Source organism: Lampetra fluviatilis, chromosome 1, assembly GCF_964198595.1.
Source record: "Lampetra fluviatilis chromosome 1, kcLamFluv1.1, whole genome shotgun sequence".
In the NCBI taxonomy this organism is placed as follows: domain Eukaryota; kingdom Metazoa; phylum Chordata; class Hyperoartia; order Petromyzontiformes; family Petromyzontidae; genus Lampetra; species Lampetra fluviatilis.
In genome coordinates, this window is record NC_136275.1 from 15972005 (window position 1) to 16044093 (window position 72089).

Below are 72089 nucleotides of genomic sequence, written 5' to 3' on the forward strand. Positions count from 1 at the left end.
GGGTGAGTGGTGAGGGTGAGTGGTGATAGTGAGTGGTGAGGGTGAGTGGTGAGGGTGAGTGGTGAGGGTGAGTGGTGATTGGTGAGGATGTGATTGGTGAGGATGAGTGGTGAGTAGTGAGGGTGAGTGCTTGTTGTGAGGGTGAGTGGTGACGGTGAGTGGTAAGGGTGTGGTGAGGGTGAGTGGTGAGGGTGAGTGGTGAGCGTGAGTGGTTAGGGTGAGTGGTGAGCGTGAGTGGTGAGGGTGAGTGGTGAGGGTGAGTAGTGAGTGTGGTGAGTGGTGAGGGTGAGTGGTGAGCGGTGAATGGTGAGGGTCAGTGGTGAGCGTGAGTGGTGAGGGTGAGTGGTGAGGGTGAGTAGTGAGTGTGGTGAGTGGTGAGGGTGAGTGGTGACGGTGAGTGGTGAGGGTGAGTGGTGAGGGTGAGTGGTGAATGGTGAGGGTCAGTGGTGAGCGTGAGTGATGAGGGTGAGTGGTGAGGGTGAGTGTGGTGAGTGGTGAGGGTGAGTAGTGAGTGGTGAGCGTGAGTGGTGGGGGTGAGTGGTGAGTGGTGAGGGTGAGTGGTGATTGGTGAGGATGAGTGGTGAGTAGTGAGGGTGAGGGTGAGTGGTGAGGGTAAGTGGTGAGTGGTGAGGGTGAGTGGCGGTTGTGAGTGGTGATTAGTGAGGGGTGAGTGGTGACGGTGAGTATGAGTGGTGAGGGTGAGTGGTGAGGGTGAGTGGTGAGCAGTGAGGGTGAGCAGTGAGGGTGAGTGGTGATTGGTGAGGGTGTGATTGATGAGGATGAGTGATGAGTGGTGAGGGTGAGTGGTTGTTGTGAGGGTGAGCAGTGAGGGTGAGTGGTGATTGGTGAGGATGAGCAGTGAGGGTGAGCAGTGAGAGTGAGTGGTGATTGGTGAGGATGTGATTGGTGAGGATGAGTGGAGTAGTGAGGGTGAGTGGTGAGGGTGAGGGTGAGTGGCGGTTGTGAGTGGTGATTAGTGAGGGGTGAGTGGTGACGGTGAGCATGAGTGGTGAAGGTGAGTGGTGAGGGTGAGTGGTGAGCGGTGAGGGTGAGCAGTGAGGGTGAGTGGTGATTGGTGAGGGTGTGATTGATGAGGATGAGTGGTGAGGGTGAGTGGTTGTTGTGAGGGTGAGTGGTGAGGGTGAGTGGTGATTGGTGAGGGTGTGATTGGTGAGGATGAGTGGAGTAGTGAGGGTGAGTGGTGAGGGTGAGTGGCGGTTGTGAGTGGCGGTTGTGAGTGGTGATTAGTGAGGGGTGAGTGGTGACGGTGAGCATGAGTGGTGAGGGTGAGTGGTGAGGGTGAGTGGTGAGCGGTGAGGGTGAGCAGTGAGGGTGAGTGGTGATTGGTGAGGGTGTGATTGATGAGGATGAGTGGTGAGGGTGAGTGGTTGTTGTGAGGGTGAGTGGTGAGGGTGAGTGGTGATTGGTGAGGGTGTGATTGGTGAGGATGAGTGGAGTAGTGAGGGTGAGTGGTGAGGGTGAGTGGTGAGGGTGAGTGGCGGTTGTGAGTGGTGATTAGTGAGGGGTGAGTGGTGAGGGTGAGTGGTGAGGGTGAGTGGTGAGGGTGAGCAGTGAGGGTGAGTGGTGATTGGTGAGGATGAGTGATGAGTGGTGAGGGTGAGTGGTAAGGTTGAGTGGTGAGGGGTGAGGGTGAGTGGTTGTTGTGAGGGTGAGTGGTGAGGGTGAGTGGTGATAGTGAGTGGTGAGGGTGAGTGGTGAGGGTGAGTGGTGAGGGTGAGTGGTGATTGGTGAGGATGTGATTGGTGAGGATGAGTGGTGAGTAGTGAGGGTGAGTGGTTGTTGTGAGGGTGAGTGGTGACGGTGAGTGGTAAGGGTGTGGTGAGGGTGAGTGGTGAGGGTGAGTGGTGAGCGTGAGTGGTTAGGGTGAGTGGTGAGCGTGAGTGGTGAGGGTGAGTGGTGAGGGTGAGTAGTGAGTGTGGTGAGTGGTGAGGGTGAGTGGTGAGCGGTGAATGGTGAGGGTCAGTGGTGAGCGTGAGTGGTGAGGGTGAGTGGTGAGGGTGAGTAGTGAGTGTGGTGAGTGGTGAGGGTGAGTGGTGACGGTGAGTGGTGAGGGTGAGTGGTGAGGGTGAGTGGTGAATGGTGAGGGTCAGTGGTGAGCGTGAGTGATGAGGGTGAGTGGTGAGGGTGAGTGTGGTGAGTGGTGAGGGTGAGTAGTGAGTGGTGAGCGTGAGTGGTGGGGGTGAGTGGTGAGGGTGAGTGGTGATTGGTGAGGATGAGTGGTGAGTAGTGAGGGTGAGGGTGAGTGGTGAGGGTAAGTGGTGAGTGGTGAGGGTGAGTGGCGGTTGTGAGTGGTGATTAGTGAGGGGTGAGTGGTGACGGTGAGTATGAGTGGTGAGGGTGAGTGGTGAGGGTGAGTGGTGAGCAGTGAGGGTGAGCAGTGAGGGTGAGTGGTGATTGGTGAGGGTGTGATTGATGAGGATGAGTGATGAGTGGTGAGGGTGAGTGGTTGTTGTGAGGGTGAGCAGTGAGGGTGAGTGGTGATTGGTGAGGATGAGCAGTGAGGGTGAGCAGTGAGAGTGAGTGGTGATTGGTGAGGATGAGTGGTGAGTGGTGAGGATGAGTGGTAAGGGTGAGTGGTGAGCGGTGATGGGTGAGGGTGAGTGGTTGTTGTGAGGGTGAGTGGTGACGGTGAGTGGTGAGTGGTGAGAGTGAGTGGTGAGGGTGAGTGGTGAGGGTGAGTGGTGAGAGTGAGTGGTGAGGGTGAGTGGTTAGGGTGAGTGGTGAAGGTGAGTGGCGGTTGTGAGTGGTGATTAGTGAGTGGTGAGGGTGAGTGGTGAGGGTGAGTGTGGTGAGGGTGAGTAGTGAGTGGTGAGCGTGAGTGGTGCGGGTGAGTGGTGAGTGGTGATTGGTGAGGGTGTGATTGGTGAGGATGAGTGGTGAGTAGTGAGGGTGAGGGTGAGTGGTGAGGGTAAGTGGTGAGTGGTGAGGGTGAGTGGCGGTTGTGAGTGGTGATTAGTGAGGGGTGAGTGGTGACGGTGAGCATGAGTGGTGAGAGTGAGCAGTGAGGGTGAGCAGTGAGGGTGAGTGGTGATTGGTGAGGGTGTGATTGATGTAGATGAGTAATGAGTGGTGAGGGTGAGTGGTTGTTGTGAGGGTGAGTGGTGAGGGTGAGTGGTGAATGGTTAGGGTGTGATTGGTGAGGATGAGTGGTGAGGGTGAGTGGTGAGGGTGAGTGGTGAGGGTGAGTGGCGGTTGTGAGTGGTGATTAGTGAGGGGTGAGTGGTGAGGGTGAGCGTGAGTGGTGAGGGTGAGAGGTGAGAGTGAGTGGTGATGATGAGCAGTGAGGGTGAGCAGTGAGGGTGAGTGGTGATTGGTGAGGATTAGTGGTGAGTGGTGAGGATGAGTGGTAAGGGTGAGTGGTGAGCGGTGATGGGTGAGGGTGAGTGGTTGTTGTGAGGGTGAGTGGTGACGGTGAGGGTGAGTGGTGAGGGTGAGTGGTCAGGGTGAGTGGCGAGAGTGAGTGGTGAGGGTGAGTGGTGAGGGTGAGTGCTGAGCGGTTAGGGTGAGCAGTGAGGGTGAGCAGTCAGGGTGAGTGGTGATTGGTGAGGGTTTGATTGGTGAAGATGAGTGGTTAGGGTGAGTGATGAGGGAGAGTGGTGAGCGGTGAGGGTGAGTGGTTGTTGTGAGGGTGGGTGGTGAGGGTGAGTGGTGAGAGTGAGTGGTGAGGGTGAGTGGTTAGGGTGAGTGGTGAGGGTGAGTGGCGGTTGTGAGTGGTGATTAGTGAGTGGGGAGGGTGAGGGTGAGTGGTGAGCGTGAGTGGTGACGGTGAGTGGTGAGCGTGAGTGGTGAGTGGTGAAGGTGAGGGGTGAATGGTGAGTGAGTGGTGAGGGTGAGTGGTGATTGGTCAGTGGTGATTGGTGAGGATGAGTGGTGAGTAGTGAGGGTGAGTGGTGAGGGGTGAGAGAGTGGTTAGTGGTGAGTGGTGAGGGTGAATGGTGAGGGTGAGTGGTGAATGGTGAGGGTGAGTGGTGAGTACAGTCAACATGCACTGCTGTAATCATAGGTACCACCACCACAGTATGTACTGCTCTCATCAGAACAGGTACCACCACCACAGTATGTACTGATGTCATCATCGCAGGTACCACCGCACTCGGTATGTACTGCTGCCATCATAGCAGGTTCCACCACCACAATATGTACTCCTCTCATCATAGCAGATACCATCACAATATGCACTGCTGTAATCATAGTATGTACAACCACAGTCAGTATGCACTGCTGTAATCATAGAATCTAACACCACAGTCAGTATGCACTGCTGTAATCATAGCAGGTATCACCACAGCAGTATGCACTGCTGTAATCATAGCAGGTACCACCACAGTCAGTATGCATTGCTGTAATCATAGCAGGTACCACCACAATATGCACTGCCGTAATCATAGCAGGTTCCACCACAATATGCACTGCTGTAATCATAGCAGGTTCCACCACAATTTGCACTGCTGTAATCATAACATGTACCAACACAGCAGTATGCACTGCTGTAATCATAGCAGGTACCACCACAATATGCACTGCTGTAATCATAGCAGGTACCACCACAATATGCACTGCTGTAATCATAGCAGGTACCAACACAGTATGTACTGCTGTAATAATAGCAGGTACCACCAGTCAGTATGCACTGCTGTAGTGATAGCAGGTACCATCTCAGTTGGTATAAACTGCTGTATTGATAGTAGATACTGCTATCGAGTTGGTAGATACTGCTATATAGAGTTAGTAGATACTAAAACAGTCAGTATATACCACTACAGTCAGTCAATACTGCTACAGTCAGTATATACTACTATACAGTCAGTACATACTACCACGGTGAGTAGCTACTAGAGTCAGTAGATACTTCTAGATTTGAAGCTTTCGTGACTGCAAGGATTCATATTCTCAGTAGATACTATTATAGAGTGAGTAGATACTGCTATAGAGTTAGTAGTTACTACTATAGTCAGTGGATACTACTATAGAGTCAGCAGATACTATACAGTTAGTCGTTACGACTATATAGTCGGTAGATACTACTGTAGGCCCAGTAAATCCTACTATGGTCAGTAGTTACTACAGTCACTAAATACCAGAGGTGTGGACTCGAGTCATGTGACTTGGACTCGAGTCAGACTCGAGTCATGAATTTGATGACTTGCGACTCGACTTGGACTTGCATAACAATGACTTTGTCCCACCTATGAGATGTGGACTCGAGTCATGTGACTTGGACTCGAGTCAGACTCGAGTCATGAATTTGATGACTTGCGACTCGACTTGGACTTGCATAACAATGACTTTGTCCCACCTCTGCTAAATACTACTACACAGTCAGTAGCTACTACTGGCTCAGTAGATACTACGGTACAGTCAGTAGATACTACTACAGAGTCAATAGATACTACTTGCTCTGTTGTATGTAAGGTGTGTAGGTATATATACCTACAAGGGGTAAATATATTTTTTGAGGAGGGGGGGGGGTCCACAATTTTCTGAAACCTTTTACATCAACTATTTACCCCACACTTTCTACCACTTTTTGGACTTGTGCAAGCCTCTTATACATTTGTTGGTATAGAAATGTACAAATGGCCCACCAGGCTTTGACAATACCTTAGTATCTGTGTATATATGTAAGGTTTTTAAGAAATATATTTTTCACCCGGGCAACGCCGGGTACTTCCGCTAGTACCTAATAAATGAACTTGAACTTGACGACTTGGAACTTTCACGTGGCCGACAGTTGGGGGGGCGGCGTCCGAGGCAGGGGGTGGTTGGAGGGCGGTGTCCGGGGGGGGGGTGGTTGGAGGGGGGTGTCCGGGGGGGGGGTGGTTGGAGGGCGGTGTCCGGGGAGGTGGTTGGAGGGGGGGGTCTGGGGGGGTGTGGTTGGAGGGCGGTGTCCGGGGGGTGATTGGAGGGGGGGGTCCAGGGGAAGGGTGTCCGGAGGGGGGTGGTTCGAGAGGGGTGTCCGGGGGGAGGTGGTTGGAGAGGGGGGGGGGTCCGGGGGGGTGGTTGGAGGGGGGTGGTTGGAGGGGGGGGGGTTCGGGGGGTGGTTAGAGGGGGATGTCCGGGGGGGGGGGTAGTCCGGGGGGGGGGGGGATGTCCGGGGGGGGGGGGGTTGTCCGGGAGGGGTGGTTGGATGGGGGGGGTTGGATGGGGGGGGTGGTTGGAGGCGGGGGGTGGTTGGCGGGGGGGTCTCCGGGGGGGTGGTGGTTCGAGGGGGGGATGTCCGGGGGGTGGTTGGAGGGGGGGGGTGTCCGGGGCTGGGGGGGGTTGAAGGGGGGGGTTGGAGGAGGGGGGTGTCCGGGAGGGGGTGTCCGGATGTAGTCGCCATCTTACCAAGGGGCCCACCACGCGCACTCATCCGCACGTCATCACATTTCGCCGACGTAATCACCCGTCGATTTGAACGGGCGTCGCAGTTACTCTCTAGGCACATGGCCGCTGGCTTTGTCGTGTCGCGGAATCGTCGACGTGAAAGTTGGTGGGTGGGTGGGGGTGGTGCGGTGTTGCCGCTGTAGCAGTAACATTGTTTTCGGCTCCGGCGGCGAACCGGGACGCGGTGGGTAACCGGCAACTCAGGGCCCACTCGACAGCCAGCCGGGGGTATCATTGTAATAGTGTGTGTTGTGGTGTGCGGAGGGGAACGGCGGCGATGGCGTCTGGCGGAAAGGCGCAGGCTCGGCGAAGAGGCAGCAGCCGCTCTCAAGCGGCGACCGCGGCGACGTTGACGGCGGCGGCGTCCGAGGAGACGAAGGCTGGGGCCAAGTCGAGTGGTACGGGGTGGGGGTGGGTCACCCGTGCGGATCCCGCGGCGGGAATGGGGTAAACATTCAGGTCGGTGGGACCCCTAGGGGAATTTGTGGGTACGGTGTAAATCAGGGGCCTTGGGGATGGGAGTCCGGGAGAAATACTGCGCGGCAGTGGGGTATGGGGTAAACTGTGGGGGCCCGTGAGGACTGGGAGAATGGGATAAGTTAGGGGGGCTGTGGGTATGAGGTAAACTGGGGGGGGGGGGGCCCTTGAGGACTGGGAGAATGGGATGAAAAGTCAGGGGGGCTGTGGGTATGAGGTGAACTGTGGGGGGGCCCGTGAGGACTGGGAGAATGGGATAAAAGTCAGGGGGGCTGCAGGTATGGGGTAAACTGTGGGGGGCCCGTGAGGACTGGGAGAATGGGATAAGTTAGGGGGGCTGTGGATATGAGGTAAACTGTGTGGGGCCCCTTGAGGACTGGGAGAATGGGATAAAAGTCAGGGGGCTGCGGGTATGAGGTAAACTGGGGGGCCCGTGAGGACTGAGAATGTGATAAAAAGTCAGGGGGGCTGCAGGTATGAGGTAAACTGTGGGGGGCCCGTGAGGACTGTGAGAATGGGATACAAAGTCAGGGGGGCTGCAGATATGAGGTAAACTGTGGGGGGCCCTTGAGGACTGGGAGAATGGGATAAAAAGTCAAGCGGGCTGCGGGTTTGAGGTAAACTGTGGGGATGGGTGTAAACGGTAAAGGGGGGTTGTGGGGACTGGGAGTATGAAATAAACAGTGGGGGGCCGTGGGAGAGTGGGGGTGTCTGGTGGGCACTGAGAAATAGAGGGTGGACAATAAGGGGAGACTACAAATGTAGAATCTGAGGGAGGGTTAGTGGAGTAAGTCGGCAGAGGGGAGTTAATTAAAGTTTATTTTGAGGAAAAGGACAGACTGGGTCGAACTGGTTATGCTGGGGAGGGTGCGGCGGATATGATAAGCTGGGAGGAATGTGAGAGAGACGGAGTTGGGCAGGGGAGATAACGGCTCAATAGATGATTAGAGGAGGAAGAAAGATGAGACTGGAGGAACATGATGGACAGTACTGCGAGACTCAGGTCGGAGAAAGGGAATGGTGGTAATAGAATAGGAGGAGGAGGTGGGAGGGCATACGAGACAAAGGAGAGAGTCACACAAATAATTAGTCGCGAGGAGCTGGTTGAGTCAGGAGGGAGAGGGCATTGGGTTACGTTAATGAATCACGGGACAACTAATTTTCCTCCCTAAAACTGAAGTGAAGTTCTCATTCATGTTACCGTATGTATAAATGACTATGAAGCACAGTTTTCAATGGAATTTGATCGATTTGTAAATGTTGAAATAAATTCGTCAAGAACTATGTAAACAGTTAGTGTATTCTAGATTTGAAGCTGTCGTGACTGCAATGATTATATTCTTAGGTTTTTTCGGTAAAGTCACGTAGGTAAAAAACATTTAAAAAGTAAAATAAAATAAAAATCACGACGTTTCGGAGGCAACACAAGCTTCCGTCTTCAGGTGGTACCGTCACAGCCACGACAGCTGTATCAAGTAAATGAGAGATTGCAGGAGCTACCACTCCGTTTATATAATGGTTGAAGAAGGTGGTGGGGCAAGGGCCGCATACTTTTTATTAATATGGTAAGGTGAGGCTTAAGACTAAGAATAGACTGCATAACAATTTCATGAGAGCCCACCGTTGCCGATCATTGCTACAACTCGGTGGGCTCTCATGAAATTGTATTTTCCGAGACCAAGGTTCTCTGCAAACCTCCTGGCTACCATCAAAGGTTTGTACACGAAGCCATACAAATATACAAACACAGACATAATTTCAATCGTGATGACGGTTACAAACTGAGTAATCATTGGAAAGGTGTGATTAACCATGCAAAAAAGATTTAACTACACTTATTTGACAATCTTATTTGACAGACAACCATTACAGTTTTACCATGTTTAGTGGTGGTCTCCTTGTCCCAGGTCGCGTCACAAACCGCACCTCTCCATAACAAAGGCTCAGCCTTTGTTATGCAGTCTATTCTTAGTCTTAAGCCTCACCTTACCATATTAATAAAAAGTATGCGGCCCTTGCCCCACCACCTTCTCCAACCATTATATAAACGGAGTGGTAGCTCCTGCAATCTCTCATTTACTTGATACAGCTGTCGTGGCTGTGACGGTACCACCTGAAGACGGAAGCTTGTGTTGCCTCCGAAACGTCGTGATTTTTATTTTATTTTACTTTTTTAATGTTTTTTACCTACGTGACTTTACCGAAAAAACCTAAGAATATGAATAACAGTTAGTGTAATTATAGTTTGATCTGCAAGTTAAGTTTCGCGTGATCCTAAAATGCTGACGACTAAGGCTCATACTGCAGATCAGTCCAGTTATACTGTTCAAGTATCATCATTGGCTTGTAAACTTCTCGGCACTTAAAAATGTTTAAGCTGTTCTAGAAGTACTGTTCTTTTATCTCTGGATTATAAGACGCCTTGGTCGCACACGTACTGCATTATAAGACTCATCCCCTTTGCATCATGGGACCTCCATTGCCAGTACCAAAATATGATAATAGGGTTTCCCCTTTTTTCTGGCAATAAAACAGGTGTTAAGATGTTAAAGCACCAAACTGAAATCTTTTACAAGGAATCATGTCTGCATTAACCACAATGCTTGTTGTGGTCAGAATGGTCCACACCAGAGACAGCTTTCGTTTGAGCCTCGTCTCGAACGGTGTTAGACCAGAGGACGCCAACATACCTTCTGGTGTGGACCAATTAGTTTCAAGGACAATGTATATATTATCAGAGTATGTTTTTTGTTTGCATTCATTGTGGTTAATGCAGACATGATTCCTTGTAAAAGATTTCAGTTTGGTATTTTAACATCTTAAAACCTGTTTTGTTGCCAGAAAATATGGGGAAAACCTATTATCATCTCTTTTGCTTTAAAATATAGGGGGAAGAGTGCGTCTTATTTTCCGGGACTGCACGGAGCATGGAATGCGCACCAAGCCACTACCTTAAATATATTGTCTCTAAATAATGAACTCAGAATACAGAAACATATTTTGGCAAAGCACCTTTAAAAATAACGTTCGTTATTTATTGATTTTCGTACTCCCTGTATGGGCATGCATTTTGTAGGCTGCCCTCCAATAAGTCTAAAAACTAAGGCGTTGGTGTAATAAGTTTTGAAACATCAATCGCTGTCATAATTTATGTTTTGGGTGGAGCAGCAACAGTTTAATTCAAAGCCTCTACATGTTTCCCACCGATCTCAATCATCATCAGCCATAATCAAGTCACAAGCTGTGCATTTAATCCAAGCCACCCGAGTTTGATTCCAGGTCACGGCTAATGAGCATAACTGAGCGTGTGATGCATCTTCATATTCACCATCTTGCACACAGACCAGCGTGGTGAAGTATGGTTAAAGAACCCCATGTTCCAAAGGCGTCGGGGAGGCATTTATCCAACTGTAGATTGATAAAAGACTACAAATTCCTATTTTATTACCACCCAGTTACTTGGGTGGTGTAAACGTTTGCAATGTGGTGCCGTTTTGATAAAAACAAATCTCATGGTTTATCTCGTAAAATAAAGGATTTTAAATAACTGTGAAGTTGTAGCTGTGTGACGACCGTTCTAAACTGTACAAAAAAAACACAGTATAATCACACTTGGATTGCATCCTCTAATGTTTATTTGTAAGTGGAAGGTCATGTAACCCCACCCTCTCCCATGTTTCGCTCTCAGCCATTCCTGCAAGTGTTAGGCACCCCGTGTCCTTTACAAGGTAACGAGCTGTTTTGACCAAGGCCATTTTAACTCCAGGATTTAAAAGTACAATGTGCACTTCCGTATCATCTGTAAACAGTCATTAACATAGAAACTGTACTTGTCTGCATTCTCAAATGGTAGCTATACAGTGAGTCAGAATATTCCACTAAATTGTTAGGGAGAAATGAGAGAGAATTTTTTTTTTTATTCGAAACCTCTACACGTCTCCCACCAATTAAATTATCATCAGCAGCCATAATCCGCAGCTGTATTCAGACGTCCAAGAGGTCAACATCTTTTCACGATCCTGCAATCTCATTACTCAACAGTACTTGTATATCTTTTAACACTCACCCGATGCACTTTTGCATACATCGCCAGTCTGATTTGCTTGCAGCATTTCGTGGTGCATAAACTGAGGTCCTTGCTATCTCAGTGATGTACTGAATATAAAAAGGTCATCCTGTACTTTGTGATTTTTTTTTTAGTTTTCATAAGCAGTGTGACAATTTGTTTTGCTACACTTAAACATATGGGTGTTTTTTCCACACTGATCCCATAAAATAATAGTTGCTTTCTCCAACTCTTGTATAACCTGTTTATGACGACGATAAGCTTTGAATATGCTTGACGATTCGACAAGTGTGACTGATGACATGTTCATGGCCGTAAACGTAAAAACAATACCTTGTAAAGATTAAAACATCCTAAAGTGTAATGATGTGAGTTTTTGTATAGTACGGCTACTCTCAGCATGTATTCTGATTTTTTGTTTAGCACACAAATTGGTGATGTGTTCGAAATCTACTGCTATGTACAACGTATATAACTAGCAAAATCCATTGTACTGTGCAGCACTTGTGTTCCCACATGTACACTTCCTGCCTTTGCCTGCTCGTATGTTGGAAGTACAGTATGGTGAAACAGCCTCCACAACACGAATGATGTTTGGAGTCCCTCATTCAGTAGTGGATTGACAAAAGGGCTTTACATGTGCAAAGATATATATAGAAGGCCTCAGAATGGACACACGTGGCTAGATGGTAACCTTTGGATAGAGCAGTCACCAAAAGGCTGCGAGTTCAAATTACGGTCAGCGTCTGCCTCTGTAAATCCTATGGCCAGGGTCGATAAATGAATACAACTTTGTGGGAAATGCAACTGGACTTCCGACAGATGATCTAGCCTTTACATGGAAGCTGTTGCCTTATGACTCGCTTGAAAAGGGAACCACTTTGATTTGACTTTAAAAGCCAAGGGTGTGGTGTGTTTAATGCAAAAATACTGCCACGTTTTTAGGGGTGTTGACCTTATAAAAGCAATGAATACCCACGCCATATTTCAATGCACGTTTGTATATATCCTGTGATTAAATCATTGTATAATTATATGTATATCATACATTGTAAAAATTGTCTGACATCGAAGTATTTATTGTTCTGTTGCAGCAGAGAAGAATCACGCTTCTTCTAAGCTTTACAAACCATTGCCAACAAAATTAGAGGTAAAGTAAAAGTTATTGAAACTTTTTATACACTTTCTACCTTGGATCCAAATACAGAATGATGAAAACACAGTTGTGGTAGAGTGATGGAGTGAGTTTGATACATTATGCTCATACTTCAAAACACATTGTTCATCAGTGCTTTGTTGCTTTTGTATATCCTTTAACAAATTCCGTAATGCATGTATGTACTCGTGATAAGATATAGTACCCAAACACTATCAACCATAACATTCCAGGACAAGCATATCTAATTGTTAAAAGTAAAAGTCCAGTGAGGCTACAAGTGTTTTTTTTAAGTTACTGTGGATTTGCCATAATGATAGTGCCTCATTGCAAGAGAGTTTGTATTTAAAATGTGACTTAACGTGACCATTTTTACAGCAACACAAACCTACTTGAGCAGTCTTCTCAACACAACCCAAAATGGTTTCATATAAGTTTTTGGTATTTTGCTTCTCGATATACAGTATAACAATAGATAATCTAGGACAGAATATGACATAAAAAGATCAGTGTGACAGACAAAGCTAAAACTGCATAACAGGCATGTCATAATTAGAGAATAATTATATTTCGAGGTTGTGATTCAGTTCAAGAATTGATTAAAAAATAAAATTAATGTCATGGTGCATTTGGAACCAAATACAACATATATAAAACAATTGATTAATTCTCACTTGAGCGATTCGATGTGCATATCGTGGGAAAAAGAACCAGGTTAATCAATTAATTATTTCACGCTTGCTATATAGTGTTATGCTAGCTTGAACACTCAACCGTTATTCCCCATCACCTTGCAGAAATCAATAAATCAATCGACAACAATGTACTAGTAACAGATTTCTTTGTTGGACCACAAACATTGCTTTCATTGATTTGTTGTTGACAAGGGCACGGGTGTGTAGTTACAGCACCTGCAGCTGAGGAAGTTTTTTTCGCAGGCCCTGGGTACAGTGTGGTCTCAATATCATGTAGTACCCCAGACAAAGTCACAGGGAGACGACAACATGAGACCATGAGAAATAATTAATGACACAGCTTGCAGAGCGACAACAGAAAAATTGAAAGTGGTACAGAGAAAGAGAGACAAATGCAGACTTGGAGAGCGATATGGAGATATTCCATCACCATGGTAGTCATGCTGTTGAACATATATTCTTCATTTGCCTACGATTCCATCATCAGTCTCGACCATTGGACACCATCTTACCTATAAACGTCACTTTTTGTCTGTCTGTCTGTCTCTCTGTGCACGCCTATCTTTGTAACGCTTTTAACTGACAAACTATTGGGTTTATGTTTCTACAAAGTACACAGATACAACACACTGAGCGTGCTTTGTGCACGCATCTGCGCATGCTCGGAAACACCGACTCGCGGTTGCCCCTAGCCAAGCAAACGAGCTTGCCGAGCGGTGACGGGAAGGAGGTTCTCCTTCGCATTAAAAATCCCAAAAAGAAAAAATCAAGCACAGTTACTGCTGCACAAACACACGCGGAGGTAAATCCTGAACAGTGTGATGTCCTCTTCTCCCCCCACCCCAATGTTTGCAGTTACTACTATAGAGTCAGTGAATACTACTGTAGAGTCACTAGTTATTACTGAGAGTCAGTAGTTACTACTGTAGAATTGGTAGATGCTACTGTAGAGTCACTGGGTGCCACTGTAATGTCGGTAGATACTATTGTATAGTGGGTAGATACTACTCTTAATGTTCTTTCGGTAAAGTCACGTAGAAAGGAAATAAATTGAATAATAGCGTAGACGTTTCTATTGCAACACAAGCAACCGTCATCAGGGAGACACACAAGCCTCTGTGTCTATGTTGTGTGTCTCTCTCTGTGTGTCTGTGTTGTCTCTCTCTGCTTGTGTGTCTGTCTGTGTGTCTCTGTGTCTGTGTTTTGTCTCTCTCTCAAATTTAGTTCTACCTGATGACGGTTGCTTGTCGCAATCGAAACGTCGTACTCTATTATTTAATTTATTTTCTTTGTACGTGACTTTACTGAAAGAACATTAAGAGTAATTCCTGCAGTCACGAAAGCTTCAAATCAAGTTTGGCTAGATACTACTGCAGAGTTAGTAGATACTACTGTAGTCAGTAGTTACTACTGTAGAGTCGGTAGATACTACTGTAAAGTCAGTTGATGCTACTGTAAAGCCAGTAGAAACTAATATAGAGTCAGTAGATGCTACTATAGTCAGTAGATACTACTATAAAGTCAGCAGATATTACTGTAGAGTCAGTAGATACTACTGTAGAGTCACTAGATACAGCTGACTTATATGGAGGGTGTGTAGGTATATATGCCTACAAAATAAAAATTGGGTGGGGGGTCGACAACTTTTGGAAACCTTTTAAATCAACTATTTGCCCCCAACTTTCTATTACTTTTTGATTCAGGCCTTCAGTAAGGCTCTTATAATTTGGTTGATGGACAAATGGACAAACGGAACAGCAGGCTTTTATAATAGCTTTGGATTTGTGTATGTATATGTTATGTTTTTAAGAGAAGACAAGTTTTTAAATATATATTTTCCCCCGGGCAAAGCTGGGTACTTCCTGCTAGTTCCTAATAAATAGCCATGATGCTTCCTTACCAAGACCACTTACATTTCTTAACAATCAAAGAGATGTCTATAACTTATGTATGTTTTCTTATGTCTGAGTATCCCAATATGCTCATGATGCCTTCTTGGTGCTTTCTACAGTGCTCACAACCACAGCTTACAATGTATCTGAGGCCATGACTGTCTATTTTCATATACTCTGATATTCTTTTACAATTCTGTCCCTTAAAATATTTTTTTTTTGCTTTAGCAAATCAACTGTATGTTACCTTTATTCTCGTAAAACGTATCTTTCTTGACTTTTCTAATAGTTTCCTATAATTCCTTAAAAAAAACACATTTTAAATGACTAGGCCATTAGAAAATCACTGGTCTTGAACAAAAACATTGATTTGGAAACTCAGTACTGTAAAGGGGAACAGAAAGATATGCAGAGAAACAGGCCCACAGGGTACAAACGTGGCCCCTGGGTACCAAGTTACAGATCTCATACAGCCCTCAGCTTCGTAATTCATAATCATCTGTGAAGGGAATGAAATAAACTGGTCAAAGTTATCTACAAGTTTGTAACCAACACAGTTTGAAAAAAAACTGGAAAGATGCAAATCTAATCTTCTTAGTTACAGCACTGTATCGCACTTGTATGTAGGCCTCGGCAAGGTAAGATAATTTACCCTTTTTACCGGGTAAAAGGGTAAAGGTAAAGGTGTCGACATGCCAAGGGGTAAGGTAAAGGGTAGGGTAAAGGTAGGTCGGAAGAATTACCCGGTAGGGTAAAGGTAGCGTGAAGTATTACCCGGTAAATACGGTGCCTTGTTTACCGCTAAAAGCTCCGTGGCGCAGTCCGTGGCCTCCATTTAATAAGTAATATTTAAAAAAATTTTAAAAAAACACGCTTTTATGAAATGTACGAGTAATGGCAGAACTCCACGACTCCAGGAAGTGGCCCCGAAGCCTGCCACAACGTAAGGGGCCGTGGTGATTTACAGCCAACGTCAGTTGACTGTGGACAATTAGACCCAAGCCGAAACATAACATAAAAAATTATGTTAAAAACGTATTTATTTTATGATAGAATATATTGTCATCAGTATGACATAAGTATACCAAGTTTGCAGTCGATACCACAGGAAGTGGGTAAAAATTGAGTTACAAGATTTGAGTATACAACAACGACGACAACAACAACGACGACGACAACAACAATGACAACAACGACAACAAGCGTGTAAAATTGGAATCATCGAGAGTATTCTATATAAATAAAGCGCTCTACCTAGCATTTACCGTTATAAACCTTGTTCATCTGTAGTTCCCTAGTAATTACCCTGTAATCGGGTAATTAGTATGGGGTAAGGCTAAAAGGTAGGGTAAAGGTAAGCTCGTTGCTTTTTACCTTACCTGCTGAAGGGTAAAAGGTAGGGTAGAGTGATTGTATTGTGGTAAGGTAAAAGGTAGGGTAAAGGTAGGCTCATTGTTTTTACCTTTTAACTTTTACCTTACCTTGCCGAGGCCTACTTGTATGCACACACATACTCTTTGGTTCTTTCGGTAAAGTCACATAGGTAGAAATAAAATGAAACTGTAGAACATCACGTCCAACTTGAGCTGTTTATCAAGTTTATGTGGACACCATTTTGTGAAAATTCACACATTTGTTTTTCTCAGTTGGTCATCTCTCCAGTCACAGAATTGGTATTTGTTTTCCCATGATGGTGAACTTATGGGGCAAAAAAAGAGAGCAAAGCTTCACCACATATGGGAATACCTTATTGGAATATGTTTATTCTTGCATTGTTTTGGCCTCATGGCTATAAAACATACTGACGCATTAGATATGATTGTAAACACGTTTATTATGTTTTGGCAGGTTAATCGTTTTCATAAATGTAGCCAGAGGTTCCAACTTGGATAGTTTCATCTTACATATCTCAAGTGTTTATTGTTTGCTAATAAACTTGCTGTTGGCCTTGCTGCGTTGGTAAATACTAATAAAAAGTACACAGGGTGTGGGAGTTCAGTGAGTTCAAAGTACAGTGGAGTAAATTATAGTGTACTCACTACATTGTGAACCTAGCCACCTTTGTTTGATCATTGCCACAGCTAACAAGTAATGAGTTACATTTCAACTGGTTCTGGCCATTCCCTGCCCCCTCGCTGCCGTTAACCCACACTGACCAGCACGATTACAAAAGAAAAACTAAACACATGCGTCAATAACACGGCCTCAAAATATAGACATGTATAATAGGCAAACAATGGGGCCCTCGTAGTACGTAGATTGCCAGAGCAATAAGGGTTGGAGATTGTGCTTAACACCATGGGTCCTCGTGAGAATTAAATTAAAACAACGTTTTCTAATGGACTTAAAAAAATCAATTATATTTACTTTACCAGCATTGTGAAGTATGGTCAAACAGTCTCCATGACAGAAAGGCAAAACGAGAAGTGAATTCACAAAAAAGTTTTGTATTAATATACATAGATAGCTATAGATAATTGTGTGGTGTTAAGTAAACGGATGAGACATTGCGAGTTACTTTAAAATGCAGCTATTGCTGTACTCCTGTAAAGGATTTTTCAAACCACACATTGGTTATTACTTCAGCTGCAGTCAGCAAGTTATACACCCTGTTACATAATTTTTGGGAAATGCTTATTCATCATTATTGTGCGATGCTAAACACATAATTTAAAAAAATTACAATTTAGGCAAACCCAAAATGTCGAAAGCATTGGCTATCAAAATACATTCAGTCTACATGAATGCTGCTAAAGTACTTGGTGCATGTTTTGCAGAAATTAAAAGAGGAAATTGTTCATCAGTTTGAGAGCAAAATTTCGGAGTTGATTGACAGTGTTATCGAAGAATCCTCCTCTACCATTGACTTGAAGTCTGCAGCTGTTTTGCAAAATGGAGGTGATGTTGAAAAAGTCAGGTAACAGACAGCATTGCTTTTACTTTGTTCCTTCAAGTATTATTGATGCCTTTTTTTTTTAAACAAATCAGTTGGTTGACTTCATTTCGAGAAACATAAAATTAAGAGTGCCTGAATAACACGATTTTTCCAATGTGATAATTTGTAAACTTTAAATTACACTTTCGTTTGATATTTACTTCCTTGTCAAATTGATCAAAGCAGCTCATAAAAATTTAATTTTTGGGTGATCTCGCTGTGTTAGATGGCAGCGCATTTGGTTCCAAAAAAATACCTTGTTCTGCACATTTGAACGTGCATATAGTTTTCGTGACACGCAGCAGTCACGTGTGCAAAACTTGCTAGTCCGGCTAAACGTTGAAAGGCATTTAATGCCACGTATGCATGTGCATTGTACAGAGTCACAGCTGCGCCACGAAATGAGCATTAATTCTTGCTATTTAAAATAAGGGAACAAGCTTGGTAATGTTTTTCATTTCATTACTGTCTGCTACTATAGCAGGTATTGAAAAGAATAACCAATAAGATTGTATGCATGTGGACTTTTAAAATATTGAAATGTACATTTGACAAATTATGCAAATTAGCATCCAAAAGCACAGAATAATCCTACAATGCACGGCCACAGTTTGAATGCAGTGGTCAAGTAAACCCCATTCATTCTGGTTGAAACAAATCAGACCATAATCCTCTGTGACGACCAGATACTGGCAGTACTTTGGTGTTCATGCAAGTTTGATTTCCTGTGGCTTTTTAAAAGACATCTTTAAGAAATCCCCATTCATTTCTTGTGCAGGAGCCTCCGGCCGTTACCGGAAAAAGGGAAACTTTTTCTGCCCAGGCCCTCTGTTCTTGAGTAAGTGTTCATCTTGTGTCAGCTTAGCGTCAAGCACGTTGGAGGCTTTGAATACTCTTATATAAGCGCACAACTTTATCTGTGATGAACGCTGCACTTTCCGTCGTTTTCATGCAGGGGGCGCTGCAAACCTACGCGCCCCCTGCATGAATGACGGAGGCGCAGGGACAGACGTTCGATTACGTTGGAATCGATGTGCAGATGGTGGTCTTCGGCCAGCTCTATGTCGCCTTATCTCGATCCCGCAATCCCAAACAGGTGAAAGTCCGCATCGAACCGAACCCCCAGCAAGGCCATCTACTTAACGACGAGAGAAAATTCACACGAAATGTCGTTGTCAATGAAGTCTTCCAGATGTAAAATGATATAAGCTTTTAATGAAGAAATAAAATTATCTAATTCAAAACATAATACAATTAAAAGATGTTTCGTCGTAAAACTTCAAAACGGACCATCGGGTGCTTGCGTGAATGCGTCGTTCGTGTGCAATTTTTTTAGTGATTTTCCTGGCCGAAGGCCGTAAATGGTTAGAATACTGCTTCAAAACAGGATGTCAAAGAGAATGTGTTCACCCTCAACTATACAAAGTATGTAGCATCTGACAACAGATACCATGTTTAAAATGTATGTGTGTGGTTGCTACATTTATGCTTAATTATATTGAATATAACAATTTTGTTGAAGGGATGAGGTCCCAAAGTATTTTTTAAATGAATACATTTGCCAATGGTCACCTTTTATTTTTCTCTACCCTTGGCAGAAACAATTATCATACCCAAGTATGGGAGTTGTTTCATGATTCCAAAATGTGGCAAGAGATGCAATTGTGAAAAAAGTATTAATAATGTGCAATCAAGCTTAGGGAAATTTGCAGTTGGGGACCATTTTTGAGAATATTTAAGAATTAACTTAACACTAATTGTGATATATCACAAAGATAAACACTAGTTTTGTTATAATCGTGTTTAGGACGATTTTAACTGAAGGCTGCTGTTGTAGAAAAAGCAATGCTTATCTCATCTTTGTGAGACATGTTTTTCAAGTGATAAGTAATCGTCAGGGTCATTCAAGAGGTCATCGTTGCCATTGTCGATCATTCTACCGCACCTCACTATCTTCCTCAACAATAATTATAACCCTTACTCAGCATGTTTTGAAGCGATAATCAGATGCTAAATTACCATGATTTTATAGATTACTTTTTTTATTAAGTAGTTTTACAATCAAAAAGTTACATATTGCAAGCCCATTGAACCAAAGGCACTTACACTGCATTTTTGTTACCAAAATTTTCAGCTTATACATTTCATTTAGGAAGGAACATCACGAATTGGGTTTATAATTACGTTTTTTTTTTCAGTGAGCTGTTTGAGATCAACCACGTAAGAACAATCTACCACATGTTCATAGCGGTGTTGATGCTCTTCGTCATTAGCACTGTCGCAGTGGATTTTATCGATCAAGGAAGGTGGGTTATAGTAGCAGCATGCTTGTTCACATATACACAGTAACTTACTTTTGCATGGTGTTCTTAACATTAAAAAAACATTTATCTGGCTTACCTGGTTTCTTTTATGTAAATCTACTGCAATGGGCAGGAGTCATTAAATGGCATTTGCTTGGAGATAAACACAGACACAATCTTATATATAATTGTATCCATTTATGCAGTTTCCATTTTTTCAGAGGACATCACAGTTCTGTTGAAAACACATTCAAAAGTGGTTTACCAAGCTGTGAAAATGTACACAAATGATTTTGACATTTTTCTTCCAACATTTAGGCTGGTGCTAGATTTTGACCTTTTGGTATTTGCCTTTGGGCAGCTACCAACAGCACTCTGGGCTTGGTTGTGCATGTTCCTGGGGACACTGTTGGTGCCCTACTGGCTACTGTGCCGCTGGGGCACTGGGTACCAAGCCGTGCACTGGCATGGCCTTTACACGGCCTACTACGGGCTGCTGTACTTCACCTTTCAAGTCCTGGGGTTGGGTGTCACGCCTGTCTTTGTCGTGGTGCATTATTCACTCCCTCCAGCCTCCCGCTTCATTCTCATTCTTGAGCAGGTATTTATTTTGCCTTTGTGGATTATTTTAAACAACCCCAAGTGACATGCAGTTAACTAAATCCCCAAATATTTAAGATTTTATTTGTTTCTACGAGACGTTTAATAATTTCCCTTCCACCTTTTCCGATTTCATGGATTGTCACGATTTAGGGTTTCGATTAATATTGGCTTAGTTTTAGCTTATGGTTACTATAGCTGCCTCTAGCTGCATGCATCATATGAACCTAGGATGGAATGCGCATCAAAATTTAGAATTATTATTGCTTAGAACGTATACAAATAAAAAAAATTACACACGTGATTCGATGTCAGTATTGTAAGCTTAAGAATCAATGCTAATCCTTGAATCGTAAATACATTGTTATAGCACGAGTTCTATACCCACTGATGACAGCGTGTCTTGTATGACGTTGCCATGATTTTCTTTAGGGTTTTTGTTGCCACATCAACACGGTAATTTAATTTTATTTATATAATTGACTGCAGTCAGTTGCTTTTAGCTTTTTATCTCAATTGGTAGTCTAACCAACTGATTTGATTTGGAAATGTCTGATTAAAAATCAGGAACAGGATGACTTGTTTCTATGTAATCCCACAGGTGCGCCTTGTTATGAAAGCTCATTCATTTGTGCGTGAAAATGTGCCAAGAATCATGCAGAGCCATTGCAAAGGAGGTAAGTTTGTTAAAACAAATATTTTTAAAATCTGAAACTGGTTCTACAATGTGTTTAAAGCACATTAATCATTACACACTGATCAACTACGCATCTCCCATCAAACAGCTGGGTTGAACAGATGCTCTGTGATCAGGTATGCCTTAATTTTCTCTCCATTTAATTGCAATACATTGTTTGATATCCATATGGTTTGTTAACCGTTATTTCCCCTTCAGAGAAGACATTGCCATGATGATCAGTGATACAATTTTTGCTATTTTTATGTCTGCAAGATTAAAATGCTTCAATGCATTATTTTTAAACCAAGCAATGCCTCATCTGCACATTTAGTATGCGTGCTTGAATGCTGTCCTTTTCGCTGTTTGACGACATACCATTATTTGTTTTTATGGTGATAATTGAAAAGGTTCACACGAGCTGAAGAAGGCAAAGAAAAAATAAAGGGGCAGGAGCTCCAGGCCACTCATACCAAACCTATATTTAGGGCCGCAATTAAACGTAGTAGAAAGTATATATGGCAAAAGTCCAGCAGGCAATAAAGAACCTGAAATGACATGGCAGAAAGTCACATTTCTAAATGTTATATACCGTATTTTCCCGCAAATAGCCCGCATACGCATATAACCCGCAGACGCATATACCCCGCAAAAATAGCGTTTTGTGTAAAACAAATTTCAGATAGCCCGCACCTCTATATACCCCGCATGCATTCATATCTTTAACGTCGTTACCGCAGCTTAATTCCATAATATCAGTAAAACGTTTACATTTGTAATACATTCCACTATCAATTGTTAACATTAAAATCATAACTTGCACAAAGAAAACAAACTAACCGGAAACGAATTAACTTAAACAGTAAATAAGTAACAAAAGTAAATATTCAATAAATAAGTAACACATAACTGGTAGATAAGTAAGTAAGCGTACTGTTAGGCTTACCAGTATTCGACCTCATGCTATTGGACCGGTAGTTACCCCTGTACAGTTTTAGCACTGGTAGATTGCGCACTGCGCAGACAATAGCACTACGGTAACGCCATTGCCTCCTGGCAACAAAGCCATTGGAAGTTTGAAACAAAGCTCATGGTCGCGACTGTATAGTGCTCAGCCAATAGCAGCGGCCTAAGGGACTCGGCAATTATAGTTCCGCGTCTAGTAGGCTGTTGTTTAAGGCCCTTCCCATTGTGCAATCCATAGCCTCAGCTGAAACTTTCGCACCCCCCTACAGCCACTGAAAGTAATACGGTAAACAAAGTGCGCCCACTTCAAACATTGTCGTTTCATTGTACAAACAATTCAAATAATTTAAAACGTGATAACGTGCAATTTTAGTGTGAGTGGTTTATTCAGCAGTGCTTTAGTCAAAGGTAAGTGTTGCATAGTGGATAGTCCTACCATGAAAAAATGAAACGAGTTATGACATGTCATACGTGTAAAATATTTTTGGGATAGCCCGCACCTCCATATACCCTGCAGGGTCTTGTTTTGTTTGTAAAAAGTGGTATACCCCGCGGGTTATATGCGGGAAAATACGGTAATTGACATGCAAACTTTTTACAATGAATATATTGTTTTTTTCAGATTCTCCACCTAAACTGCCAGATTTCAACCATTACCTCTATTTCCTATTCTGTCCAACACTTATTTACAGGGACAGTTACCCCAGGTGAGTTCCCAAGGCATTAAACATTCCTTAGAGTAGTCTGTTCTCCTATCATGCGGCAGTTGCGTTCCTGAAGAACAATGCATTATGGAAAAATCGCATAATTAAAAATATAGGGTAAAGCACAGTCCTCGATAACACGTGAGAAGCATATGCAGGCTGAATAAAGACTTAAGGTGTGCATCCCGCCTTGTGTGATGCTATGCCGAGGCAGCCATACAACCGCTTGTTCCTACTCGCGCGACCATAGTTCTGTTCACTCAATCGCATTATATCCAATTCGCATCCACGTAATAAAAATGTGTTCCCTAATACATTCATCACGTTATATCCAATTCGCGTTACGAAAACTCGCATCATAGGAGAATAGAGAGTACTCATACTCTTTGGTTCTTTCAGTAAAGTCACGTAGGTAGAAAAAATAATAGATCACGACGTTTCGATCGCCACACAAGCAATCGTCCTCAGGTGGGATAGAGAGACAGGCTGCTGAAACAAGTCCTTATATATATAGAGCCAAGAGGTGGGGAGGGGGGGTTGCCGCATCGGGCAAGAGGGTGGGGGCTATAGATTGTGCCTAAGCGAGTGGGAAATCCCAAGATGGGAACCGAGATGGGGAGGAAAGGGGGGGGGTGGTTGATGCGGAGAGCTGCGATAGCTGAGGAGGTGGCCATTGTATTGAGAGATTAGCATGTCAATGTAAACGAACCAACGCAACGGTGGCTGTGTTAGTGAGACATCCAGCTCGTTAGGAAAAAAACGACACCACATCAAGGGAAGGAGAGAGAGACACCGAGAGGCACACACAGAGAGAGACACACACACAAAGAGAGACGAGAGAGACATATAGGGAGACAAACAGAGAGAGAGACGCACAAAGAGACACAGAGAGAGACACACACACAACAACATTACAGCCAGTTATAGTCTGCTAATAAACGAGAGCCACCGCCACATTGAGGGAAAGGGGCAACGTTGGCTTTGTTAGTGAGACATTAAGCTCGTTAATACTGGTAGGAACCTCCTGGTTACACCAGCCCACAGGGGATTATTGTGTCCATCCGCCGTGCATACAAAATGGGAGGGGTGGGGCTGGGTGGGGAGGGGCTGGGTGGGGAGGGAGGGCGGAGCTGGGTGGGGAGGGTGGGGCTAGGTGGGGAGGGGCTGGGTGGGAAGGGTGGGGCTGGGTGGGGAGGGGCTGGTCACCCCGTGGTGCCCTTATAAAACCCAACGTTTAACCTACTCACGCCGGCTTGTGCCCGCCCTCACAGTCGGGCATATTTGCGGAATACACCACGTCGCCGTTGACCCTAGCCATTGAACGAGCAACCCAACGTTCCTACCTTAACTTGGTAATGTAAATTGGTAATGTAACTCAGAGAGTCGGAAATAACTGCTGACAATGGCAGGTAGGATGGAAACATCAACAACCAGTTAAGGCTTTACCTGGTTAATAACGTCCTTCCAATTGTAATAAACCTTCTCGAGACGGCTTCCGGAATCAGTCCTTTTATTTTCCAACTTCCACAGTTACACTCACACACTCCCCGTTGCTGACAGACAACGGAAAGCGGGCAGACACCCAGCTAAGTCCCCACCGCGCACGTGGCACCCGGAGCCCCGTACGCGCGTGACTCCTGCTCTTTTCGTTCCCAGGTCTGCCCCCGACTCCTCTGTCTCTCCTCTTAATCCCTGGGTCACGTGGTACCCCTAAGCCAATCCTCCGTAGTCAGCGTTTACCGTTCCAGATGGTTCCCCGTCAATCCCGGGACCACGCCTCTGATCCGGCCTCCCATTAGCTGAGGCCCCGATCGGCCAGGCCAATCACTCCTGCTAATATGCCGTGATCACGCCGAGGCCATGCTCCCTGGCTCACCCCCTTATTGGCTACAAAGTGGGACCGGCAAGCCAATCCCCACGTGAGCCCTACATGGCTCTTATTACATCACCCTCCCCCCGGTGAAAAAATCAGCCGTCTCGGCTGGGAAAACATATTATTAGGGCACCAAGGTGCATTTAACAATAAAGGGTGAAACGGCGTCCCCGCGCCGAACAACACTTAAAAACAGAGTCACCCATGAAAAACCCGACATACATTAGGGCGCCCCTGCAGCGCGGTAACGACAGGGAAGGGACAGCTAGACAATCAAACGCTAACGAAACGGGAGAGATTTCGATCGCGTACGCGACGCGGGACCCTCTCCGCTTCCAGCGCATGGTCGCTTTGCCGCCAGATCGACAGGAGGTGGTAGGCTTGAAGAAGAAGGTTGTTGGTTCTCGGTCATGTCCAGGGCAGGCCCCGTTGGAGGGGGGGCAGCGGGGGCTTCCTCAGCCCTCAGAACCTGTTCATCTGTAGGAGGCACAACACAGTCCCCCTTGGGGTCAACGGGCGTGGCATTCGGCGTAATCGGCACAGCAGATCCCGGCAGGTCAGCTAGTGGGGATGAAGGATCGACACGCGTACTAACATAGGGTTTAAGTCGCGACGAATGAACGTACCACCGACGTTTCCCGTACTGGACGCGGACACTCTGTGAATTTTGAATGTCCACCAGCGTCACGGGCCCCCGCCACGGCCTGTGCAGTTTAGGGGATGTGCCCACCGGCACCTGCGGGCAGTGGAGCCATGCCAGGTCTCCCACTGACCAGGGCATGTGAGTACGCGATCGACGCGCATACCGTTCGTTCCTTGCCTGCGCACGGGCCGTCGCACACCTCGCAGCCTCTCGCGCCTCCGTAACTCGTTCAAGCGAGTCCCGCACGTGATCAGGCAAGGAGCGGGACGGTTGTTTGCTCGGCGTACCCAGTTGCACATCAATGGGTGGGACGTTCTCACGGCCATACATAAAAAAAAATGGCGAGTATCCCGTGGACGTGTGTGGAACCATGCGGTATGCCGCTAAGACGCCCGGTATGTGCAAGTCCCAATCGGTTTGCTTTTCACTCACCGTGTGACAAAGCATAGCCGAGAGGGTACGGTTGAATCGTTCAACCATACCATCCATTTGCGGATGGTATGGGGAAGTGCGGATCTTCTTTGTGCCCAGCGCTTCGCAAACCTTGAGCAATTTGGAGAAGTTCCGCCCTTGATCTGTGAGCAGCCTCTCAGGTGCCCCCTTATCCATGACATACCCGTTCAAGAAAGTGTCGGTGATGGACGCAGCCGTCTGGTCGGGCAGAGGCCAGGCCATCGGCCATCGAGAAAAATATTCCACCCCGACCAGAAGGTATTTATTGCCCCTAGCCGACGGGGGGAACGGGCCCAGAATGTCCAGAGCAACTAATTCGTTGATGCGGGACACCTCAATGGAACGTAACGGCGGTACATACTGGTTCCGAGGCGGTTTCCTCTTCGCACAATCGTGGCATGAGCGGACAAAGTCATTGACGTCAGCCGTCATGCCAGGCCAGAAAAAATCTTTTTGCATCGCGGCCAAAGTCTTCTGCACGCCGAGGTGCATCAACTTATCAGCGTGCAGAGCGCGAAGCAGGTCGTAGCAAAGGGAAGTAGGCACGACCAACCGTGGTCGGTCAGGCAACCCGTCGGTGCACATTAATAGTCCCGACTTGCCTCGGAACATCCGCCACTTCCATCCCGCCAATTGAGCTTTTTGTTTCCCTATCAATTTCCGCAGCGGAGCCAGTGAGGTATCAGCCTCCTGCTCGCGTAACCAGACCGAGTGCGGCAGCCGTAGGGTATCATCGGTGTCCACCGACACCTTATGGTCGTCCTCGTTTGCTATCGCCCCCATAACTGGGCAGGGCGAGGTGAGCGGCGCCGCGCAGCGGTGCGTGCCCGTCAGGCAAGTGCACGGAGGAACGGGTGGCAGCCTTGAGAGTGCGTCAGCGTTCGCGTGACGGGCCCCCTTACGATATGTAATATGGAAGGAAAATTCCTGTAACGATTCCAACCACCGAGCCAATTCGCCTGACGGTTGGTCCAACTTCAAGGAGTATTGCAAAGCCGCATGATCAGTGCGAACGAGGAATTTCCTTCCATACAGGTATGGCCGGTACAGTCGAACAAAATGCACTATCGCCAAAAGTTCCCGCCTCGTCACGCAATATTGCGTTTTACGCAGGGGACAGAACCCTGCTGCCGTACGCCACCACTCGCTCAACCCCATCCTTACGTTGCGACAAAACGGCCCCGATGCCGATATCACTAGCATCCGTGTCAAGGATGAACGGCTGTGAAAAATCCGGGTAATCGAGCGTAGGCGCCGTGGCGAGGTGATCCCGAAGCGATCGAAAATAACTTTCTTCCTCTGGTCCCCATTTAAACCTTTGATTTTTGCCCGTTAGGACATGTAATGGTTTCGCCAATGTCGCAAAGTTCTTAACGAAGCGGCGATAATAGGAAGCGAATCCAATAAACCGCCGAACATCACCCACGGAAGTGGGTGTGGGCCACTCTCGAACACATTTGGTTTTCAGACACGCCATCCGAACTGACGATATGACCCAAGTAACGGACGGAGTGTTGCAAAAGGTGACATTTTCTAGGTTTAAACTTCAGGTCAGCCGCCCGCATTCTTTGGAAAACCGTCTCTAGGCGTAGGAGGTGTTCCTCGAACGTGCGGCTGAAAACGATGATATCGTCCAAATATATGAGGCACGTTTCCCACTGTAATCCAGCCAACACCAATTCCATGAGCCGCTGAAATGTCGCCGGAGCCGCATTCAAGCCCATAGGCAACCGATTAAATTCAAAAAGACCTTGCGGCGTGCGGAATGCCGTCTTGGCTTTTGACTCGTCATCGAGGGGAAGCTGCCAAAAGCCCGAGGACAGATCGAGGGTGGAAAAGAATTTAGCACCCGATAAAGCATCCAATGAGTCATCCATCCTTGGTAAAGGGTACGCGTCCGCCACCGAAATTTTGTTTAACCGGCGGAAATCAACGCAAAATCTTGTCCCACCATCTTTTTTCTTAACCAGAATGACGGGCACGCCCCAAGGGCTGTTGGACGGCGAAATAATATCCGCCGCCAGCAAATCGTCTACTGCGCCCCGCACCTGTTCTCTTTCCGCTGGGCTCATGCGATGTGGGTGCATACAGATGGGAGGTGTCGCACCGATGTCAATATGGTGCGACAAAAGTGACGTGCGGCCGAGGTCCAAGTCATTTTTGCTGAAAACATCAGCGTACCGCAGCAATAATGAATGCAGAGCATTTCTTTGCTCGTTTGACAAGGAAGAATTTTCCCCGCACAAATCTGCGATCCAGCGTTCCTGCGAACGATCGCGTGGAGGCCCACCAGTGGCCATCCGGGCGCGCGGCTTTTCGTCAAAAGAGGCGAAATCGGTAGTGGCGTGAGCCAACACCGATCCCTCCGGAACAACAACGCGGTCAGGTCCCCCATTCAACACCTGTATGAAAGGTGCCTGACCTGGTCGCACGATCGTTTGTGCCGCCGCCAAGGAAAAAGACTTAGCTACCGAATTTGACGGGGATAATAGCACGCCCCTCGCACCCCTTTTAACTTGAAGGGGTTTTCGGTAACGCAGCGGATTGAGCATTTGCGCGCCCGACGGGACCTCCACCGTAGCAGCGACCACGGCAGTAACTGCGTTACCTGGAGGCGCACTGGCCAGCAGGGAAGGCAGGAACGACATCCTACGACCCCCTGGCATTTCCAAACAATCCTGGTCGACCCGTATTTTCAGCGGCATCCGGCGCAAGAAATCAGTACCAAGCAAGCATGGGACAGCTAGCGAGCGAGAGATCAACACGGGTCCTGCAGCGGTAATATTCCCGATAGCGATACTCACATCGACCTGACCACAGATACCCATGCTACCCCCATTTGCGGCTACACACGCATCATTAACCCGGCGTATCTGCGACGTGGGAATGGACAACAGATGAAAGATAACATCCGAAATGATGGTGGCAGATGCGCCAGTGTCCACCAAAATACGGACGTCGACGCCCTCGATGGTTCCCCGTACCGTCGATGAGCCCGACGCCGCAGCCACAACCCTACGAGCCAATTTCTTCCACGGTGTAGCAGAGCGTGGAAATGATGCAGAAGAAGGAAAATTATCATTAGGCGTGTAAGAATGAGTGCGAGTGGATGAATGATGTGACACGACCTGCCGGGTGTCCGATTTGTGCCAACTCGCCCGAGGTTGTTGCAGCTCCGCGCCAGGTGGAGGAGATGGAGGTCCCCTCGGCGGAAGAGGCGAAAGCAGAGGTCGGCAGCGGCAGTCGCGGGCGAAATGTCCTCGTCGGCCGCACTTGAAACACGTGGCCGTCGTCGGCCGGCGGTCGGATGACCCGACCCCCGCACGTGGACGGCCTGCGTAGTCACCACGCTGGTCGCGCAGCCGCCGTCCCGGAATCCCGTGCGGAACAGCAGCAGCCAGCACGTCGTCGTCGCCGGAGTCGTCGGAGCAGTGAACAACCCGTCGTGGAGACCACCCCAAGGGCGGCCCGTCGATTTCGGGTTTCCGCGTCCACTCCGCCATCTGGTCCCAGCGCTTGATGTTGAACTTAGCGTCCAGGCAGCGCGCCACCCATCGCGATGCAAGCGGTTCGTGGCCGCATCCCGGTAGCGAAATGTTGAGCTCCTGAGACAGCTCCAGCATACGGGAAAGGATGAGAGGATCCAAATGATCGGCCGTCGCGTCGGTATAAGCAGCCATGGCCAGCGCCATCAACGCCCCCCGATAAGCCAAAGGCGACTCCTCCGATCCTCGGCAACGCGACATAAATTTTCTCGTGGCTGACGTCGGCGGGTCGTAAAATTCCGCCATCTCTGCGAACGCATCTCGCAGCGTCTTCTTCTTGGACGCAGGTATGGAGCGGAAGACCCCCAGAGAAACATCATCAAGCAGTGTAGGTAGCGCTCCCAGCGCCTCCGCCTCCGTCCAATGCACGGATCGAAAGGCCGACTCGAAGCGCCACGTAAAAGCACTCCAATCGCCCCCGGCGACAAATTCTTTAATCTGTGGAAGGCGATGTCCGCGGTGGCAGGCGTGCGCCGCGGGCGTCTCCGACTTCGGATCCCACGCTCCACCCGTCGCAGGCAAAATGGCGTCGGGCGGCCGCGTGGCGGCAGGCGCGCCCAAAATGGCCCCCAACGGCTCCGGTGCAGCCGCCCCGCCCAAAACGTCGGCCTCTTCCCGCGTGGTAGGAGCAATGGCGGACGCCGATTCGTGTGTAGGACCTCTATCCGCGGCGTCAAGCTGCTCCGCTATCTGGCGACCCACGGCTGGTGAGGACGCCACCGCGGTCACCAGACTCAGCAGAATGGCGCGTAACGACTCGATCTGCTCCGCCATCAGCCGCCATCCGTCCTTCGTCCCTGAGGTGGTCGTATCTTCTCCCAGTCGACGCTGAGAGGCGTCGAGGAGAGCAGTAGCAGCAGGCGGCAGAGGAGCTGTAGCCCCCAACAGATCATCTTCGTCCGTCTCGGCCTCTTCCTCCGATGGAGGCTCGGGTGCTTGGACATCTTGACGATCGTCCAAACGGTCGCAGAAGAGCTTCTGACACCAATGTAATAAACCTTCTCGAGACGGCTTCCGGAATCAGTCCTTTTATTTTCCAACTTCCACAGTTACACTCATACACTCCTCGTTGCTGACAGACAACGGAAAGCGGGCAGACACCCAGCTAAGTCCCCACCGCGCACGTGGCACCCGGAGCCCCGTACGCGCGTGACTCCTGCTCTTTTCGTTCCCAGGTCTGCCCCCGACTCCTCTGTCTCTCCTCCTCTTAATCCCTGGGTCACGTGGTACCCCTAAGCCAATCCTCCGTAGTCAGCGTTTACCGTTCCAGATAGTTCCCCGTCATTCCCGGGACCACGCCTCTGATCCGGCCTCCCATTAGCTGAGGCCCCGATCGGCCAGGCCAATCACCCCTGCTAACATACCGTGATCACGCCGAGGCCATGCTCCCTGGCTCACCCCTTATTGGCTACAAAGCGGGACCGGCAAACCAATCCCCACGTGAGCCCTACATGGCTCTTATTACACAATGATTGCTCAATTTGTACTCATCTTCCCGGTTAAAGTTATGTCTGTGTTTATATATCTGGATGGCTTCATGAACACATCTTTGATGGTAGCCCGAAGGTTTGCAGAGTACCTTGGTCTCAGAAAAAAACAATATCGTGTGAGCCCGCAGCGTTCAAGCAGTTATCAGCTACGGCAGAGGTATCGGTTCTGCCGTGTTTCAAATCTGCCTTGTGTTCGCGAACACGGTCCGAGACATGTCGTTTCGTTTCCCCAATGTAACTGCTACCGCAGACACAACTTAGTTTATTTACACCAGGGTATTGCATGTCAGGAATTACATCTTTCACAGATGGGATTAGGTAACAGATGTTGTGTACTGTGTTGAATCGAACCTGAATCTTGTGTTTGTTCAAGATTTTGGAAATCTTTTTGGTAACCACTGCTATGTATGGCAAGGTGATGGTTTTGATTGGGTCCTCAGATGGTTCTCTACCCATGGTTGGGGATACAGCTTTGCAGATTGTGCAGTCCGAATATCCATTCATCCTGAGGGCTTTGCATACGTGCTCCAGTTCACTGGACGGGAAACGCTGTCGTGGACAGTGCTGTGGGGGGGAGAGCCAATTCCAATTGGCCCTCTCCCCTCATGGCGTCTGTGACCACCACAGTGGCTAAATAGGGGCTCTGGACGGGTGCGAGGGGCTGGTAACCCCTCCACCTTCAATAAATTACCACTAGACCACGACTGAAATATCTAACTAATAAGCTTGTGCCGGAGGCCCCCGGAGGGACAGGCGTCTATGACGTCTCCTGGCCAAACCCCATCTGGCGGAGCCAGGAGATTGAATCTTTACCCTCGGGGCTCCTCCAAAAACAACAAAAAGCCACTACGGATGGCCACGTGGAATGTTCGAACGCTCACTGCGGAGCAGAGGCTGCCACTTCTCTGTCGGGAGCTGGACCGGTACCGCCTGGATCTCTGGCATTCAGGAGATCCGGTGGACCGGCTCTGGCTCCTGCCACCATGAGGGGTGGACAGTCCTCTACTCGGGGTAGGAGACTGCCAAACAGGGTGTGGCTCTTCTGAACAAAAAAATGAAGAGGGCGTGGGAGCGTGGCGGTGAGGTGTGGGAAGCTGTAAGCCCCAGGCTACTTTGGGCTCGCCTTCCCATCAACCGGAGGCGAGGAGTAGTGGTCGTGGTTACTTATGCCCCCACCGAAGACGAACATCCGTGGAGGGATGCAGGCAAGGCCGATAAGTCAGATGCCTTCTATGACCTCCTGTCACAGGTGCTGGCTAAAGTGGCCCCTTGGGATAGAGTCATCTTGTTGGGTGACTTCAATGCCCGAGTTGGTCATGACGGTGGCACCTGGTCTGGAGTGATTGGAAGGCATGGGCCAGATCAGCTCGATAACAACGGTAGGAAGCTGCTAGATTTTTGTGCAGCCCATGGGCTTATAATTACCAACACGCTGTTCCGGCATCGGCGCATCCACACAACATCATGGATGCTTGCCGGGTCCAAGCAAGAACATCTTCTGGACTACATAGTGACAGACCAGCGGATGCGAGCCCATGTCTTTGACACCAGGACCTACCGTGGAGCTGATCTGCCCTCTGACCATCGACTAGTCATCTGTAAATTGCACCTGCCATTCTTCCACTCCGGTAGTGGGTGTACACCCAGGACCCCCTTCCAACCAAAGGTGGCCTGGTCTCAGTTGATGAAAGTTGCAAGCGAGAATTCATCAACGCATGAGGCTGGGGTTGGCATCGTCCCCCACTCCTCCTGATGTCGAGGGTAAATGGGCGAACTTTAGGACAGTGCCTCATGCAGCTGCAATGGCTGCTTTGGATACGCGGTCCAGACCTCCCCAGAGACCCTGGCTGAGGAGGTGTTCAGGATGGTTGAGAAAAAGCGACAGGCCCACTCTAATCGTCTACAGCATCCCACGTCAGAGAATGAGGAGGCTTACAGCAGCCTTCGCTCGGAGGTTCGGAGAGCTGTGAGGCACTGCAAGGATGGGTGGTGGTCGCGGGTTGCTGAGGAGATGGAGTCTGCCTCAGTGGCCCGCGATCACAAATCCCTATTTAACTCCATCAAAAAAGTAACGAGCAGCGCCACACCTATTACCATCATTAGGGGAAAAACGGTGATCCAATCTCCAACCCCCAGGAACAGGTTTGCAGATTTGCTGAGCATTTCTGTGAGGTCCTGGGGGAGGGGAAATCCCTCAGCCAGGAAAACATCGTGGCACAAAGTGGGGATAACCCTGCTGAGGCTGCGGTGCCTCATATAAAATATTGGAAGAAGTCACCCCCTGTGAGTGGCTGGCTGAGGTGCCATCTGTTGAGGAAGTACTTAAGGCGATCCAGAGTCTGAGACCAGGAAAGGCACCGGGCAGAGATGATCTCCCAAGTGAAATGCTGAGGGAGGGTGGCGTTTGTGCACAGACTGCCCTACATGACATCATAACAACAGTCTGGACCACTGGACGGGTTCCGCAGGACTAGAAGGATGCCCTGATGGTCCCCCTCTTTAAGGAGGGGTGACCGCACAGACTGTAATAACTACAGGGGCATCTCACTCCTCAGTGTGCCGGGAAAGGTCTTGGCAGGGATTATTCAACATCACCTTGCTAGGCACACTGAGGAGAGGCTTGCGGAGCCTCAATGCGGTTTCAGGAAAGGGCGGTCCTACACAGATGCCATATTTTCTGTCTGTCTGCTACAGCAGAGGTATAGGGAATTCCAACAAGACCTACATCTCTGCTTTATTGACCCGGTCAAGGCCTATCATACCATCAGTAGGCCTGGGCTCTGGGTTGTCCGTCATACTTTCGGAGTCCCTGACCCTCTGCTCACGATCATTAAGGACCTTCATGATGGTGAGCGGGCTCGGGTAAAACTACGTGGCCGGGAGTCAGAGCCATTCTCTGTACACCTTAAGGTGTGACAGGGATGTCCTCTGGCTCCCACATTATTTAACATCTATTTTGACCACGTGGTTCGTGAAGCCTTCAATAGCTGTACCGGGGGAATTTCCATTTGGTACAGATTTAATGGGAGGCTGATCGATGCCCGGGTGCGGTCAAGGGATGGCTCCCTATTGGTCAACCACGTTATGTATGCCGATGAGCAGCAATTGCCAAATCATTTAGAGGAGGAGTTGGAGACGCTGCTACAGAAACTGGGGCGTGTCACTAAGAGGTGGGGCCTTACCATCAGCCCTACCAAAACTAAGCACCTGCCTGGGTATTTTGTACCATCGGATACTCCACCCCCACAACTCCCAATCGGTGATGGGGCAGTTTTGGAGGAAGTGGAGAGTTTCCCATACCTGGGCAGTTTGCTCATGACCGGCTCCGGTTTAACAGCAGAGGTCTCAATCCGATTCAGTCGAGCGGCAATTTCTTTTCATCAGTTACGTAATGCTGTGTGGAAGCTACCTGGTCTGTCGCTCCGCACAAAGCTTCAGGTCTTGTCGGCCATGGTCATTCCCTCCCTTCTCTACGGTTGCGAAACGTGGACCCCCCTAATGGAGCATCTTCGCCGGTTAGAAACATTTAGGCTGGCCTGCCTACGATCCATCCTGGGTTTAACCAGGCTGGATTGTGTGAAGAGCTCACAAATCCTTGACAGATCTTGGCAAAATCCGTCGGTGAGTTCCTCCAGCGGGCAAGGCTGCATTGGCTTGGTCATGTATCCCAAACGCCCAGCCACCGCATGCCTAAACAGCTTTTGTTCGGCCGGATAGAGGGGGCTAAACGGGCGCGGCACGGGCTAGAGAAGAGATGGAGTGATGTGGTACAGGAGGACGTGGAGCTGAGTGGACTTGCCGATGATCGGCCTCGGTGGAGGAGGCTCGTGAAGGACGCTACTGGGCAGTTGGAGGCAGTCGCCCTCCAACAACAACGGAGGGCGGAGGAGCGACGCTCACAACGAGCGGAGCGCCGGGTGGCTAAAGCACGGCAAGTTGGCACAGTAGGGGGCACAGGTGGTGCATCAGCCAGTCATCTCGGTCATCTCAGTCAGTCGACCTGTGGCACCTGGGTCTGCCCCGTGACCTGCCAGTGGGCCTTCGACACTTCACGTGGCCTCAAGGTGCACATGGCCTTGCACAAGCGTCGTGGTGACGTCACCGCTACTTAGTGGCAAATGGCGGTTGTTATTGTTGTGTCTCTCGGTTTGTGTGTCTCTCTGTGTTTGTCTCCCTATATGTCTCTCTCTCTTGTGTGTATGTGTGTCTCTGTGTGTCACTTTGTGTGTATCTCTTTGTGTGTGGGTGTCTTTTTGTGTGTCTCTTTCTCTGGGTGTGTACCTTTGTGTGTGTCTCTCTCTCTGTGCGTGGGTGTGCCTCTCGGTGTGTGTCTCTCCTTCCCTCGATGTGGTGTCGTTTTTTTTCTAAGGAGCTGGATGTCTCACTAGCACAGCCACCGTTGCGTTGGTTCGTTTACATTGACATGCTAATCTCTCACAATACAATAGCCACCTCCTCAGCTCTCGCAGCTCTCCACATCAACCACCCCCCCCATTTCCCCCCCCCAATCTCGGTTCCCATCTTCAGATGTCCCACTCGCTTAGGCACAATCTCTAGCCCCCACCCTCTTGCCCGATGCGGCAACCCCCCTCCCCCCCTCTCGGCTCTATTTCTAAGGACTTGTGTCAGCAGCCTGTTTCTCTATCCCACCTGAGGACGATTGCTTGTGTGGAAATCGAAACGTCATGATCTATTATTTTTTCTACCTACGTAACTTGACCGAAAGAACCAAAGAGTATGGATTCCTGCAGTCACGAAAGCTTCAAATCAAGAGAGTACTCATTTTGCAAGATTTTTACATTGTTTTGCTCCGGTTCAGTATCTTTTCTCTCTTTACCTTGAGGAACAGGAGTTCACTTCAGGTTTGATAGTAATGTGTATATTATTTTTACAGTTGCTAATGTCCATTGTTCACTTTTATGCTTTTCAGGACCCCGACAATAAGGTGGAAATTTGTAGCCATGAACTTTGCACAGGTATTACATTTTAACTCGTAAAAATCCTAACCCAAGTGTGCTGCGTTTACATAACACGCATTTACACTGCATGACATGAAAAGTGCATTTGAAATGTAAGTGTTGTCTCAGTTTCACGTTGTATATGTCCACAGGTGCTCGGATGCCTGTTCTACGCTTACTACGTCTTTGTAAGACTGTGCATTCCACTGTTCAGAAACTTTGGCAAGGAGCCTTTGAGCATACGGGTGCTGGTGTTGAACATGTTTAACTGCACCTTGCCTGGTGAGTTCAGTTGCTGTGGATGCAGAACAAACTGCCTATTGAGTGGATGACACGGTATTGGTGATTTAGTAGTGCCAGAGCAATGCATGGAGTAATAACAATTCTTAGGACCACGATACACGCATAAAATCGCGCATGTGAGAATGTACGCTTTTTTTTCATTTGAGTGGCCAGTGGGGATCGGAGGGAGGCGGTAAATCATTCCACCCCGAGTGATTAGTCTGGTCATAAGATTTCCTTACTCAAATTTTGTAACGAAAAAATATATTTGGAAATTTATGGTAAATGGCTGTAATATTGTGATTTGTAATGCAACTGTCTATTTTTTTCAGGTGTTCTTATTTTGCTTTTAGCCTTCTTTGCCTTCCTGCACTGCTGGCTCAATGCCTTTGCGGAGATGCTACGGTTTGCGGACCGTATGTTTTATCAGGTCAGGGATACAATAAAATACTCATCTATGTCATTGCTTTTCTGTTCTTTTATTCTAATGCTTCATTTACACGTTTTATAATTCCTGCTAGTTTAGTGAGGCATAGTGCTATCAAGGCACTTCAGCAAGAGCCATTAAATTATTGAATAGCCACAATTTGTGAAAACATTTTCCCAGAGTGGCTTATCCATTTCAGTGATTTAAAAAGCGAAATTATATCAGAACTTTATAAACTGTTGTCACCTCATATTATTGGTTCTTTCGGTAAACTCATGTAGAAGGGAAATAATAGAATAATAAAAATAAGACAAACTTCTCACGACGTTTCGATTGCAGCACAAGCAATCATGAGGTGTGAAAACCACAGCAATACAATTTTACACACTAAACTAGCAGGAAATATAAAAAGTGTAAACTTTTCTTGCTGTGGTTTTCACACCTGATGATGATTGCTTGTGTTGCAATCGAAACGTCGTGAGAATTTAATTGTTTTATTATTTCCCTTCTACATGAGTTTACCGAAAGAACCAATAATATGAATCCCTGCAGTCGCGAAAGCTTTAAAGCAAAATTTGTTGTCACTTCAATCAAATTTTTGCTCCTCAGACTGGGAAAGATGCATGTGGGAATTATTTACCCTACTCATTGTTGCGTACATGCATGAAGTACAATTGATGTGAAATATCTTCTCGCAGAAGTTCAGGACTCCTATTATTATGTTACTAAACATAAATGTGACAAACGAGGATGGCTAGGTTGGTAACAATTACTGCACCAGTCTCGACACAAAGCTAATACTTTCATTGTGGAATTGCAGGGGCTAACTTTGGGGGGAAAAATACAGTTCATTAACCATGGGTTGTGAAAACATGTTCTGCTGCAGGACTGGTGGAATTCCACTTCATTCGCCAACTATTACCGCACGTGGAATGTGGTGGTTCATGACTGGCTGTATTATTATACCTACCGGGATTTCCGCTGGGTGAGCCAAAAAAATGTATTCAATAACTAGTAATTCCCCCTCTATATTTTACACTCAGTATTACATTTCAATGTGGTATTGAAAAAAATATAGCATTCGTTTGAAATAAAGAGCAATGCAATTGCAATACATTTTTTTAGCTGTGGCTGTTACCGATATCTGTGTGTATTGCAGGCTTTCAGCGGGCGATTTAAGGCGGCGGCCATGTTTTCAGTGTTTTCGCTCTCGGCCGTTGTCCACGAGTACGTGCTCACGGTCTGCCTCGGCTTCTTTTACCCCGTCATGTTCGTACTCTTCTTTGGATTTGGCAGTAAGTTTTTTCTGCTCATTTCATTTGTGCATGCATCAAAGTACATCACCAGCGTGTCCGTAAAATTGACGAGGGCCGATGGCGCGGTTTAGTTGCTTTCCTTGGTCGTATTCCTTGGTCGTAGGTTTCTTTAAGGGAACCAATAGGCTCATTTTATTTCTACGGCTTGAGAGACGATCAGCCCCCGTATTGTCCACCTGCCTCAATACGCTTCACGTGTTGTTTTCATGATAACTGAAAAACTAAAACTAATTGTTATGAAACTTGACATATTGCCTACTAATATAAATGCCCAGATTTATAGTTTTTTGGGGAGAAAAAATTATGTCGTGCTTTGTACCAGCGCATACGACGTAATACTGTACACCTGGGTGTAAGCGTGCATGCCTAATGTGAGCGTAAATATGCACGTTGTATAATCATTCGTATATTATTAATACTGTTGAATATTCTAAGAAAATGAATGCTTCTTTTTGAGACTAGTTAAATGATGCTTCTATCATTAAATCAGTTCTATCAAGAGCCAGTGTAATGGTCTTATAGTTTCAATTTGGCCAGCGTCTCCTACCATTTCTTGGTAGACAAAGCAAGCTATATGCTTGCGTTTCCTGGCATTGTTTTTGGCTTCTTCTGCAAGAACCCTCACCCATATTGCTTTTTTTCACTTGCCACACCTCAACCGCAATGATTTATATTGTAAGCTCACATAATGAAAACGTGTAATAATTACCCATTGTTGAAATTTGTCACGGGAATGTTTTCTTGTATTCAAACAATATCCTCTGATTGGTGTATTCTTGTAATCCACTGAAAGTTGTTGCCCACATTGTATTTTGTGTTGTGATTCGTGGATTTACTGTTCAAACAATTGGTCTCATCAGCTTTCATCTTAAAGAGTGCAGGCAAACAGATTGACATAATTGTCATTTACACTTGAATTGCACTTAAAATAGAGATACATTACAATTGTACTGTATGCAGAGTATCATGGCCTGAAGGGAAATTTTCAGCTTTAGAAATAATTGGGTGGCAAGTGTCAAGTTAATTAGAAGAGAGCGGGTTATTGTGTGGCTACTACAGATTTTCCCTGGAGTGCTTAGGCGCAGGTGACTGTGCTTCCCTCATGAGACTAGTTATGATGCTACAGTGTGTTGATACATGCGGGCATCTGTAGCGTAAATAGCACCGTAACATGTACGTACCTTGTGTCCATTCTCACTCAAAGCGATCCAAAAATAGACACTTGATTTAACGATGTGTAGATTCGTTAGTTGACTACCCCATGTTTTGTACGTTTCGTCTCAACTATTTTTTTCAGTAAGGTAATCAAGTCTATGTTTGATGTTGTTCACTTCGTAGTCTTTAATGGAATCACATTAAGCTTTTAAACCACAGAAATCAGAAATTCAGTGATCGTAACTTGAGTGTTTTAGAGGGTTATAGATGGGCATGCTATTCTTCTCATGTTAAAAGGGGATGTCATTCGGTTATTTTCTGGGTCTTTGCATATCATAGATGGCTTACCCTGACAGCTGGTCACTGGCCTTGGTATTGCTATTTTGGGACAAACCATTTAGAAGAATTGAAAAGATTAAGTGATGAATATATTGGGATTAATTTGACACGAGGGATTACAGTGCTTGAAAGTGGAAGGCCCCTATTACAAGCACAGAATTATTGCATGAGGATGGTCTGGGCTTTGGAGAATCAGGCATACAAAGAAAGATTAAATCGTTTTAATTGTTTACTGCATATTCATATTACTGTATTTGATTCCATGAATTTATGGCAATGTAAACCATACCTGGGAGTAATTTTTTTTTTAAACAGTGTAGCTTAAAAAAAAATATCAACGTCATATAGACGTGCTTTTGATATTTTGGCGTCACAGCCCAAGATCATTGCAATGAGTCGAGCTATACCTGTGACATGTCCGTCACAATCTGATAAATTGCATTAACTATGGCTTCCACCTTTCCTACTCCCTTAATCCCAGCATAACAGTTGATGTTACAAAAAACTAGGGCACCATTTTCACCGTTTCTGTAAGATTATTAAATGAATAAAGGTCGTTAAGTGTAATATTAACTACACAAAGTTGTGGTTCTGTATTTCTTTCGTATAAAAGACATTTTTTGTGTCTGTCTGTCTGTGGCCGACATTTGCGAGGGATTTGGCTCGCAAACGGTGGGGTTTACGTTTTAAAAAAGTACCCAGATAGCACACCATAAGCCCCGTGGTGAGCCAGCGCTATTCCGATTTCGCGTCTGTCACCTTTAAAGTATTTTTAGTGCTGTTTTTGGTTATTCATTTATTATGTCGCGCCTCCGAAGCGTGCGCCAAAGCACGCATCTGCGCATGCTCGTCCCTACCAAGTCACACACGTTCGGTGGGTGGGACGGTGGGCAATTCTCATTCGTGTGGACACTGCAAGGTAACACATACATTTACAGCTCTCTTCAAACATTTATTACCATGACTGTTTACTCATTACTATTCCTGTTTAATGACAGGGATTAACCAATGTTTGATGATAGTTACCCTAAGTAACACGATTTTTCTCCCTGAGTACTAAGTGCTACTTGAAAATTGTTATATACAAATGGCCATTATTCCCCACAAACTTTGCTTTAGCGACCATGTCTTTATGTGAGGGAATGACACTTATGCACACGTTTTCTCTTTTAAAATAGGTACATTTCTAAATATCACTGTCCTGCTCACAAAAACAAGTTTGAGGGGAATAATAGCCTTTTTCTGTACTTGGAGGCATAAGCAGCCACGTCATATCACTTACTGCACAGGGACAAAACAAAAATATACTGATAGCTATTATGTCTTCATTCTCACATATTTACACTTGCCCCCTCAGTACGGGGGTTATGTCAATTACGCTTGATTGGTGCGGATCTGCTCATAGTTACAGGTATGATCGGGTGATACAGGTAGGAACAGTTCCACACTGCCCACCAGGGATTATTTGTCTGTCTGTCGTACATGGCCCCGCCCCACCAGAGCCCTCCCATTGGCTCGGGGGCGCCGACCAATGGGAGCGGTGGGTTGAGGTTGGTAGAGGGGGGGGTTAGTGGTGGGGGGAGGGGCACCGCTGTGACTCGGGACAATGAGGAGATGGGCGATGTATAATTCACAAAATTAAACTGGGGGAGGGTGGCTCCATTCATAAAATGGAAGCCTTGAAAAGAAAAAAGCGGATCTTTTTGCCTCGTGTTTCTCTCAACATTCCCAGCCTTAAGGTGATTCAGTTGGGGGTGGGAGAGGTGGGGCTGGGTGGAGAGGGGAGGGTGGGGCTGGGTGGGGAGAGGAGGGTGGGGCTGGTCACCCCGTGGTGCCCTTGTAAAACTCAACGTTTAACCTACACACTACACTATACACGACACGATACACTACACTTATACAGGTAGGAACAACAGCTTCCACTGCCTACCAGGGATTATTTGTCTGTCGTGCACGAATGCGCTGGCCAACCAAGTTCCTACCTGCCCACTCCGAAGGAACCTGTTTTATTATTCGTTGACTTTCATTTATTTGCTTCTTTTGCTCGTGGGAAATGTTTGCACTAAATGCCGGAACACACTCGTCGTCGCCATTAATTACTTCCTTATTATATACGCGTATATTTCCCCTCTCCCTTGCTTATTTCGCTAAAGTCACGTAGATAGACAACTATTATTTAAAAACTTAGTAAATGTAAACGTAATAGTGTGCGTGTGTACGTCGATGTGTGTGTGTGAGTCCATATATGTGTGTGCGTTGTGTTTGTGAGTCAGTGTGTGTGTGACAGTCACTGTTTCTGTGTGTAAGTGTGTGTGTCAGGTGCTATGTGTGTGCGTGTGTAAGTCGATGTGTGTGTAAGTCCATGTATGTGTGTGTGGGTCGATTGTGTGTCTTCGAACCCGACGACCCGAGTTCGATTCCCGCTCATGGTCAACACCAGTGACGATTATCTGAACCGGTCCTGGGCCTCCCCTAGGTCGACTCAGCCTCAAATGAGTACCTGGTGTGGTGTGTAAACATTGCCACTGGGGAGACAAAGGTGGCTGGGCGTGATGTTGGCCACCCACCCCCTCATGTACCGTTCCAGCCTTCATAGGTGCTCGCTAACAGCACTTGCCCCAACATTCTGTTAAGGCTATACGGAGGATCTTTGTAAGTCGATGTGTGTGTGTCTTTTTCGCCCAGGCAACGCCGGGTACTTCCAGCTAGTGTAGCTATACCAGGAGTATTAACGTTTATATTTATTTGTATATGGAAATGACGAATACAAAAGTAGAAAGTGTTTTGTGATACTGCGTTGGCAGTGGTGCACGAGCACAGTTAACAAAACACCTCACATTTGTCAATGGAACTGCCTTAAAAGGAAAATAAATATGTAACAGCATGTTTTTGGGCAATGGCCTTACATTGCACACATGCAAAGGACATGTTTTTGTTTTTTTATAGTCACTTTTCGTGTTCTAATTTTAACTCAAATGTTGTGACAAACATACCATGTGTATATGGATACTGGTTAATAACATTGATAGCGATGACAGGGGCATGTTAAATGTGTATTCACGTAGACCATTTTGAAAGCAAACGTACTTATAATAGGTGTCCAACCTATTTAACACGAAGTGCATTACAGTGTTAAAAGGCAGTACTATTTTAGCTTTATTTACAGATACACAGCAGCTCATTGTAGGACAGGGCCTGAGCAAACAGCCACATTGATTTTAGGGAACTTTGATTTGTATGAAATTAAACATGTGTTCATATCTTCAAGTAAAAAAAATAAACATGCCGAATGTGTATTTTGACAAGGATCAAATGATGTAGTTTAAAACAAAGTTTGGTCACGCAGTTGAAATATCAAAGTTGTACTTCACCTTTGTAAATTAAACATTTCACCATAAAAGTTGGAAAATATGGGTCTTGTTTGACCATACTTCATATTGATCAGTGCTGGTTCGTGAAGGCAGCATCCCAGGACCGGTTCTAATATCACTCGCCACTGATGTTAGCCATGGCTGGGTATTAAACGCGCACCTCCCTCTTCATAGTGCACAAACCACTGTGCCACTGCTCCACCTGCCATTTTAGGTAAACCGTTGTACACAGCATATCACTCACGTCCAAATGCAAAATAGAGTTAAGGCTAGGGGTTCAAAGTCTTTGGTATGTCTTGATGATTTTATTGTACCAATTAAGCCCTGGGTGAAGCAGAATGATAAAGCCTTTTATATGTAATGTAAAACAAATCTCATTGTGATTGCTTTTTTTATAAACAGGCAACCCTGACGTCCTTTGGGTGTGAGCAGCCATCCATCCCTCCCTTCACTAAGCCAGCAAAACGTGTTTATATGACAGTGAAAGTACCCATCATTGAACCACCACAACATTCCCACCTCTCCATCCCTGGGTGCCCCTTTCTTGTGGCACAACCCACAGGACCCCCCCACCAACCCGCATATCCCCCAAGTCGCACCCCCCTCCTTCTGAACTCCTTCTCACGTGCGTGCACCCCCCACCCAGCCATGCTTCCCTCACCCACCCGCGTGCTGGCAACCTGCACGGCTCCTCCCCTCTGCACGCTGGGCGGTGCATGGCTACCAACCACTGAGAACACGTGCTGGGCAGCGCGTAACCATCCAGAAAAACTTGTTTATAATATAGTATATGATAGCACTGCCCATGCATTTGCGTGGGATCCATGGCCAGGGTGGAGGGTGGGTGGGGGGAGGCATATGACGTAAGCATGTACGAACACAGCGCTGCTAGATGTGGGTGACAAAATAATGAGTGTCACTTTTCCCTGCCAATGCGCTAGCTATTCAGATTTTTATAATATAGTACTAGCGGGAAGTACCCGGTGTTGCCCAGGCGAAAAATATATTTTAAAACTTCTCTTAAAAACCTTACATATACATACACAGATACTAAGCTTTTGTGAAAGCCCGGTGGACCGTTTGTCCATTTCTCCACAAACAAAATTATAAGAGTCTTGCAGAAGTCCAAACAGTTATAGAAAGTGGGAGGTAAATAGTTGATATTAAAGGTTTCCGAAAATTGTCGACCCCCCCCCTTAAAAAATATTTTAACCTCAGCGGAGGTATATATACGTACACACCCTACATACAACAGAGTAAGTAGTATTAGCTATGTGGTTGTATTTACTGACTGTACAGTAGTATCTACTGGGCCAGTAGTAGCTACTGACTGTATAGTAGTATTTACTGACTGTAGTAGTAACTACTGACCGTAGTAGTATCTACTGGCCCTACATTAGTATCTACCGACTTGGTAGTAGTAACTACTAACTCTATAGAAGTATCTGCTCACTCTATAGTAGTATCCAGTGACTATAATAGTAACTACTAACTCTATAGCAGTATCTACTGACCAGAATGCAGTAGCTACTGACCGTAGTTGTATCTACTGCCTGTATAGTAGTATCTACTGACTAGCAGTATTTGCTGACCGTAGTGGTATATACTGTCTCTACCAACTCGATAGCAGTATCTACTATCACTACAGTGACATACCGACTGTGGTGTTACCTACTATCACTATAGCAGTGCATTACCGACTGGTAGTACCTGCTATGATTACAGCAGTACATACTGACTGTGGTGGTACCTGTTATCACTACAGCAGTACATGCTGACTATAGCAGTATATATCGACTCTATAGCACAAAATACTAACCTGACAGTGCCGTGGTGAGGCCTCATCCCGTGCAGAGCCCCCAGCCTCACCTATATTGCCCAGCCGGCCGAGGTGGCACCTTGGCAGGCTGGGGGCTGGGCCGCTACACCCGCCCCCCCACCATCCCCCCTCCTGCGCTACAATAACAGTATCTAAGCACTATAATATTAGTATCTACCGACCCTATAGTAGTAAGTGCACACATTGGGGTGGGGAGGGGGAGAAGAGGACATGACACTTTGATGAATTTTCCTCAGCGTTGTGTGTATTTTTTTTGCATTTTGACCGCGAATGAGAAATCCCCTCCACCGATGACGCGTGTGCGTTGCTAGGGGCAACCTCCAGGCAAAACGGAATAGTGCTGGCTCACCACGGGGATAACGGCGTGGTACCTGGCTACTGTTTTTTAAACATGAACCCCACGGTTTGCGAGCCAAATCCTTCGCAATTTCATGTACACAGACAGACGGACGGACAAAGACACAAACAATTAAGTTTATAAGTAAGATGATATGACAAGGATTACCATAAGGCCACCTGCATACTTTGGTAACATGGCATTTTATAAATTAGAAGTTAATGCTAACGGTATAGTCGTATAGCTAGACAAGCCTTAAACTGAGCTTTTGAGTGTTTTCTTTTAGACCATGCCTGAATGTTATTTCTATTTGGTATGCAACCGTTGTATGTAAAAAATGCCATCAAAATAGCCATGAAGGAAAAGTATGTAATTATTTAATTAACCCTACTTATGATCAATTCTATTAAACCGTTTACTTGCTGAAGCACGTTAAATTCAATGTACAAAAATATGACTTGGCTATTTATACTTCAAAGGCATTGAGCCCAACGAAAATTATTTGCAATGAACCTAGGCTGACTTCATAGGTGGGTGAGCGACTTCAAAGGCATCGTGTATTTTAATACGGCTCAACATACTATTTAGTTTTACAATTTTAACACATTTAACATGTATTGTATTACATCACAGCTTACCGTTTGGTGCAAATATGAAAATATTATTGCTCTTGGTAAATTACATTTTAAAGTAATGTGCAATTGGGCCTTCCATGCTGTTGGGACAGGATTCATGGTAGGCAGACATGTTAAAAGTGGCAGAGTATGCAATGGTAGGGGAATGCAGAGAGGGGTTGGGGTAAATTTCAGAGCAAGGGGCAGGGGATGGCTAAGAATAGCAACACTGTCAATGCATGGTGCGGAGAATCACGACAGACAGCTCTAGGTACATGGCTTTCCCACTGTGGAAGCCGCTGTAAGTATTCTCTGCCCAGGAGCCAGTTTCCACAGGGAGGGGTAATTTGGCAAATAGGTTAGACTGAGTGTAATATGAAAGGGCACGTACAGTGAGGGAAAAAAGTATTTGATCCCCTGCTAATTTTGTACGTTTGCCCACTGACAAAGAAATTATCAGTCTATAATTTTAATGGTAGGTTTATTTGAACAGTGAGAGACAGAATAACAACAACAAAATCCAGAAAAACGCATGTCAAAAATGTTATAAATTGATTTCCATTTTAATGAGGGAAATAAGTATTTGACCCCCTCTCAATCAGAAAGATTTCTGGCTCCCAGGTGTCTTTTATACAGATAACAGGCTGAGATTAGGAGCACACTCCTAAAGGGAGTGCTCCTAATCTCAGCTTGTTACCTGTAATGCGGGCGTAAGCGACCTTCCGGATGTGACGTCACGGGGGGTGGAGTCATGTGACGTGGGTGGAAGGTTCGGGTCCTTAAGCGGGTAAACCGGAAGGGGAAGAGTCGGGGTGTGAGCGGAAAAGAGTGAGGCCACGCGGGCGGGTGAGAAGAGGGGGGGGCACCGACGGCTATCGGGAGCCAACCCCGAAGACAAGAGGAAGCTGTGGAGTGGTGTGCAGCTGCAGAGGAGACAGCCAGAAGGGCTGCGTGTTAGAGGCAGCGGTGTGGCTGCCAGGAGGAGCTGCGGAGAGAGGGGGAGACAGCACGAAGCTGTCAGAGCTGTGGAGAGAGAGGAGTTGCAGCGAGTACAGCCAAGGGGGGCTGTGTGAGAGAAACAGCAGCGGGGCTTCTGTTGTGGATCGGGCCGACATTGGAGTCAGCACCGTGGAGAAGCTACAGAGTAAAGACAGCCGTGTGGGTGTACAGCACGAACCGAATAAAGGACACTGAGCCAGACATCGTGGTCCAGTCGTTTATTACACTGGTGTCGGAAGTGCAACGGCATGTCGAAACAAGTGAGGAAGAAAGTTAATCCGGCGCCTGCATCGGCTTCTTCGTCCGACGACGACGAACTCCCTCCAACCACGGATCCTGTTGGGGTGGTGGAGGAGAGCCCGGCTGAGGCGACCACGGGAACGGGAGTGGAGGATGTTGGCGCGGTGGCGGGTCCGTCGACATCATCAGACGCGGATCAACGATGGCAAGCGATGGCGGTACAACTGGAGGCACTTAAGGACGTCCTGGCGCATCTATGCCATCTCGTCGCGCCAGGGACGATGGATGATGCAATTGGTGCTCCGCGGGCCGCCACGTTGCCTGTCCTGCCGCCGCCATTGCCCACGCGGCAAGAGGCCGCCATTTTGCGCGCTCCGTGGCGCCAAACCGCCATCTTGGCCACGCCGCGGGCCGACGCCATTTTGAATTTGCCATCACAGCCACCACCATTGGAAGACGGCGGGAAGAGGAGTCGGAGTCGCCACCTTACAACGGTTAAAGAATTTTCCGTCGGTGGGGACTGGAGCGCGTTCGCCTGCCGCTTCTTGGCGGCGGTACGCACAGCAAGATGGACCGATGCGGAGGCTTTGGAGGTGTTGCCGACTCTCCTGGACGACGAATCTGTCCGATTCTTCCGTTCCATAACGACCGATAAGAAGGCAACTTTATGTGGTGTTTTTCAAGAAATGGCCGATGCTTATGAGCCACCAGATGATGCGCATCGGCGATTCGCTCAACGACAACGAGCACCAGAGGAGTCGCCCGTGGCGTTCAGGGGTGCGGTGCTGGAGCTGGCCATGGCAGCTTATCCTGAGACGCCACAGGACCTGCTCGAGCCTCTCATATTAGGGAAAATGTTGGAGCTGTCTCGGGATCTAGGGATCCCCATGCCTGTGTGTGGGCATGAGAAGCTAACTTCCCGGACGGCTGCTAAGTGTCTCGATGCGCAATTCAACCTCCGTCGCTGGAAACAAGTGACGGCGTGGACGGGGGGGCCCGTCAAAGAAGGGGATGCGCTGGGGTGGAACCCTGCACAGGCTGTCTATGTTCCGGATGACCGGGGCCCTCAACAACTGACGGCCGCCTCCGCTCCATGGACGGGACGCGGCGGGCTGAGACCGCGCGCGGCGCTACCAGAACGGGGCCGTCAGGAGGCGAGGCCTGCGCTTCGGCGCAACGAGGCCGAATGTTTCCGCTGCGGGCGTAGGGGCCACTACGCCAGAGACTGCTGGGCCCGCTTCCCGGCTCCGCCGCAGCAGGAGGCCTCGGCACCGGTCAAGTCGGCTAAAGATCCTCCGAAACAGGCATGTCGGCACGCACCAGACACTCGGCAAGGCTTTACACCTCACCCATCACCGTCGTTGCGCCATCCTAACGTTGTGGTTAAAGCATGCCCTTCGACGGGGCCTTGTCGCTCGGTCACGCAGTGGCGCAAGTTGGCACGGAGAGTCGTCGCGGCCGCTACGGGCTCGTCCACTGTACCGGGGTCTATACAAGGGGTGGACGTACGCATTTTGGTCGACTCCGGCGCGTCTGCGACTATTATTTTGGATGTCATTTTCCATCTGTTGGGCATCCCGCCGGGGGCTGTGCGTCCGGTTTATGGGTCGTGCGTCGCTGCGAACGGGGGTAGCATGGGTATCGTGGGTCAGGTGGATGCTAAGATATCTATTGGGGATGTGTCGGCCTCGGGTGTTGTGTTGATATCGAGATCTTTGGCGGTTCCTTGTTTGTTAGGCACCGATTTTTTGGCTAAGATGCCCATTTTGATCAAAATCAATGAGAATTGTATTGAACTGCCGGGGGGCCGTCAAATCTCGTTTCTGCCGTCGCCCTGGGGGCGACCTGCTTCGGCCGTACAAGTGCAGGCGCTGTCCGTCGCATCTGTGGACATCCCACCTGGTACACAGATGCTTATACCCTTGCGGTATCGGAAGCCCCTGCCTGATCGGCTAGGAGCAGTAGGGGTCTTGTTGTCACCGTCCGCCACGATAACAACCGGGTTGGCGTTAGTGGGGGCACAGACCATCGTCCGGCCGGATCAATTACCGTTTTTACAGGTGCTTAATGCGGGGGGAGAAAACGTCCGTGTCCCGGCCGGTACGGTTGTGGCACATGCCACTACGGCGTTTGCGACCCATGATTGTCCACATAGCCGGGGAGTTGTTGCTGGGGTTTCCGAGCCAAGGAGTTCGGATGATCGTTGGGTTGCTCATTTACGTGACGGAAATTCTTCCCTGTCCATGGAGCAACGTGGTGCGCTGCGTAAATTGTTGTTGACATATTCCGATGTGTTCAGCTCCGATGATTTGGATTTGGGCCGCACTTCGTTGCTTTACCATCACATTGAGACGGGCGATGCTGCCCCTATTCGATTAAATTCGCATCGGATGAGTCCTGCGGAGCGAGAACACGTACGGGGGGCAGTGGAAGACATGTTGGCTGCGGACATTATATCGCCATCTAACAGCCCATGGGGCGCTCCAGTCGTCTTGGTTAAGAAGAAGGATGGCAAATTGCGATTTTGTGTTGATTTCCGCAAATTGAATAAGATATCGGTGGCAGATGCGTACCCCCTGCCGCGTATGGATGACTCCCTCGACGCATTGTCGGGGGCTAAGTTCTTTTCCACACTGGACCTCTCTTCGGGATTTTGGCAGCTTCCCCTTGACGAGTCCTCACGGGAGAAAACCGCATTCCGTACGCCGCAGGGGTTATTTCAATTCAACTGTCTCCCGATGGGATTGAATGCGGCTCCTGCTACATTTCAAAGATTGATGGAGCTCGTTTTGACGGGGTTGCAGTGGGAGACGTGTCTTATATATTTGGACGATATTATTGTCTTCAGCCGCACATTTGATGAACATTTGACGCGGCTGGAGACAGTGTTCACGAGGATGCGTTCTGCCAAATTGAAATTTAAACCAAAGAAATGTCACCTACTGCAACGGTCCGTCCGCTATTTGGGGCACATTGTGAGTGCCGAGGGAGTGTCCACGGATCCGGAAAAGACGGCGTGCGTCCGGGATTGGCCGACTCCGGCCACCGTGGGGGATGTTCGGCGGTTTTTGGGATTTGCCTCGTATTACCGAAGATTTGTGCCGGGTTTTGCGACGATTGCGAGGCCCTTGCATCTCCTTACGGGTAAAGGACGGAAGTTTGTTTGGGGACAGCCGGAGGAGGCGGCCTTTCGGAGTCTGCGTGATCTATTGGCCACGGCCCCAACATTGGATTATCCCGATTTCGATCACCCATTCATTCTTGATACGGACGCGAGTGACACAGGTATTGGGGCGGTGTTATCACAGTCTAAAGGGGGTGTAGAGCGTGTCGTGGCGTATGGTAGCCGAGTCTTGTCTCCTGCGGAAACCCGCTACTGTGTCACTCGCAGAGAACTATTGGCGGTTGTTTTTTTCCTACGGCAATTTCGACCATACCTCTACGGTCGTTCTTTTATTGTGCGTACGGATCATGCGGCCTTGCAATATGCCCTTAAAATTGACCAGCCATCCGGACAGTTGGCACGTTGGTTGGACACGCTACAGGAATTTTCCTTCCAAATTCAACATCGGAAGGGAGTGCGCCATGCGAACGCTGACGCACTTTCCAGATTACCGCGGCGCGCCCCTTGTAAATGTGAGTCGGGGACGCATAGGTGTTCGCCGATTCCAAACCCCCCTCAGCCGCTTACGTTGGCCGTCGAGAAGTCGGACACTCCGATGGAACCGGGACCGGCTGACGGGGTTTTGAATCTGCCGCGGTCTGTCTGGATCCGGGAACAGATGATGGATGAGTCATTGGTGTCCTTGCGGAAGCGGTCTGCTAGGGACAATGGGAGTCCGAATACGGCTATGGGGCCGCAAACCGCTCTCCGAGATGGTCTGCTTATGTGGCGGGAGGGGTTCCAGGAACGTTGGCGCCTGGTGGTACCAACGTCCTTGCGATTCGAGTTGATTAGAACCCTCCATTGTGACACTCTCTTACATTTAGGGGTGCAGAAGACCTTGTTGACGTTGCAACGTCATTATTTACGGCATGGCGACAGATGTCGTAGGGCACGTGCGCGCGTGCCCTGCGTGTGCACGACGTAAGCCGCCGAAACATCCTTACGTGCCGCCTCTCCAGTCGATTCAGGTGTCTCGAGTCAATGAATTGGTGGCACTGGACATATTGGGACCTTTTCCACCATCGGCGAGGGGTAATAAATATTTGCTGGTAGGGGTTGAGTACCTCTCCCGTTGGCCGATGGCCTGGCCGTTGCCCGATCAGTCGGCCGCGGCCATTACCGACGCCTTTTTGTTTGGGTATATTATGGATAAGGGGGCGCCTGAGAGACTCCTCACGGACCAGGGCAGGAATTTCTCTTCTAAATTATTGGCGGAAGTGTGCGCGGGCCTTGGGACTAAGAAAGTACGGACATCCCCATACCATCCGCAGACGGATGGTATGGTTGAACGGCTGAACAGGACATTGTCTGCCATGCTTTGCCATACCGTGAGTGAACAACAATCAGATTGGGATCTGCACATCCCCGGGGTGCTTTCGGCGTACAGGATGACGCCTCATGCGGCTACAGGATATTCGCCGTTTTACCTTATGTATGGTCGGGAAAACGTGCCGCCGGTGGATGTGCAATTGGGAACTGGGGTGAAGGGACCTCGTAAACCACTTCCTGAATACATTCAGGACACGGTTCGCCGAGTCACGGAGGCGCGGGAGAATGCCCGCGTGGCTACGGCCAAAGCCCAGGCCCGGAACGAGCGATATGCGCGACGGTCTGAGGGGGAGTGCCCTTGGAAGGTTGGGGACCTAGCCTGGCTTCATTGTCCACAGGTACGTCCGGGGACCTCGCCGAAATTGCACAAACCCTGGCATGGTCCCGTACGCCTCATTGCGGTTCCCAACCCACAGTCAGCACGCGTCCAGATTGGGTCTCGTCGCTGGGTTGTGCATACGTCGCGCTTGAAACCATATGTTGCTCCCTTACATGATGCGTCATCCCCCAATGTTGCCTTGCCGGGGTCTGTTGCTGCTGACTCTCCCCTGCCTGCGTCCATTGATCTTGCTAGAGCGCCTGTCGTACCTGTTCCAGACAGGCCGGCCGTGACATTGCGGGGGACGAGGGGCCCTGCTCGGAGGACGCCTGCCAGGTCTGCGGGACCTTCGAGCCCTGCAGCCCTTCCGACCCAGCTGCGGGCACGGTCACAGGACAAGCCCAAGACTAACTCTTTAGGGACACGGGACGTCGGTGGACTTCCAGCTGCGACAGGGGGATTACCCCCTGTCATTCCTCGACTTTCATCGCGTTCCCGTTCTGCGAGTGGGCCGCCGACCGTCCGGGACGGGCCGGCGACCCGCACACGTTCCAAATCGCTTACGTTTCGTTGATTGTTGCTGTCTTGTTATTTTTTTTCTTACAGTTGTATTTATTGCATGCTTTTTGTACGTTCGTTGATGTTAATTGCGTTGTTGTTGTTGTTCTTGCTGTTACATTGTATGCTTAGTGTCCTTTAGGGGGGGAAGCTCGGTTCGCCGCATTACGATTTGCTATTGGTCAGCCGAGGTCGGCTGGGATTTTTCTACGGGGGAGGGTGGTGTAATGCGGGCGTAAGCGACCTTCCGGATGTGACGTCACGGGGGGTGGAGTCATGTGACGTGGGTGGAAGGTTCGGGTCCTTAAGCGGGTAAACCGGAAGGGGAAGAGTCGGGGTGTGAGCGGAAAAGAGTGAGGCCACGCGGGCGGGTGAGAAGAGGGGGGGGCACCGACGGCTATCGGGAGCCAACCCCGAAGACAAGAGGAAGCTGCGGAGTGGTGTGCAGCTGCAGAGGAGACAGCCAGAAGGGCTGCGTGTTAGAGGCAGCGGTGTGGCTGCCAGGAGGAGCTGCGGAGAGAGGGGGAGACAGCACGAAGCTGTCAGAGCTGTGGAGAGAGAGGAGTTGCAGCGAGTACAGCCAAGGGGGGCTGTGTGAGAGAAACAGCAGCGGGGCTGCTGTTGTGGATCGGGCCGACATTGGAGTCAGCACCGTGGAGAAGCTACAGAGTAAAGACAGCCGTGTGGGTGTACAGCACGAACCGAATAAAGGACACTGAGCCAGACATCGTGGTCCAGTCGTTTATTACACCTGTATAAAAGACACCTGTTCACAGAAGCAATCAATCAATGGCCAAGACCAAAGAGCTCTCCAAGGATGTCAGGGACAAGATTGTAGACCTACACAAGGCTGGAATGTGCTACAAGACCATCGCCAAGCAGCTTGGCGATAAGGTGACAACAGTTGGTGCGATTATTCGCAAATGGAGAAACACAAAAGAACTATTATTTGTTTCTTTCGGTTAAGTCACGTCTAAAGATAAAATAATAAATTAAATAATAGAATACGACGTTTCGATTGCAACACAAGCAATCATCATCAGGTATAATGAAATAGCGACATAAAATCTAACCAGAAAACTATAGACAGACATATTAGCAGACAGATATCACCAAGATAAATAGCGAGAGCAACACAGGTAACAGAGAGGGGTGATCGTCTCTGTGTGGTGGCCTTAAATAGACAGAGGGGGGGGGCGGAGGCAGAGAGTGGGAGGAGGGTTAGAGAAAAAATTAGCATATCAATGAGTGGTCAACAGACGTGGTGCTGCGAATGCGATGGCACGGCAAGCAAGCCTGAAAATCAGGAGGACACACTAAAATTAAATAACCTAGTAACCTAGTAAAATATCGAAATGACATGCGTTTTTCTGGATTTTATGTCGCTATTTCATTATACCTGATGATGATTGCTTGTGTTGCAATCGAAACGTCGTATTCTATTATTTAATTTATTATTTTATCTTTAGACGTGACTTAACCGAAAGAAACAAATAATAATTCCTGCAGTCACGAAAGTTCTAAAATTAAGACAAAAGAACTGTCAATCTCCCTCGGCCTGGGGCTCCATGCAAGATCTCACCTCGTGGAGTTGCAATGATCATGAGAACGGTGAGGAATCAGCCCTGAACTCCACGTGAGGATCTTGTCAATGATCTCAAGGCAGCGGGGACCATAGTCACCAAGAAAACAGTTGGTAACACACTACGCCGTGAAGGACTGAAATCCTGCAGCACCCGCAAGGTCCCCCTGTTCAAGGAAGCACATATACATGCCGTTTGAAGTTTGCCAATGAACATCTGAATGATTCAGAGGACAACTGGGTGAAAGTGGTGTGGTCAGATGAGACCAAAATGGAGCTCTTTGGCATCAACTCAATTCGCCGTGTTTGGAGGAGGAGGAATGCTGCCGATGACCCCAAGAACACCATCCCCACCATCAAACATGGAGGTGGAAACATTATGCTTTGGGGGTGTTTTTTCTGCTAAGGGAACAGGACAACTTCACCGCATCAAAGGGACGATGGACGGGGCCATGTACCGTCAAATCTTGGGTGAGAACCTCCTTCCCTCAGCCAGGGCATTGAAAATGGGTTGTGGATGGGTATTCCAGCATGACAATGACCCAAAACACACGGCCAAGGCAACAAAGGAGTGGCTCAAGAAGAAGCACATTAAGGTCCTGGAGTGGCCTCGCCAGTCTCCAGACCTTAATCCCATAGAAAATCTGTGGAGGGAGCTGAAGGTTCGAGTTGCCAAACGTCAGCCTCGAAACCTTAATGACTTGGAGAAGATCTGCAAAGAGGAGTGGGACAAAATCCCTCCTGAGATGTGTGCAAACCTCGTGGCCAACTACAAGAAACGTCTGACCTCTGTGATTGCCAACAAGGGTTTTGCCACCAAGTACTAAGTCATGTTTTGCAGAGGAGTCAAATACTTATTTCCCTCATTAAAATGCAAATCAATTTATAACATTTTTGACATGCGTTTTTCTGGATTTTGTTGTTATTCTGTCTCTCACTGTTCAAATAAACCTACCATTAAATTTATAGACTGATCATTTCTTTGTCAGTGGGCAAACGTACAAAATCAGCAGGGGATAAAATAATTTTTTCCCTCACTATATGAGGGCCGAAAGTTACCACCTTTCGTCTTTCGCTTTATCTGGTGTGACATTTTCAAGAAGATGTACTTAGTGGGTTGCATCAAGTTAGCCATCCAATATTTAATGTATTTTTTCTGGAAATGTACAGTATTGGATCTTTAGTAGCTGCTCTCTGCACATTTAATCTGAATCTGCAGACATATTCTAAGGCCAGTGTGAGTCCCAGAATATTTATCCAGCCTGCAGAAAATGGAGATGTAAATTAATACCTGCATACATGTTAGTTATTAAAAAAATTGCTTTGATATATTTCTAAGCAAAACCTTTTGAATATGTATGCTGTGATGTGTTGAGTCAAACAAATGTGCATATTGACACAAATGTGTAAAATTAGTGCTAATATTTGATAGTGTAGTATTGTACTCATTTCATTCTGTAGAATGCAATTGACATAATCTTGCGTTTTAAAGCCGAATATTATGCACTGATGTGAAGCAGTGAAATTATTGTTCGTAATTTTTCTATGCCCTGCATTTGTCTCTGGCAGTGTTGTTTAATTTCGTGGTGCACGATAAAAGAAAAAGCCCAATTTGGAACGTGGTGATGTGGACCTTCCTCTTCATCGGGCAGGGCATCATGGTGTGCCTCTATTCACTTGAGTGGTATGCCCAACAACACTGCCCAGCTAAAGAGGTAAGACTTACCTCACCAACCATGACACGTGTTATTTTGTATGGACTGCATTCACTTCTAAACACGTTCAAATGTATCACATTATTTGCCGATACTGTGTAGGCATTGGTGCACAAATAGCCTAAATATTGATCAATAACCACTACCCTAATATAAATGGCATATTCATACATTTACTGACCTTTTATGGCAGTGTTATTGACAAATGTGTTGCGTTTCTAAACATCTCTCTGTGTTCGGGTTGTACTTCACGTTCTGCATGATGCCCTACGTTTTGCTCCTTGTGCTGGGAGCTTCTACACGAACTGAATTGAGCAGCTCACTTTCTCCCTCAATTATGTAGTGTTGCTTGCTGCTGTTGGTGTTTTCGGTTCCAGCTGTCAAGTGCTAGATAATCCGAGGGAGAACGAGAGCTGCTCTGTTCAGTTCCCGAAGAAACTTTCATCGCGTGGAACAAAATGTCAGCCATCATGGCAAATACATTGGTACAGCCCAAAAAAGCATCGGCGAGTTAGTTGCACAGCACAACCGCTAAAACATATGCAATATGACCTTAACAATGGGCAGCCACAAAAAGCCATGCGCATAGTTTTTAAAGTATCCACCATGCGAAAAGGAATGGATTCCATAACGTGGCTTAGGATCCATTACTTATTTTATAAGATAAATACTTAGGCTTAAAAGTTTCCACTTATGTTTGTGTATTGATTTCTGTATGTTTAAATTTTTTACTCCATTAGGAAACCTTTTTTGATCTCATCACCCCGCTATCGTGGAGCTGCCAGCCCTTTGTGTGACCCCTTCCAATTGGAACATACTTGGCACACTGCTGGCTGGTGTGACTGCTTGGTGTCTCATCACACACTGGATACAACTGGGATACAAAGGGAGATAATTACCAGGAATAAAAACATTGATAATTATGACAGGGACTAATTAAAAATTACACATTAACCTTTATTTTGCAAAATAATGTCTCAAAAGTTTAGCAATTTTGGAGAGTGAAGGAACTTGTTTTTTTTATCTTTTCAAATTTGAGTGTGAAAAATTGTCTTTACCTTGAAAATGTCTGAACCAAAGACTGTCTTAAAATACTATACTTAACATTTTCTAAAAAATTCCACTTGGAAATATTTGAATATTGTTTTTGTTAAATATCAGCTCATCAAGGAAGGCCTGTGGTTAAAATATATAAAAATTATTTTTTGTTACATTTCTGTCATTAATGAACAATATGTTTAACACCTTGATTCAAGTCACCATTTCACTTCGATGTTTATATCTGGAAATCTCTTAAGGTAATAATGTAGTTAATTGTTATTGTTAATGCTTTGTGTTTGGACTTCACGTTGCACTGTTTAAGTCGCTGAACAACTTACCATTTCATTTACACTTTTAATTTTTATGTTCCCATCCATTAAACATGTTATTTTATTCTTAGGTTTTTTCGGTAAAGTCACGTAGGTAAAACATCAAAATTAATGAAAATAAAATAAAAACAAAAATCACGACGTTTCGGAGGCAACACAAGTCTCCGTCATCAGGTGGGACCGTCACAGCCGAATTAGCTGCATCAAGTGAGGCAATGATTCAAGAAGTAATCCCTTATAAGCAAGTTGAAGGGGGGAGGAGAGGGGGGGGGAGCTCATCAGAATGTGGTAGCCAATGAATGGAACGCATCGGGAGGGAGGGGGGCGGGGCTCAAAGACAGCACGGAGCGCTAAGCACAACGCATCGGGAGGGGGGGGGGAGCGGGGCCAAAACAATGGACGACGGCTTGGACGCGGCTGCCGCTGCACACGCCAACACAATGGACAGAGAGGGGGGAGGGGAGGTCTGATACACATGATAGACAAAAGAACGAAAATGCCCATGTTTATACCAATGCTGGCTGAACAATGAAGAGAGCACTGCCAAAAAATAACTGGGGATGTTAACACTCGGTAAAGTAAAATAGTGCCTGTCAGATAAGATGGTCCAAAAAAGTGTAATTAAGTCTTTTTTGCGTGGTTGATAACATCTTTCCAATGATTACTAAGTTTGTACCCATCATCACGGTTGAAATTATGTCTGTGTTTGTATATTTATATGGCTTCGTGTACAAACCTTTGATGGTAGCCGGGAGGTTTGCAGAGTATCTTGGTCTCGGAAAAGACAATTTCATGAGAGCCCACCGAGTTGTAGCAATGAATCGGACTTGGATCTTATGTTTGTTTAGAATTTTGGAGATCTTTTTGGTCACGCCTGCTATGTATGGTAACGTGATGGTTTTGGTCGGAGTTTCAAGTGGCTGTTTCTGTGTGGTGGGAGAGACAGCTTGGCGGATAGTACGGTCAGAGTATCCGTTCATCCTGAGGGCCCGATGTACATGTCTTAATTCACCGGTCAGGTGGTGTTTGTCAGAAATGCCATGGGCTCTGTGGTATAGCGTTTTGATGAGAGAATTCTTTTGAGATGGGTGGTGGTGGGAATCCGGTTTCAAGTAGGAATCTGTGTGGGTGGCTTTCCTGTAGACAGAATGTCCCAAGGATCCTTCAGGCCTCCTCTCAAACAGAATATCCAAGGCAGTGCTCTCTTCATTGTTCAGCCAGCATTGGTATAAACATGGGCATTTTCGTTCTTTTGTCTATCATGTGTATCAGACCTCCCCTCCCCCCTCTCTGTCCATTGTGTTGGCGTGTGCAGCGGCAGCCGCGTCCAAGCCGTCGCCCATTGTTTTGGCCCCGCTCCCTCCCCCTCCCGATGCGTTGTGCTTAGCGCTCCGTGCTGTCTTTGAGCCCCGCCCCCCTCCCTCCCGATGCGTTCCATTCATTGGCTACCACATTCTGATGAGCTCCCCCCCTCTCCTCCCCCCTTCAACTTGCTTATAAGGGATTACTTCTTGAATCATTGCCTCACTTGATGCAGCTAATTCGGCTGTGACGGTCCCACCTGATGACAGAGACTTGTGTTGCCTCCGAAACGTCGTGATTTTTGTTTTTATTTTATTTTATTTTCATTAATTTTGATGTTTTACCTACGTGACTTTACCGAAAAAACCTAAGAATATGATTCCTTGCAGTCACGAAAGCTTCAAATCTAGAAACATGTTATTCTTGATCTGAATATTACAGACCTGTTATGTTTACATTTATATAGAGAATTAGAGCAGAAATCTTTGCAATTGCTACTGTCGTTGAAATGGGGATGTTCGTTTCTTCAGCAGTGCTGCCATCCAATATTTAGTTGTATTTAGGTACACATTTGTTGTATTTGCACACAATTGGATATCAAGGCACATTTAATGTAATGTTCCACATATGCTATTTTATAACAGATATAGATGTTTTTCTTACAATGGTATATCAGTTAATATACCATTTCTCAGTTATGGTGTTGGGCTTGTTAACATGCTTGTGCAGCACTGTTTAATAATACTGCCACAGCCCTTTTCTCAAGCCACTGCTCGATGAGGGCCTCCCCACACCTTGCAGGTCGTGGGGGAGAGGGAGGATATGTGATATTATTTCACCACACTGGTCAGTGCAGGTTGAAGGAAGAGCTCTGATGTGGAAGCATAGCAATTCAGTAGAAAAGATTTTACTGAACTGCCATCTATTGACCATCGCATAGCACAGCTACACAACCGCCGATGACGACTTGTTTTTATGCATGGTGGTCGTCCGTCCAAACAGTCCAAGTAAAAACCTGCATGGCTTATGAGCTCTGTTTAATGCTATATTGGACCTCAATGCAGAAAATGTATTTCAGTGCACACATTCCCAAATACAATAGTTGTTTAATTGCCTTGTTAATGTCATTAATACCATTCTCACAATTCATGCAGTATTCTCAGGTTGTCCTACCATTGTGGTTTTCAGCTGAAGATGTTTATTGCAAACAATGTTATCTGAATCTAGCTGATGAGATAATTGTAAAGTGTACTGGTTCAACATCCCTGGCATTTCTTTGACTTTTTTTTCCTGAAATCAGGCAATTGCTGAGTAAGTATGTTATGTGTGATCTCATATTTCCCACTGGGGCCTTGCCAACCCAGCCTGCTGCAGCTCAGAAATTGGCAGGTTTTTTCACTGCAGAACCCAAGTCGTGCAGCTGAAGCCATACACAACGAATTATTAGCCCTGGCTCTGCTTGGCCTAAAGCCAGATTGGTATGTTTTTGCGAGGCCAGTGTATTACGGTTTGGTTCTGGATGGGCAAGGCAAATAGCCAGTGGAAAACAACCCATGCCATAATGGCCCCGTGTTTGCTCAGCTCGATGTGTTGCAGTGGAAAATGTGTAGGGGACAATGCAGTATGGGGAGGGGAAATTCGCTGTGAAATTCCCAAAGATATGTTGGTGAGTTACGCCATTAAGGATTTATTGCAGTTAAGTGAAAAATGGAGATTGGTTTTGCTATGCCAATTGCTGATTGCACCCTGGTTTTGTAATTAAAATATTCGTGGTAATATTTTATAATTAAACCACAACTTTGAGTATTTATCCTCGGTATTTGTGCAAAATCAGTGACGATACATTGAACTGGTAATTGTTTTGATTGGGAATGGATACTTTTTTTCTGTTTAACATGTGGAAATTAATAAAATTGTCAAATAATCTAACCTTGTATCAGGAATAATTTGTACTGAACTACAGACATGGACTTGCCTACATATACACAAGGGTACAGTCATGAATTCAGTTGTAGTTTTAGGCGTTCTAGTAATACAAAGTTGGGTTGAAAATTCAAACTGAATACTGTACTGTAGTGTTCACTCGGGAAAGGAAAGGCTTAACATTTTGGATTGTTAGCCTTAGAATCGCCTAAGTGAATATTCCTCTGTTTCAACTTACTATGCATGTAAAGACTGTGCAACATGTTTGCTACACAATTGATGCATATATTTTGCAGCGACAACTGGATAACAGCATATTTATACCTTGGGCAGATATTTAGGCAGACTGGGATCACGATGGAATAAAAAAGCAAACGAGAGCAAGTTGGAGTCATTTTTGACAGCTCAACTAAATCGTGAAAAGGAACTTGCAAATGTGACTACAAGACGTTTTGAATCCGTGTTTATCAACTGCTTCAACAGATTAGCCACGTGCAAGTTAAGACACCAAACCCACTTGTATTTAATTAAGGTATGTGGGCTTGGTCAGGATACATCACTGGAAGGGATGATGACCAGCAGTTGAGACTAATTATGAAGTGTTAACCAAAGGTGGAAACAAGAAGACAATCATCTAGTGTGCTGCGCTCGCTAGATCGACTCATTGCAGGACTGGGATGGCGACGGTTTAGGGGAATGCCTTCAACAGTTTTATCTGTCATGGCTGATGACGTTTGTACAATATACTAGCGGGAAGTACCCAGCGTTGCCCGGTGGGGAAAATACATATAAAAACTTCTCAAAACTTAAAAACATAACTTATACAAATGAAAAGAAAACTTTGATCATTACCTCGTGAATTAAAATAAAATCCAACGCGCGTTGGAAAAAAAAACTTACGCTCGCGCGCAAAGATTCGATTCTTAAATTGCGCAAAGGAATCGAAGTTTGTAGATTTTTTTCGAATCTGCCTATTCCCGTTTAATCGATACCACAAACGCTCACCAGATATTGATTCTCGCCAGTCCTATATGCGGGTTGACGCCATACACTTCATGGTCATTCCCCCCCCCATACAAAAGTCTATTTTTATACGTTTTACATTAAGTACAGTATGGGAGCTAGCCACATGGCAAATTAAACGTTTTTAACCTACTTCCCCCCCAGCCGGCCTACGCAGAGGGTTAGGGGGGGGGGGCGTGACGTCAGCAGGCACCTGCGACTGTCGCTCTCTCTCGGCTTCTCCGTCTCACTCCGACTGTCGCTCTCTCTCGGCTTCTCCGTCTCACTCCGACTGTCTCTCGCGGCTTCTCCGTCTCACTCCGACTGTCTCTCTCCCTCTTTCGTATCTTCTCTGTTCCTGTTCCACTGCTAGCCTATCCCATCTCTCATATCTTCTCCTGCTCCACTGCTACCCTATTATATCTCTCATATCTTCTTCTCCCCGACTGTCTCCGTCCAGCTCCCAGCAACAACTCCCCGTCCCTCTCTCACGCTCCCGTATATATCCCCGTCCTCATTAATTACCAATTAATTAACCGGCGTCCCCACCGACGTCCCGCGCCCGCGGCCCCCGCCGCCACCTGCTCCCATCCCCAGACTTGCTGGTGCCACTTTGCCCCTGACAACAACAACCGGCCAATCACTGCTCTGCATCCCATAACCACCTAACGAGCCGTCTCTCTCCGACCGTTATCCTCCCAGCAACACCTGTTTGCCCTGATGCGACCCCACTGTCCATAACCCACACGTGTTTCCAATTTCCCTCTTGGCACGCGTTAATTCACTACATATATATCGAGATAACATGAATTCTGTCAATGAGAAACATGTTCAACTGAACTAAATGAGACCTGATTTGTACAGTTTATTTGAAGGCAGACTTCTGAAGAGAAATACAGAGCTTTCGCGCCCTGGCACATTTTATGCGAGACTTGTACATTGGGGGCCTTTTTTTACGTTCTCAGGACTTGCACAGGCAAATCAATGGTGGTGAAATCGCCGTGCAATACGTAAAGAGCATTCTGATTTCCCCTGTGCCTGGATATCAAATGCTCGCGAACCCTGCCTGTGACAGCGCCTACACCCTTCACACTGGCAACTGAACAATCAAGTTCGATGCTACAAAATCAACCCCTTACACCTTGGTATCCTCTCATTTAAACTCTTAGCTCTCCAATGCGTTCTCACATTTCTCCGCATGTTATTTGCCATAACGTCTAACGTTTCGCTTCATCGGACATCGTACCAAACAATGTGCAGTACAACCCGGGGTATTCAGTGAAACCACTGAAAACCTAGGCAGTCGTTTCCTTGAAAAACTGACCTATCTCGCAGATTGGCCATCTCAGCTTAGTTCTTAATATATGCCGTCTAGTTTATTCTGGAGGATCTTGTTTTCAAGTGTAAAGTATCCATCGCCCACATATAATCATGTTGAAAATGTGTAAAAATGATTGTGGATCAGGATGCAACTGGCCTTCATTACAAGGCAGTGCACATCTGTGGCACAGGAACTGACTATGAAACATGATTCATGCATGGACCTTTCAGCAATGCCTTACGCAAAACCTTTCATAACAAGGGTCATGCTGGCAAACTCGCAGTGACACTTGTTGAACACTCGAAATGAAGGACGTGGGCAGGTGCTCCAAATCGAGGGCAAACACATTTATTGTGATAATCTGTAAAATGTAACAGCACGTGTATCACAGAGAAATTCTCAACCGAGTCACCATTAACCACGTGACTGGTGTACAGGTCAGGTTACTCAATAACAGTTTCCCCTAAACCCAATTCCACTATTGATAAACCATCTTTGTCTTTAATCATAACCTTTACACTTTACTATTCGAATATTACTTTAATCCTAAGCTGTATCTCTATCTATGCCATCCACTTATATCGATCTTATCTTACACCCATTGTCTGTACTGTATGTGTACTGTATTCTACTGTACTTGTCACCATTGAACAACTTACTAATGTACAGGTGTTCTATTCTCAATAGCATTGCAAGTAGTCATACTCTGGGTGCATGGGCATGGTTATAGAATAAACAGTATTAGGGTTAGAGAATTAACAGTATTAACTACAGTACGTCATCCTTTACAGTGTACAGTGCCAACCCCCCTCTTATTGAATATATCACAAACTCAAATTCAAAGCCAAGTTTAAAGATAGGCCCTGGCAAGGTAAAGTAATTTACCCTTTTTATCAGGTAAAAGGGTAAAGGTGTCGACCATGCCAAGGGGTAAGGTAAAGGGTATGGTAACGGTAGCACAGAAGAATTACCCGGTAGGCTAAAGGTAGCGCGAAGTATATTACCCGGTAAATACCTTGTTTGCCGCTCGCTAAAAGCTCCGTGGCGCAGTCCATGGCCTCCATTTTAAATTGGAATCATCGAGTGTATTCTATATGAATAAAGCGCTCTACCTAGCATTTACCTATTATATACCTATTTCATGTGTAGTACCCCAGTAATTACCCTGTAATCGGGTAATTTGTATGGGGTAAGCATAAACGATAGGGTAAAGGTAGGCTCGTTGCTTTTGACCTTTTACCTTACCTTGCTAAAGGGTAAAAGGTAAGAGTAGAAAGATTGTATTGTGGTAAGGTAAAAGGTAGGATAAAGGTAGGCTCGTTGTTTTACCTTACCTTGCCGAGACCTACTTAAAGACTAGAACATTTCTATAACTATCAAAAATAGAATTTGGGTCCTTTACCCTACCAGCCACCTACAGGCCCGACTCAGTATCGCATGCTGGTGTACACACGTGCATTGATGTACTGCACAGCACATAAGGACCGTCACAAAACCATACTTTACTCCATTACTGCACGAGCAAAAAATGTAAAGAGTGGTCCATTCCTAATGTGCCACACACCTCCGCATTCAATTAGATAAACACTGCGTTTTGTACGGCTGGCAAGTTGTATATAAATGGCACTTAGAATATTTAGAAATGTTGATTATAATTGTGCTTTCAGAAACTAATGAAATACCAGTACTTTGAAAATCATACACTGGAATATTTTGCGAGGAGACTTTCATTCTAATTATTGCACAATTACATAATGTTAACATTAATTATATTCGGATCGTAAATTGGTATATGTGTAAGCTTCATCGTTAAAATAAAGACACTTGCAATAATCGTACATGTTTCAGAACATTGCCAATTAATTGAAAAATAATAACCCAGAATTTTGTTTTATAATTCGGTCACGATGAGGATTTTGATTTCGAGTTCTGACCCTGAATGATTGTGCAAAAAAGCAGTTGGCGTCAAACTTCGAGGCTAGCTGGGTGGAAAACATTTGATTCGTATCGCCATGGTCAACGTGTGAGGAATGTTCTGTAGGTCACATTCGCACGAAAACAACTGGTACGTTATCATTTTCCTTTATATAATCTGCAAATATTTGAGGGATATTTATAGGTAGCCAAAATTGTTGTCCAGAATGATTTTTCCCATACTATAAATTGATTGGTTTTGAATGACTTCATTTTTACTTTATTACGATTAGCACAGTTGGCCTACGTACGGTGCAAATTAAGTTATACATATATACTTATGAAGGGTGGTTGGTGCAATTTTAATAACGTTTGCTGGTTAGATCTGGCAGTTGAACATTTTTTAATGTTTTTTTAAACTCTCTCCACCCCAAACAGCCTTACATTCTATCTTAATGGATTATCCAGGTAATATATGATAACTAAAAAAAGCAGTATAATTGGTACACCACAGTCGATCGGCAGATTACTTAGTGGGGTAAGGTGTAGGTACTCATACCTTTTCCAAAGCGTCTGGATAGCTTAGAAGAGTAGGCGAAAATATCCTCTGTATGTATGTCGAACTTATTTCGCACCGTATGTAGCCACCCATACTAACTGGAGGTGCGGAATTCTTAAAAATTCCATCTTTCTCGTCGAGGCCTGGCCATCAACAGTGGCAAGAGCAAGTGTTTTCAAGGCTACACCTTTATCAAATGTCATTCTTACATTCATGAAACATTAATATATTCCTGCATGTTGAACAGTTCATTTTCAGTGCATATAAGTTGTATGCGTTTGATTCCTGGATTTATTGCAAAATTATTGGAACGTTGCAGCCACTCGATTCTGCACGCAGGTCATGCGCAAAAAAGAATTAATCCGTTACTGAAATTGTGACCCCCGAATTGTGTATGCATGCACGTTGAACTTCTTACGCCCCATACGTAGCCAACCGCGCTCATCGGAGGTGACACTTCGTCGAGTCATGTTGAAGATGATGAATTGCGTGCCTAATTTTACTATACCAACCCCACAGATGTCAACCCTGTAGTTTGGAAGAATACACGGATGACTTTTATAACCAAGTGAGAACCAATTCAGACAAAATGTATCTTTCAAGTGTGAAATCTACGCGTGATTAAATTTATCCTTTCGGTATCTTCTCTAACAAAAGCCACACATGCATTATAGTACGGTACTTTTTTCACATTTTGAAATGTAGATTTTACGTAACAATTAATCTATATCACCCACTACACATTTATCTGTCTCATGTTGTACAAACTACTCATGGAAGTAACTGAAATTGCAATAAGTAATTATCCGATGTGTTTGACTGCGTGTTATTTGGGTTTGTAATGTCCGACTTTGCACTCCGTGTGTTAGAAATCGTACCGAACAACACGTGGTAAAACCTGAAAACACATGACAGAGATATACAGCATAACCGTACAAAAACCTATGCAGGAGTAGTAATTTTACATTTGTTTGGATACGTCTTCTTATTTCCTGGCCAGGAATACTAAAATGCATTCCAGCGACAGTTTAACAAATTTTGAGAGCCAGGGTAGCAATGTATGTGCCTGGTGTGCATTGGAAGACAAGGCAATTATGCTCCTTCCTGGCCAGAAGAGACCTTTTTTTCGAAGGGCTATATCATTTAGAATGAGCCTTTTTGTGAAGTGGTGCCTTTAGGTCAGGGAGGTGATAGAATATTCGTGTTTTGCAGCCAGCAGTGATGCCCATTCTATTACATCACCTGTGGGGATGGTTGAAGACATATATCATACTGAATCACGAGAACATCTACGAATAAAGACCGGTAATTAACTTGGGCACCGACAACAGGTTTTGCAAGCAAAATACATTTTCAACCAAAAAGAATAAACCTTGATTATTCGATGTTTAGTCCGAAATGCAATGGACATGTCCGTGATTGAATTTTTTATATATATATGGCTAAGCAAAAATTAAAATGTTTTGTGATAAGCAGTTGACATATTTTTGTTCAATACTGCTTGCATTTCATGAATTTGAATTTACAATATATTTACAGTATATTGGGCGGTTTGTTTTCATGTTTGAGGTCGTTATGTATTGCACGCGATCCTTGGAGATGGGCGCAATCATATTTTAGTGCACAGCCTGCGAGCCCAGGCGTTCCCCTGCGATATGGCTTATTCATGATATGTCACAACAAGGTCGCAGTTTGTCGAGCTGATTAAGAGTGTAACGCTGTTTGGCAGGCGAGACGGTGCGGTTATTTTAATGCCCTTAACAATATATTTTCTTCATGGGACCTCCTTTGCCAGTACCAAAATGTGAGAATAGGTTTTCCACTTTTGTCTGGCAACAAAACAGGTGTTCAGATGTTAAAACACCAAACTAAAACCTTTTACAAGGAATTATGTCTGCATTAACCACAATACTTGTGGTCAGAATGCAAACAAAAAACATACTCTGATAATATATGCATTGTCTCAAGACTAGGCTCAAAAAGAAAGCTGTCTGGTGTGGACCAATCAGTTTCAAAGACAATCCATATATTATCAGAGTATGTTTTTGGTTTGCATTCTGACCACAAGTATTGTGGTTAATACAGACATTATTCCTTGTAAAACGTTTCAGTTTGTTGTTTTAACATCTTAACACCTGTTTTGTTGCCAGAAAAAAGGGGAAAACCTATTCTAATATATTTTCTTCATCAATGGATCAGATTAGTGCATTCATTCGTTTTATACGAGTTTATGAAAAAAATGTATATGATGTCGTGGTAATAGCTCATGTAAACTCTGCATTATAATGCCACACAAACGTTTCCCACTGGATACTTTCATTCTGTGGTTGCTGTTGTTGTCGCCATTATAAATCGTACATTTCATTTCCTGTTTAGGCGACAATGGTTGATTGATTTGAAATCCTTGTTTTAACTTAACAATTTCCACACGGTGAAACGAATGCATTTTTTATATTCCCCCCCCCATTTTGGAATTTACGCCCATGCTGCCACCTTGTGATTAGAATGTACAGCAATAAAAAAAAATGACTGGACATCTTGACGTAAAAAAATGTAACAAATACCATGCTTGAAAACTAGTGAATCCTACCACTCGTTATGTTTTCCAGTCATCGAAAAACGCAACACCCACGGCTCATCGCCACACTTACTCCACAATTAGTAATGACCACAGACCTATATTAAATATATCCTCAGCATCACAAGGTTATATAATTTTTGCCTACAGATTTGATAATGCTTTTCGCTGACATGATGATGTAATGTATTCCTGAAGGTCTCTACTGAAACAACTATTTCCCTATAAAAGACATGCCTCAGTAGGTTAAAAGGGAGATACAATCCCAAAAATATCCCCCTTGTTAATACCCATCTATAGGCTGTGTGTCACGGGTTGTCCAGGGTAGATGTAATCTTTGTTTATGACAAATTCACCATAGAATTGCATTTGGTTTCTTGTAATAGCAATCGAGTGATGTCACCGCATTGACATTCAAATGTATGGGATTAGCATTCTTGTGAAATCATTAAAGAGCTATAATAAACAAATAATTTGGCGATGCTGCATTGGCAGTGGTGCACAAGCACAATTAATTAAAACAACGCATTTGTCAATAACACTGCATAATAGAAAAAATATATGAAAGGTGATTTTTGGGCCATGACCCTTCTTCAGAGCTATGCAGAAGGGCTATCATCTGCTATGAAAAAAATCCATTGCCTGAAACGTCGCCCATTATATATTTTTCCTCTAATGGCAGTGTTATTGACCAATGTGTTTTTTGTTTGTTAATAAAGCTGAAATAGGTCACCACTTAACTGGAACTTTACAGCCTTTTTGCCATTAACAAAGATTCAGACCCATATCTAACAGAGTGGATCCTCATCTAAGAACATCTAGGAGTTCACCAACATTGGTTCAAGCAAGGCTAACCCTGCTGATGGAACACTGAATGTAAAAACCTGTGCAAAGTTTGCTTGTGTGCAACCAATACTGCCGAATTATGCCGGAAGGCCACGTGGCTAAAGGAATGTATGAATACAAAATACTAATTTATTAATGTGGAGGGACATATATGTAAAGGAGGCGTATTCTCTGCTTATTTAATTTTACATCAAGTCAGACTGCCTAGGACACAGAGGCTAAGTGTGAAAGTGCAGGATCAGATACATTTGTTTTTGGATTAAGATTTAAGCCAATGCTTTTACGCACCAATCGAGACAATACCGAAATGTAAAAAATTAGAGTGGAGACCGTTTTTTGTTGCAGCCTCCAAGACGCACATGCAGTGACTCGTTTGCATGCTGCAGGTCATTACACACGTTAACAAACCCTGCACGTATTTCTCTCTTCTGGTCTTAATATTGTAAATATAAACATATATAGCCGGGAATTTCAACAAGCCTATGTCTATTGGAGGAATGATGCCATTAACGCAGCTGACAACTTCAATGAGGTACTGCGCTGCCATGTAATTTGCATAAATTGTTTATGGTTTATTAATATGAATACAATGGATATATACGTTTTGAATGTGTTTTCGGGTTGTACGAAGTGTTGTTCGGCATATCCAACGCTTCTCTCTGCATGCTGGGAGCTTATTCCTGAAGAAGCTTCCAGCAGGTGAAGCGAAACGTCGTACATCATGCTGAACAACATGAATTACAAACCAAAAACACATCGAAGGGCTATGCAGCACGCCCGCTGTAAATGTTATACAATACTTTATATCAACATAGTGTGTGCATTTATATTAATAAAATGCGCATTGCGGTGTTTATTGGACGGAGTCGATTTCTTGCTCCGAGGTAATGCCGTCTGCTCGTTAATGTCAATTGAGGTAGCTTGGTTTATTGAAAAGGATGCACTGGTCTCTGAGATATATACTGCGATGGAAGATACTTGGTTCCCTCGGGCAGTCAAGCGATCGCTCTCATTAAAAGGTGGGTACTGCAATCAAACGTTGACACACAGGTGTCATGCACAAAGCTCTGCATATTACATTTCAAAGTGGCCAAAATTCAGGACACACGGATCTTTCATATATTTTAACACTGGCATTAACACATTTTAATTGTTTATTCTTTAAGTTCATATTTTATCTGTTATCGTTATTAATATATATTTGTCTTCTTCCTGTGGGGTCACGTCGAATCTGTCGTTTACAAAACTCGACCAAGAACCCTGCATGAATTGAGACAATTCGTAATTGATGAATTCAAAGATTATACCTGTATTCTTCAAAATAAAGTTCTACATTTATTTCAATTTACGCGTGTGTTAATGTTAGTGTAAATCAGTGTTATTTGTTCAAACAAGTATAATAACCCCATGTGTCCCGACTTTTGGGAAAACCATCATATATTCTCATCATTCTCACCCCCCACTCAAAACTTTGCGGTCTGATGTCAGCCCTGTAGCATGATTTTGTCTAAAACAAAATCCACAGTGGGGACGATGGCACAATATCGTCAATGTTACACAAACTTTAAACACAAGTTAAATGTTAAACATGATTGCTTTTGTCTATCATGCATTCTGCTTTAGCTCTCAATTTCCCACTATTGTACCGTGTTTTATATTTACTTTTATAATTTAAAAGGGTGGCCGAACTAAAGGCCTCCCATGCTACAGGGTTGTCCAATAAAGCTTCATATTATGGCTGAACTCCGTGCAAATATAAATATTATAGATTATTTTTCACAATAATTGTGACTCAGCTCTGACCAGCCAAGCTCACTGCAGGAGCCCTTGCCAAGAGCAGGCCATGAACCCCATTTCAGAGGCATTAACTGAGTGGTGTTGATGTGGTCCCAAGCCCCCTGAGCCACCCAGCCACCTCAGAACCCATTCTTTTGAGTGATCAGCCGTTGGCTTTTCTGTTGTTATTACCCTAACCCAAGCACTCCCAGGATAGACCACCTCTTAAAAGTGGTCGATCAATAGGTGGCTAAGTGAATTATTCACCAAATGTAGCACGACAGAGGGCAATAAAGAGATGGATTGGTTTTAGCCAATTTCATACAGATTGACAAATTTACAACCTATTGATAGACCTTTACTTAAGGGGTATATGTATAGTACAATGCATGCGAGTAGTTTACACGTTGATATTTTCTGAAATATGCGTTAATTTTTTAAATGTGTTCCAGTGGCATTTTAACCAACGTGCATTATCATCGAGGTTCAAATTTCAAGTTTATTTTGTTTAACCAAGTGAGACTTCATTAGCCATAGTCATCCCACTGTTGGATAAAGGCCTCCCCATGTCTATTCTCATGATTCTGTGATGCAATAATCATCAAGTACCTACACATTAAATCATTTAATTGCTCCATCTCCGCGATAGACGTCCTCTCGGATGCGTTTTGTTCCAACATTAATTAATTAATTTATTGTGATAAGGCAGTGTCTGTTCACAAAGCAAGGTAAATTCACAATAATGCATTGGGCATTTTCATTAAAGGATGTCTCTGACTACAACAATAACCTTCGATGCGAAGGAGTCTATAATGAATGCTTATTTCGATGTCGAGCTAAGGTTACATAATTGAGGTGTTATAAAGCCCTTGGCAAGCATGTTTTAAAGTACAGAACTGTTAACCCACGTAACTTTAATGGAGTTTTCCCAGGTGTGTGTGCAATACTAAATTGTAAAAGTGGTCAGATATTGCTAGTCTTAAAAACGCCATCGGTTTAAATTACGCTGATTGACTTCAGTCTCAGTTCTTTAAAAGTTGTTATAATATATTCGAAGCTTTCATGACTGCATGAATTACTCTGGTTCTTTATGTATAGTCAAGTAGAAAGAAATTAAATTAAATAATGATAGAATACGACGTTTCGATTGCAACACAAGCAACCATCATCAGAGAGAGGGGGGGCAAGAGGGGGGTTGTGTGGAATTCCTGCCGATAGGGGACGGACCAGCTGGACACTGGACTTCAAAACAAACAAGCACCGAGCGTTGTGTAGAATTACTGCCCATAGCGGCCGAAGGAGAGAAGGGACCCATAAACAAGCACGGAACAAGCACGGTCGAAAGCAAATTTAGTAAAATTAGGAAGTGTAATGCAATGCAAAACAGAAAGTCGGTTAGAACACAGTTAACGCATAGCCTGGTTGATTACGTTCTTCCAAAGATTGATAAATTAGAAGTTAAGTGTGAAACAAACAAGTAAGGCAAACCCTCCCCGTAGAGGTGGTTCAAACTAGATTCGAAGCTTTCGTGACTGCAGGAATTACTCTTTGGTTCTTATGGGCAGTAATTCCACACAACGCTCCGTGCTTGTTTGTTTAGAAGTCCAGTGTTCAGCTCGTCCATCCCCTATGGGCAGGAATTCCACACAACTCCCCCTCTGCCCCCCCCCCCCGCTCTATCTCTCTATGTAAGGCCTCGACACAGAGACGTCTTTCTGTGTGCCTATGTGTGTGTCTCTGTTTGTCTCTGCGTGAGTCTCTCTCTGCTTGTGTCTGTCTGTGTGTGTCCGTGTCTATGTTTCGTATCTCTCTCAAATGTATCAATCTTTGGAGGAACGTAATCAACCAGGTGGGGTGTTGACTTGTGTTGGCCGACTCTCTGTGTTGTATTGCATTATATTTCCAAGTTTACTATGTTTGTTTTCTCATTCATTTGTACCTGATGCTGGTTGCTTGTTTTGCAATCGAAATGTCGTATTCTATTATTATTTAATTTAATTTCTTTCTACGTGACTTTACCGAAAGAATCAAAGAGTAATTCCTATATTATTATTGTGTAATGATGTACTTTTTGTTGAACATTTGATTAT

General features: G+C 45.9%; 1 protein-coding gene across 3 annotated transcripts; it reads left to right on the top strand.

Annotated features, from left to right (window-relative positions):
• Window positions 1-6376: 6376 nt before the first annotated feature.
• On the top strand, window positions 6377-56962 carry SOAT1 (sterol O-acyltransferase 1). 3 transcript variants are annotated; one of them, XM_078857554.1, is made up of 15 exons: window positions 6377-6785; window positions 12028-12080; window positions 17451-17590; window positions 18387-18446; window positions 19807-19914; window positions 20230-20512; window positions 21113-21188; window positions 22776-22860; window positions 35792-35837; window positions 35972-36101; window positions 36434-36531; window positions 37415-37513; window positions 37688-37823; window positions 55263-55408; window positions 56149-56962. In XM_078857554.1, the coding sequence occupies exons 1-15, from the start codon at window positions 6665-6667 to the stop codon at window positions 56203-56205; spliced, it is 1638 nt and encodes a 545-aa protein (XP_078713680.1). In that variant the 5' UTR covers window positions 6377-6664; the 3' UTR covers window positions 56206-56962. The 3 variants fall into 3 exon arrangements, with proteins under 3 accessions (XP_078713680.1, XP_078713688.1, XP_078713670.1); XM_078857562.1 differs by lacking the exon at window positions 22776-22860 and adding an exon at window positions 21297-21324 and having other exon boundaries at window positions 6490-6785; window positions 12025-12080; window positions 56149-56960; XM_078857544.1 differs by having other exon boundaries at window positions 6491-6785; window positions 12025-12080; window positions 56149-56959.
• The last annotated feature ends 15127 nt before the right edge of the window (window positions 56963-72089 follow it).

Bases quoted from the DNA above. Each gene is read 5' to 3' on its own strand.
- SOAT1 (XM_078857544.1), top strand. From the start codon at position 6,665: ATGGCGTCTGGCGGAAAGGCGCAGGCTCGGCGAAGAGGCAGCAGCCGC. The intron at 37,824-55,262 runs GTAAGTTTTTTC...TGTCTCTGGCAG, and splicing joins ACTCTTCTTTGGATTTGGCA to TGTTGTTTAATTTCGTGGTG. The intron at 55,409-56,148 runs GTAAGACTTACC...TTACTCCATTAG, and splicing joins AACACTGCCCAGCTAAAGAG to GAAACCTTTTTTGATCTCAT.